Here is a 67,321-nt window from a genome sequence, read left to right on the forward strand (position 1 = left end):
ATTAATCAACACGAGTAATTGATTGAGGTGATTCTAGTAACTAGTTTCGGTCGACTAAGATATCATATCTAGTTTGAGCCACTTTTAATTCTTCAATAAGCGAAGTGCGTTCGGAGTGTACCAAGTGTATGTGAGGCCATTGCATCTCAACCTTTAGATCATCCTATGTGTGACCCACTGATATCAGTGGCTTGGATGCATTTAGCTCTTATGCACCTAAATCTTCTAACAATTTTTCTCTCGAAAGATCTCCCTCGTGGCCCATTCCATCTCTTCCTATACAGCTTTGGTCTGGAAGTAGACTTTTCCATTTCTCCTAAATTCTCTCCCAAGACCCTCTCCGACCATCCACTCGACAACATACACCGCCAACGTCGCCACTGGCGACAATCTCATCTACCATCTCTGCCATTAGCGTGGTGACTTCATCTAGTTCATGCTTGCATCATAGGACATGTTAGTCTCCAGCATGACGACTTCGTCGGATTCATGCTCGCTTCATACAGAGTTCCCGCCAGAAGTAGTTAAACCATTATGTGTTAATTTGTAGGCATTTTATAGTATGAATGATGATGCAATTACCATAATAAGGTTCATGACATGAAGGGTGATTGAATCCTTAAAAATAGGGAGGATGAATTTATTAACTTTTGTCCAACACGCATTGTATACTTGAATTCAGAATAAATACAATTAAAGCCTTTGAGTTATTGTACGAGTCGTCCCTAAACTTTTTATTGGCGTAACAAGGTCCATGACTTTTATCCAATGCTCAATGACATCCTTCCTTTAGTCAAGTGTATGGAAAATGGAACACGTGAATTTTGTAACCGATACGAGCAATTTTTTTAGGAAAATATTTTTTTTCGTGAACAATGAATTTTTTTTCATTCGTTCATATTTGTAAGCAATAACAAGTAATTCTTTATAAGAAATATACTTTCCAAATTATTCATTTTCTGCTAAATAAACGCCAATATGGTTTAGATGGAAAGAGCTCTCTATAAGGAAATTCAACAGATTCTTGACTATGAGGAAAAATTTTGGGCAATCTGGATAAGGGATGGAGAGAGAAACAAAATTTAACCAAACCACCACCATCGTCGGGAGGAAAGAGGAAGTTCTTGCTATAAAAATGAATGATGAAGTTTGGATTAATGAGGACATAGAAGTGGAGAATCATTTGTTTAAACAATTCGATAACCTTTTTACCACAGGGAAGGATCAAACTGAGCTCCTTGCGAGATTGGTCCTTTGTGTTAAGTGATGAAGCTGCAGCTAATCTCGAAGTACCATTCGTATTGATGAAATTAAGAATGCCCTTTGGAATTTTAAACCCTTCAAGTTGGGTGTGAGCTTATGAAGGTTTATGCAGCTTGAAGTAGGTTTTGAGTTCTCCTTCTGTTTCATTCAATAACCTCGAGATTTGTCTGCAAAGGAAACAGAGGACTTGAAAAGAAATTTAATTAAGCTTTAATTTTGACTTTGATTCCTAATGAACTGTAAAAGCTCAAGGGATTTTGCTTGTGAATTTTCCCTGTAAATTCAGTCATCTTGTTGTGCACATCTTTGTTTGCAGAGCTTGTTAATGGAGTGCAAGGATTTCTTGATTTATGGTGTGGTGCAGAAGGAAGAAGTTTGGAAAGGGAGAGAGGGGATAACGGAGCGGAGAGAGAAGTAACCGAGGGGCGAAAACAATCTGAAAAGTTGGCCCAATTTGGACATGTGACGATCATTAAATGGAGTGGTCTATGGCCTTTTTGTCATGTCAGGCCCATCCAATATTTTCTCAGACTTGGAAGTTGAGATGTGCACTCCCAAGAAAAAGTACCAATCAATTTTGTTTTTCTTGTTTAGATGCATATATGAGTTGTGGTAGAAAAATTTTACATAAGAAAATTGGTGAGGTATGGAGTAGTTTATATGAACACTAGAAGTGCCAAAAGTTGTGTACGGCGCTCACTTTAGTGCCAAAAGTTTTTTTCGGATCACTTAAATATTAATCGGAGAAAAAACGATCACTTAAGTGCCACTTCTAGCTAAATTGATTATGTGGCATTTAAAATTAAAATTATTAATATGACTTGGCATATTTTTTAAAAAATTTAATCCACGTGGACATCCAAAACGACATCGTACAATCCGACTATCACTGAAGTGATCATTTTTTAATAACAATTGACACTGAAGTGATCACTTTAAACAAAATTTGGCACTCAAACTATCACTATTTACAACTTTTAGATGACGTAGTTTAGAAATTATGTGCTGACTGGGCACGCCAGCGAGCCACGTAGGATTGAGATTTTAATAAAATATGGCAATGTCAGATTTCCAGTGACCCAGATCGGAGTTGGCACTTAAGTGATCTTTTTTTTAAAAAAAAAGTGGCACTTAAGTAATTCGAAATTTTTTTTTGCACTAAAGTGAGCGCCGTACACAACTTTTGGCACTTCTAGTGTCATTCTTCCTTTATATATCTAAGTTGGCTCATAACTCATTTATTTAAGCTTTTCAGTGAAAGTGGGTCCAATTAAATATGTTGATGGGCTCGGACTTGGGCTCTCTCTTAGTGATCTTCCGGAATGAAGGTATCGGACTTCTGCTGCATGCTCTCAACAACATTCAACATCCTTTGACTGGGAAGATGCGACCAATGCTCTAAGGAGGTAACATCTTTTCAAGAGATGATATCTTCTGAAATATGTTGACGGTGTGTATCCAGGGAATTTCTTGAGTATTTGGAGGTTGGTTTTTAGGGATTATGAGAAGAACGTGTCTAGGTTGAGCAAGAGATGGTACCAGTTTTTGCAAAATATGATTGAAGAACACAGAGGAAGTCCCAAAAATGGAGGTGATAGCAAGAGTAGGGACACTGTGCTGGATCATTTGCTTAGATTATCACTCCATAATCAACTCTTCCATTTTGACAATTTAATGATAATGCCTTTTTGTTCTATATGAGGGGGCTAGCAAGAATCACCTGGAGGGGGGGTGAATATGTGATTTTAAATAATTCTTGACCAATTTAAAGCAGAAGTAATTAAAAGATAAAAAATGAAGTCTGAACAACGTTCATATTTGAAACAGTCTTTGATAACAATTGTGCAAGTGTGCTATGTAACAAATAAAAGGGGCTTTAAGGGATGATAAAATCTGCACACAAGATGTATAGTGGTTCGGCTTAGATCAAACCTACATCTACTCTCCTACACTGACAGCCTACTGGCTGAATTTCACTAGATGATCAATTAAGCTATTATAACTGTGAGTGATAATTCTCAGTGTATGATAGGTCTCACTATCTCACTCAATCACTCTTTTTAGTCTTTCTCAAAGATTACACCTTAAAGCTCATGAAAGCAAAGTATATAGATTGAATATTGCTCAGACTTTGGAATTCTAGATTCCGGACCTTGTCTCTTACTTCTGCTTCTCGGCATGTTAGCCTCCTTTTATACTCCTCCACTTCCAATCTAACGATTAGACAGTCTCTAGAGGATCATCTTCCAATCTACCCGTTGGACAGAACTGTATCAAGAATATTGCATAGCTGTTGAGGGACAAAATCTCAATCTCTGCTGAATCCGGTCATCCATACAACCAAAGTCTTGGTTTCTATAAGTAGAGTTTCTCCGTTTAGAAAATAGTTTGTCTCGAGATTAATTGTCAATCAATCAAGATGTTTTGCATATTTAACTGTTGCAAAACAATCTTTAAGATTGAGTTAATCGAATCTTTTTATATGTGAAATCCAATCCAGATTACTAGTTGTTATGCACATTTTGAATACGTATCACGTTCTAAACTCTGTTACGTTATAGACTTACGTTTAGAACTTGTGTTGGAATGGGAATATACGAAGTTCTCTAAGTTTGAAGCTCTTCACTTGCAATATCAAGTCTGAACATCGTCATCTACAATATAAAGTCTAAACCTCTTCATCTAGAGTATAAAGTCTAAAACCTCTTGAAATAATTTCATAATCTGAACAAGATTGCCATATGCTTCTCTTCCAAGAATAACTTCCTGAATCAAAATACTAGATACACATGAATAGTTTTGTCAACTTCAAAATCTATTATGAGGTTTTCTCAACACTATATTCTTCTACTGGTCATGCTTATAGCAGGCGGCAACACTTCAACTAGAACCATGGAAAGGGCAAGGTCTCTTTACTCAAACATCCACATTCTTTAAAAAGAGCTAACGAGGAGTTGGATAGTGTAATCGGCCAAGAACGCTTGATAAATGAGATAAACATTGCAAAATTTCCTTATCTCCAAAATATTGAGATAAGTACAGCGCAAGTGCCATAACTTTTGTACGGATGACACTTAAGTGCCATAACTTTTTTTTGGCTCACTTGGGTGCCATAACTTTCAAAAAAATGATCACTCAAGTGCCACTTACGAGCTGATCGTGAGGGCCCGAAATCGCTGCTTTTCCGGTCGAACGGTGACCTTCCCGGCGAGGCGAGCACCACTAGCTTGAAGAGGGGGTGTCGGTGAATCATTCCATGGCCTCCGTTCGGCTCGAAATTTCCGTTTTAGCCTCCGTTGACGAAGGTAAAAATGCTTCGTAGTCGCACATTTATTGAGTCGATTTGTGTGACTACGAAGCATTTTTATCTTCGTCAACGGAGGCTAAAACGGAAATTTCGAGACGAACGGAGGCTATAGAATGATTCATCGACACCCCCTCTTCAATCTGGTGGTGCTTGCCTTGCCGGGAAGGTCACCGTTTGGCTGGAAAAGCCGCGGTTTCGGGCCCTCACAACCAACCCCTCTGACAAGTTGGTCGTTAGGGCCTGAAACCGCGGCTTTTCCTATCGAATGGTGACCTTCCCGGCAAGGCAAGTACCACCAGTTTGAAGAGGGGGTGTCAGTTAATCATTCCATGGCCTTCGTTAATCTCAAAATTTCCGTTTTAGCCTCCGTTAACGAAGGTAAAAATGCTTCGTAGTCACACAAATCGGCTCGATAAATTGTGTGACTACGAAGCATTTTTACCTTCGTCAACGGAGGCTAAAACGGAAATTTCGAGACGAACGGAGGCTATGGAATGATTCACCGACACCCCCTCTTCAAGCTGGTGGTGCTCGCCTCGCCGGGAAGGTCACCGTTCTACCGGAAAAGCCGCAGTTTCGGGCACTCATGATCAGCTCGTAAGTGGCACTTGAGTGATCATTTTTTTGAAAGTTATGGCACTCAAGTGAGCCAAAAAAAAGTTATGGCACTTAAGTGTCCTCCGTACAAAAGTTATGGCACTTGCGCTATACTTACCCCCAAAACATTATATCAGAAACTCTACGTTTACAATCACTAGCACCACTTTTGATTCCACACATGTCATCAAAGGATTGCACCATAGGCGGTTATAATGTACCTTGTCAGACCATAGTATTCATCAATGCATGGAGCATTCATAGGGACACGAAGTTGTGGGATGACCGAACAAGTTTTAAATCCAAAGGATTTGAAAATGTCGGTGATGGATGATGCAAGTTCTTGCCATTTGGAGTCGGGATGCGAGCCTGTCCCAGAGCAAACATGGCCCGACGAATGATCAATTCAGCTTTGGGATCGTTGATCCAGTGTTTTGAATGGAAAAAAAAACAAGTGAAGAAGGAATGAAAAATCCTAAGGTGGTGCCATTGGAAGCCATGTGCAAAGCCCGTGAAATCATGGCGAGGATTGCTGAGCATTGAGAGGGAGCCAAGTTATTGCTACTAGTCCTCGTATTGTGGCTGCAGAACATCGAGTTGCCTGAATCGTTCAGCAAAAAGAAATAATAAATTGTTACGAACTTCGAAAGTGCAGAACTTTCATTGTGGCTAACAGACTTGTTTGATGATCTACAAAGTCAAAGACAAGTTTCGACCTCTGCTGATCTAAATGATACCCTTTCTTTTTTGTTTCGTCTAGAATGTGATTGTTTACGGCTACAGAAATGTGAATCTAGCCACAACATAGCAAGTACTCTACATTTCGTCCTACCAAGTTATTATTCTTTCAATCGAAAAATCTGGGGAAACTTTTGACACTAAATTATGAAGTCTGTAAATTGACATCAACATGACTTGTGAAAATCATGAAAATATAGTTTGACCGCAGAAAAGGGATAAGAAATCGCAGTACCAAAAAGCGAGGCTTAAGACCCGCCCATGTCGTCAGCATTCAATCTTTGCCCATTATTGGCCATACCTAATGAACATGATATATGTAAACATCAGATTGGCACTAAACTCGATGATTGCTTCGATGGAAATGGCCCCAATGCGTGTGGGTATTTATGAACAAGAGTCAGTTGTTGACAGAAAGTTTCGTGCTTTCAACAAGCATGGATATCGACGAGGTGGAAATTAAGATTGAGATACGTTGATACGGATGAATACCTTGCTCTGGAGTAAGGCAGCATTGGTTCTAACTTAAAAGGCTTCATCTTAGGTCAATTCGAACCTCGGAATCCCCAAGGATGTAAAGCAATTAGATGATATTCCCTCCTCCTAGAGAAGATAAAGATATGGCGGGAATTAGGGGATACAAGGCGTGCGGGCATCGACGCGTTAAAATAAAGAACGCATCCGTGGAGCCCGCCCCGCAAGGGATAGGACAGTCTGCGAAGGTCCTCGTATGAACGAAAGCTCCCTTTCTTTGGTGAGGTAACCTCTTAACCGAACACCAAGAATCCAGTGGGGCTTGCTTTGGAGAAAGACTGGGTTGAGCTACCATGCAAAATTCACGCTCATAGGGTAGGCTTATTAGGGAAATTATAGCAAGTGCGTTGGTAAAATATATTTTCTGTGGATAATTTATGCGGTATGAAATAATTGATTTTTCTAATTGGGGCAGCTGGCTAATAACTGATTGATGACTAAACTTGTTTATGTGCCTGACATGCATATGTTTTCGCATCCTACGATTTGATCCATTGCTAAATTGCTAATAAGAGTATGTCAGATGGAACCATTAATCAACACAAGTAATTGAGTGAGGTGATTTTACTAATTAGTGGTAAAAGTGTCAAAAAAGTCATGAACTTATTGCATTTATGCCAAGTTAGTACTAAACCTTTTAATGGTGCAAATTTAATCCTAAAACTTTTGACCTAGAGCTAACTCAGTCTTTTCAGCTAATTGACCATATATTGTTGATGTGGACGCCAGCCAGCTCACGCTAGACCTAGTGAGGTCGTGCCTTGCCTAGCCGCTGGCAAGGCTCAGGCCCTCGCTAGAGGCTGCCGACCTCACCGAATTTGGCGACCGGTTGGAGGAAGAAGGAAGGGAAGGAAAAACAATAAAAAGAAAGAAAAGAAAAAAAAGTAAAAAAAATCGAAAAAATTTCTAAACATTATTAAAAGTTGTCCACGTTAGCGTCGACCGGCCTAAGTGGCACGGCCAGCATCCACGTCAGCAATATCTGGCCAAAATTAGTTGAGAGGACTGAATTGGCTCTAGGTCAAAAGGTTTAAGACTAAATCGGTACTATTAAAAGGTTAAGGATTTCGTCAAAAAAGAATTTGGACTAAATTAGTGCAAGTGCAATAAGTTTAAGACTTTTCTATACTTTTTCCACTAATTAGTAGGGTCGACCAAGAAATCACATCAATTTTGAACTAGTTTGATTCTTCAATAAACAAAAATTGGTTCTTGAAAGCCAACATTATTAGGTGTAGCAGGTGCATATGAGTCCAGTGCATCACAATTCTTAAATCATGTAAGTCGTACGAGGAACCCTCCAATTTTAAACTTTTAAGATAATTTTGACTCATATGTACCTGGACCTTCTAAAAATTATTCTCTCGAAAGAGTTACTTCAGCCACTCACGGCGTGAATGAAATCATTTCTCTTCCCCAGCCTTATTTTTGGCTGGAAATAGAAATATCTACTTCTCTTTTCCGAACGAGTTTTTGAGCAAAAAGTAGCGTTTGATAACGACATGAAATTTCTATTCCCGGAATAAAAATTCGTTTGATAACAACACAAAATTTTTGTTCCCGCCGGCCGGCGAGCAGCGGCGTCGGACGGACGACCGGCGAGCAGCGGTGGGGGGTGGACGACCGGCGAGAGAGCGGCGGCGGCGGGAGGCCAGCGGGCGGCAGCGGTAGAAAACGGGTGTCGGACGGTGATGGCGGGCGGCAGCTAGCAGCGAGTGGGCGGCGGTGGGCGGCAAGGGTGAGCAATAAAACATAATTGTTATTTTTGTTTCTGTTTCAAAAAAAAAGAAAAGTAAAATATTTTAAATTCTTAATTCTGTTTCAAATCTATTTTTGGACCAAAATTTTTCCTGGAAATAAAAAAATAAAATTATTTTACTAATTGGATTTCTGTTCCAAGTCTATTCCATAAAACAAAAAAAATAGAAAAACAGGAAAACATAATGGTTATCATTCGTGCTGTCAATTAGCAAGTTCTCGCTTTCTATCTTTTCATATACAACTTTGGTCGTGAAATAGACTTTTCAATTTTCTAGTTAATCCCCTCCCAAAAATCCTCAATTTCTAGTAAATTACCTCAGACCAATTAGTCCACGAAGCACACCACGAACGTCCCCCACAAGCGATAACTCTCGTCTACCATCTCTCCACCAGCGTGGCGACTTCGTCCAGCTCATGCTTGCTTCAGAGGGTATGTTACTCCCCGGCATGGTGACTTCCTCGGATTCATGCACCCTTCAAAGCGGGGAGAATTGTCCAAAAAGTCCTAAAACCAATAGTAAGACGGTTGATTAAGTTCTAAATTTTTCAATTGGACAATTTAGTCCTAATCATTTTGAGGATTTTTCAATGTAATCATTATGCCCAATTTTAGACAGAAATCGCTTATGTGGTATCCGGCCGTGGTATGCCCAACACTGACATAGATGACTTTTATAATTTTTCTTATTTGATTTTTTTCCTATTCTTTTCTTTCTTATCTTTTTTTTTTCCACTGTTTATTTTCTTGGAAGGGACAGTGGGGGTTGCTGGGGCCTAGACAACGGCCGGCAAGGGTTGCCGGCCATAGGAGAGGGCCACGAAGATCTTTCCTTTTCGTTATTTTCTTCTTTTTTTTCGTTGTTCATCTTCCCAAAAGGGGCAACGAGGTCACCAGGGTCTCGACGATGGCCGGAAAGATTTGATTGGAAATTGTCAAAAATGTTTAGGACTAAATTGGCCAAATTGAAAAGTTTAAGATTGAATTGTTCGCCGTACAATAGGTTTAGGACTTGTTGAACAATTATCCTTTAAAGAAAGTGACCTTAAGCTTGTTCTTTCAATAATCATATTCAATGAACAGGCCACATCATGTGTTCACCTATAGAAGGTTGTATGATAAGAATTAGATCTTAGTATGAGTGATGCTGCAATAACCATAATAAAGTTAATGACCTAGCGTGTGATTGAATCCTTAAAAATAGGGAGCATTGATCTCATTCGTAAAGTGAAATTGGTAACATTACAAAGTCCTTATTAACTTTTGTCCAATGTGCATTGTACACTTGCAACTCGAATTGATTCAATTAAAGTTAAGTATTTTTTTCACTATTCATCTCCCGGAAGGGCCTGTGGGGGTCGCCGGGGTCCTAGTGATGGCCAGAAGGACTACATTGGGAAATCGTTAAAATGTCTAAGACTAAATTAGCTAAACTAAAAAAGTAGGACTGAATTGGCCGCTGAATATTTATGACTTTTAGAAAATCATGCCTCATAAAAAGTGTTCGCCATAAGTAGTTAAACTTGATCTTTCAATAATTATATTTAATGAATAGGCCACATCATGTGTTCATCCATAGAAGGTTGTAAGACATTAATGAGATTATGGTATGAATGATGATGCAATTGCCATAATAAAGTTAATGATGTAACGTGTACTTAAATACTTAAAGATAAGGAGCATTGATATCATTCGTAGCAAGAATGAAAGTGAAATTGGTAACTCTATAAAGTCCTTATTAACTTTTGTCCAATACTCATTGTACACTTGTAATTTGAGTTGATTGAATTAAAGTGAACTTTCTGTATTTCTTTGCCACAGTTCATCTTCCCGAAAAGGCCCATGGAGGATGTCGGGGTTTCGGTAATGACCAAACAGACTACATTGGAAGATTGTCAAAAGGTTTAAGACTAAATTGGCCAAGTTGTAAAGTTTAAGATTGAATTGGCTTATGTACAATAGGTTTAGGACTTTTTCGATAATTATCCCCCAAAAAAAGTGTCCGCCAAAAGTAGTTAAACTTGTTTTTACAGTAATCATATTCGATGAATAGGCCACATCATCTGTTCATCTATTGAACGTTGTAAAACAAAAATGCAATTATAGTACGAATTATAATGCAATAGCCATAATAAAGTTAATGAAATAATGTGTGATTGAATCCTTAATGATAGGGAGCATTGATCTCATTTGTTAGCAAGACAAATGAAAGTGAAATCGGTAACATTAGAAAGTCCTTATTAACTTTTGTCCAATGTGTATTGGACACTTATAATCTGATTTGATTAGATTTAACTTTCTTCATTTTCTTTATCTTTTTCCGTTGTTCATCTTCCCGGAAGAGATGGTGCGGGTCGCCGAGGTCTTGGCGACGAACGGAAGGGCTACATAGGAAAATTGTGAAAAGATTTAGAACTGAATTGGCCAAATTAAAAAGTTGAAGACTGAATTGGACACCGTATAATAAGTTTTAGGATCTTTCAGACAATTATTCCTCGAAGGAAGTGTCCGCCGGAAGTAGTTAAACTTGCTCTTTCAATAATCATATTCAATGAAAAGGCCACACCATGTGTTCATCTAGAGAAGGTTGTAAGATTCCTCTTCACGATGATGAATGATGCTCATGACTTGGTTTGTCCTCTCACTAATCGCATTATTTATATCCACTAAACTATTGAAAGATATTCAAGTCAGGCGGTCGATTGGCATGAGTCTTTATTGATGAGGACTTTATCTAATTTCAACTGCGTGTCAATGAGGATGATTAGTGAGAAAGAATTGGCTTTTCTCTGGATAATTGCCTTAACTTTATTCGGCGACAAGCAGAACATAGTCATCACCAGTACTAAATTTTCTAAACCTGGAACATACTTTATAAATGTTAGTCACCATCATTGAACCTAGTCAGTCATGCTAATGTCGCAAGTTCCGTAAACTTAGGAGGTTCACCTGCACAAGCTTGGTATTTATACAGCCAGTTGATGGTGGTGAATAAGAGGTTGCAATTCGAACCAGCAAATACAAATAATATTCCTTGGCCCAAAAAAAAGTACGTATGGAAAGCAAATCCTATCCTTGCTTTCAACCTTAAATTATTTCCTAAAAATCTCGCCAAAGACCCAGAGGTATTGTACAAATTGCTATTGCATGTTGAAGTCAATGGGTAGAGATGTAAAATGTCAATATAATCTCAGCGAAACATCTCACATCTTCTAGAGGATGTTCTCTTACGTATTGTAGTCGAAATCCAAACCTTGTAATTATAATCCAAAGCTTTGTTTCTTCAAAGCTTAAATTAAAAATAATGTAAGTTACATGTACCTTAAAACTATTAAAGTCATTTAAGTGTTCACCTAACGAACTTTTTAGCTTGGTGATACAATACAGAAATATTTCATGCATACGCTACCCATAGGGAAATTCTAGATTTGTTAAGATTGATTTATAAAATTAATATGTAAAATGAAGTATCCGTATGTTATTGATTTGTAAATATGATCCACTTATTTAATGATCACTCACAATTTGGCACGTCATTTTATAAATTAATTTCGTGAATCCATTTTGGTTAGTCCAGCACTGCTCTAGCAATGTATATTATATACATAAATATGGAAAATGAGAACGTGACAGCACCGTTGCTCCTAGGAGAGGAACGGTGCTGCCTCTGCCGCATATTTTCTCAAGGAAACCAAACAAATGAGAAAATCGTCAATCCCACTTGATGGGATTGCGAGCCTACCAAGTGGGATTTTTTATATCAGAAAAAATAATGAATCAACCAAAAAAAATTTAATGAAATAGAAAAGACACTTATTAGAAACATCATCAAATAAAATATCTTTACATTCAATGTAAAAAGAACGGTTTAAACATCTCTATTGTAAGACAAAATAAATGTAGGATTTCTATTAGCAATATCACCAATGTATAACATTTTCCACACTTGCAGTCGTGAGAGAAAATATCCATCATTTAACAAAATGAACAACATTGTCAAAATTTAACTTGAAAGCTTAGAGGAAAAACAAAATGAACTAGCATTTGACCTGTTCAGTTGAATTTGCTTAGAGGCGAATTCCATCGAAATAGTTGTATGTTGATAATTATGATATATTTGATATTGAAGAAATAATGCAAAAGATCCCTTGAACTTTGATCTAATGTACAATGTCGTCCTTGGACTTATAATTTGTTCAATATAGTCCTTGAACTATTAGTAAATATTCAATTTAGTCACTAAACTATATAAAAATATCCAAAGATGTCCTTCAATTAATTCAAGTCAATAGAATATGCTAATGTGGCTTCCAATCCATTAAGTTTGAACATTAGACAACAACAAAAAAAGTTTTAGATTATCAAAGTAAGATATTCATCTCAAATGAGGATATAATAATCCACGTCCTCAATAATATGGGCATGTTAATGCCCTAATTATTTTTATATATTTCTAAAGTAGATGGATAAAAAGATGAGACATGTTGACTCATCTTTTTTAAAAATCCAACTCAACATATAATAATCTACGTCATCAAATAACGTCCGGCAATTCTCTCTCTGTCGAGAGCTCCTCTCTACCTCTTTTGGTAGTTTACCCCAAAAAACCCAAAACCCTAAGTCGCCGATCCTTTCTCCCATGCCCCGTCCCCTCAACCTTATCCTCTTCTCAATCTTCCATCCATAGTTCTCTTGTTTCACCTGGTGTTTTCCGAATCCTTTCTCTCCTTTACTCATCTACCCATGGTTTCCTCTGCACATTTGGGCTCCTCGTGAACCCCCTGATGTTTAGAGGTATTTCGCTACTCTCCTGGAACGATTGTTTATGACTATACCTCGAGATTCCGCCTCGTGAATTGTTGATTTCCTCGCCGAATGGGGGAAACAACATTTCGGATGGGCGTCTTGCCCTTTTATGTAGCAGATTGGGGGATCTTTGGTCGAAATTAAAGATTTCAATCGGGAAGGCTCCATTTATCTGAACATTATGAGGAAGGTCGCATTTCGCACTTGGAAAATCGGTTTCAAACCCTTCGTTAATATTCGTGCATTAATCAGCACTATGCAAAAAGCCTGGAGAGTCCAAAGATCTTGATGTCTCTCCTATTGGTCTTAACACGGTCTGTTTAGCCTTTACGTTCCATACCGAAGAAGAAAGAAACATGAATCATTCAGACCGGCCCCTGGTCTTTTTCCAGCAACCTTATAGTCCTTAAACCCTGGACCCCAAACACTCCCCCTCAATGCTATAAGTTTACTTCCCGTGCTTTCGGGTCCGGTTCATGGACTCCCTTATGAATGGTACTACGAGGAACTAGTTTCTCAGGTGTGGTTCAGCTTTATGGGGAAAGTTATAGAAGTTAAGGTGGAGAAGAAGGGCTTTGCTTCTCCTAAAATTGGTAAGGCTAAGGTAGAGCTGCATTTGAGTAGCCCTTTACGCCCTAGTACACTTACTAACCTGGGGGGGGCAAAAGATTTGGTTTGACTTTAAATATGAGAGGCTGCCTCACTTTTGTTATTCTTGTGGCAAAATTGGGCATTATGCTAAAAGCTGTACTGAGGTACCTTTTGGTGATGAAAAGTTTGAAGAAGGGGATTATAATCGTTTCGGGCATTGGCTTAAGGCAGAAGGATTTTTGAACATTCCCCTGCTGATAGAGAAGAAGTGATCCCAGAGACCCCGACCCAAAATACTAATTCCATGAATGTTGAAGAAGACAGACATCTACTTCTCCTTGGTTCAAATGCTGTAGTGGATCAAGGGGACTATGTTATCGGGAAGGAGCCGAGAAATCTCCGGTCTGATTGGAGATCGTATGGCTAAAGAAAAGGGTATTCGGTTTCTCCGGGTGTTTTTTGAGCTAGGGACTTGAATGTAGTGAAAAGTGTGGATATGAAGAAACAGACCAGGACCTCTAAGTCCCCTACTACAAAGAAACTCAAAAGGTTCAGCCCCAAGAATCCTCACATGAATGATATTATGTCGTATGACGAGTCTCTTTTACATGAAACTCCTATAAGGGCCGTGATGGTCAACGCAATTGCCAAAGGGCTTGGTGGCTAACCCTAATAAGCCCACCGGTTACAAATGAGAGTACTATGCAGCCGGAATCACATCAAGTGGCACTCCCTTTGACAGCACTTGATAAACCAGACCGAGGCAATTATTGCCCAAGATAGGCCCAACGTGGTATTTCTAATGGAGACAAAAAATCAAGAACCCGTTGTTCAACTTTTTGAAGAGGAGATTAAAATTCAATTCCTATTTTGTTGTGAACCCGATAGGGACTGCTGGGGGACTAGCTGTTTTGTGGAATGATGGCTCATGCATCAAAGGAGATGATTAACGTCCTACTTTCTGTTCCTAAAAATCAGATCCGAATGCGAATTTCCTTCGTACATGCGCTAAAGGATTTCAGAGGCAGACTACTTCTTTGGGATAGATTAAGGCATGTGAGCAGGATAGATAGCCTTCCGTGGGTCTATATGGGTGACTTCAATGAGGTCCTTTATCATTGGGAGAAAAAAGGAAGACGAATGGCGGAAAATTATCGTTTAGTTGCTTTCCAGGATTGTCTAAATGATTGCTCTCTGATGGAAGTAGATTGCAAAGGGTGTGCTTACACGTGGGCTAATAATAGGAAAGGGGCTGATTTTGTGAAGGAAAACTAGATCGTGTGGCTTGCAATTTAAAATGGCGTCTTACATTCCACGGAGTCAAGCTTTTGCTCTACCTGCAAGTGGGTTGAGACCATAGTCCTTTCTTGCTTTCTCTAGCGGATCAATCGGTTAAAAATGTAAGGAATTTAGGTTTGAAGCATTCTGGGTGGAGGATCCTGAATGTTTGGATGTTGTATCAAAAGCTTGGGATTCGGTTGCTAAAGGTGATGAGAAAATAGTGGTGAAATTGGGGAGGGTATCTAGAGACCTAATGACATGGAGCAAGCAGAAATTTCCCAACAACTATCGTAGGATAAGGGAGCTGAACCAGGAAATCCAATCCATTACGAATAGTTTGAAATCCTATTTTGATAAGAATAGAATGCAGAGCATTAAACGGGAATTGGAGGATATATGGAGGAGAGAAGACATGTATTGGGGGTTAAGGTCAAGAGTCAATTGGCTTAAATGGGGGACAAGAATACGAAGTATTTTCATGCAACTACAATTCAAATGACGTTCTAGAAACGAATAACCATGCTAAAGGGACTTGACGATGAGTGGATTAGGGACGAAAAGATTCGAAGTCGCGAACAGTTGATTATTTTCAAAGCTTGTTTTCCTCAGTTGGGCCAAGAAACTTTCGCCCGGTAATTGACCACTACCCATGTGTAGTCCAAGCCGAAGTTAATGGAGAACTCGCTCAAGTAACGATGGAGGAGGTTTGGAAGGCGGTTGTTCAGCTTGGAGCGGCTAAAGCACTGGTCCGGATGGGCTTAATCGTATTTTCTTTAAACACCATTGGGATATCATAAAATGGGATGTGTTTACCACTTGTCCAATCTTTCTTTTGACAGGTTTCTCGATCCTAAGCTAAATAGAACCCATATAACCCTTGTTCCTAAAACTCCTAACCCAGAAAAGCTTGAAGAATACCGTCCAATTAGTCTTTGCAACTTTGTTTATAAAATCATCTCAAAAATCTTGGCAAATAGGCTAAAGAGGTGGTCACTGATTTGATTCTTGAAGAACAAAGTGCTTTTGTTTGTGGCCAAGCAAATACAAGACAACATTTTGATTGTACAAGAGGTCTTGCACTAGTTGAGAACCAGGGATAGACTAAGGAAATTCCAAGCGGTTTTAAAATTAGATATGCAAAAGGCCTATGATCGAATAGAGCGGGACTTCCTGGAAGCTTGTATGATCAAAATGGGTTTCAATGATAAGTGGATCAGTTGGGTCATGCAGTGTGTGACAACAGTCTCTTTCAGCGTGAAGTTTAATGGAGAATCCCTCCCTTTCTTTAATCCATCAAGAGGTATTAGGCAGGGAGATGCTCTTTCCCCATACTTGTTTATTCTTGTGGCTAATTGTCTATCTTTCATGATAAATAAAGCAGTGTATAATGGAAGTATCAAGGGCATCAAACTGAACAGATTAAGTCCGACACTGTCACACCTCCTATTTGCTGACGACTCAGTCTTTTTCCTGGACGGAACTTTATTGGAATGCCAAAATTTCTCAGCGATACTCAATCAATACTGTTATGCATCAGGTCAAGCCATTAACTTAAACAAGTCAGGCATTTATTTCTGCAAGGGATGTCCTCATGTACTAAGAGAAAATATGGCGAAAGAGTTAAGGATACTTGAGATTGGCCACACTGGTAAATACTTAGGTATACCCTCGGACTGGGGCACATCAAAGAGGAATATGTTCGCCTGGATTCTTGGAAGAGTAAATGCTAAAATGGAAGGTTGGAAGGAACAATTATTTTCTAAAGATGGAAAGGAGATTCTTCTGAAAACAGTGGTACAAGCCCTTCCCAACTATGCTATGTCGATCTTCAAAATACCCATCTTTGTTTGTAAAGCTATTGAGAGAAAGATCGCAAACTTTTGGTGGAAATCTACTGCTTCCAAAACAGGACTTCATTGGAAAAAAATGGGACATCCTAAAGATGAGGAAAGACAAAGGAGGTATGGGGTTTAGAGATCTTATTTCAGTTAATAAGGCTATGCTCGGTAAACAAGCATGGCGACTTTCGCAGAATCCTGCATCCCTCTTGAGCAAGCTATTCAAAGGTGTTTACTTTCCTCGAGGAGATTATTGGCAAGTCAAACGAGGTTCCAGACCATCTTGGGGATGGCAGAGTTTGTTATTAGGGAGGGATTCTATTGCCAATTCTGTTATGTGGTCGATTGGGAACGGAAAATCAGTAAAAATCAAGGAGCAAAAATGGCTAAAACGAGGAGTAATTGGTGGACCAGCAAATAGAAATGACCCTATCATGGTGTCAGAATTGATCTTAGCTGAGGAAGGAAAGTGGAATACAAAAAAAATAGAGGAGCTCTTTGATGATCAGTTAGTGCAAGAGATTCAAACAATTCCAATTAGACCTTCCTACGCTCAGGATAAATTAGTGTGGATGGGTACCCAATCAGGCCACTATACTGTTAAAAATGGCTACAACATGATCAGAACAGAGATTGAACAGAAGCGCAACACTGAACAAACTTCCTCTTCATACCAAATTCCTAAAACACTTTGGAGAGCTATTTGGGATATGCAGATTTTCCATAAGGTAAAAGTCTTTATGTGGTCTCTTTGTACTAATGCAATCCCTTCAAAAGAGAATCTATGGAAGAGGAATATTATACCTGATCCGTTATGCCCGCTCTGTCGACGGAAAAGGAGACGATTGAGCACATCTTTCGCTTTGTCCTTGGACACAATATGCAGGATGACCTTCACATGAAGCTGCTAATCAACCACCAAGAGATCACAAGAATTGATGTATGGTTAATGCAATTTGCTGGAAAAAAGGCTGATTTACCTCCCTGTCTCTAGTGTCATCTTCTCTGTGGAATATCTGGAAATCTCGAAATAACTCGTTTTCGGGTATACATCCAAATGCCAAAGAAACAGAGAATCATCACTTTTCTTGCAAGAGAATTACGAAAATGGAACCCCACAAACCTGAAATGAGGACAAATCCTACTCTTACTGAGTCACGGACATGGATGCCGCGGAGAGAAAGTCCTAAAGTTTAATGTCGATGCCTCCTTAGTTGATGGATCTGCGGATGGCGTCATAGCTGGTATATGTCGAGATTACACTAGCACAATTGTCACAGCTTCGCAAAATCGGTGAAGGTCTCCTCTATCTCTCAAGCTGAAAGCCTAGCCGTCCTGGAAGCACTCCAAATTGTAGCGTCGATCGAAGACATAACTGATAACTTAATAGTGGAGTCCGACCGTGTGGATCTTGTTGAAGCGTTGAGAAGTGGGTCTGTAGATTTATACAACTGGGAAGAGCGACTCCTTATCATGGATTGTCTTCAACTCCTCAAAGCTCACCCCTCAATCCGCATAGACCATTGTCCGCGGGCTTTAAACGCAACTGCCGATTGGATCGCAAAGACCCAACATCTTGGCTCTCTTCCACAATATTGGCTCTCTGCTCCCCATGCAAGCCCTTTGGGCTCTCTTATGCTTAGATTCTCCTTGTTTTGGACTCTTCAGATCTCCTCCGTAAATGAATTTATTTGTTTCTTCGACCAAAAAAAAAAAAAAATAACGTCCGGCTTGTAGTTTGAGCGAATGGAAGGCCTACATTAAACGTTTACTAATAGTTCATGGACAACATTGACCAAATTAAAAATTCAGGAGCGACATTACACATTATTTTAATTTCCGCTAGATATTCATTTTCATGGTTTTTTGAACAATTATATGTTGTTATTAGTTGGTTTTTGAGTAATATCTACCGTTTACAAGCGGCAGTTCCATCTGTTATGGACTGAAGGATCTCATTGCCGGCTGCCCATCTCTTACAAACTCAAACATGCGGCCAACAAAGCTCCGTCAAAAATTAAGATAAGGGCATCGCTATCTGCTAGTCGGACCCTATAAATATCCACATTCACAGCAAGCTCCTGAGTCAACAAGACGACCCCTTTCATTGACCCCTTCATTAATACCCCCACCATCATCCCCAAAAATCAACTTCAATCGGGCGAAAACCAAACAAAAATGGAGAATCACAGCTTGCTATTCTTGTTCACAACCTCTCTAATAATCAACGCACTCAGTCACAAGCTCTTGCGCAGATTAATCAAAAGAACGCCCAAAAAGAACCACCCTCCAAGCCCACCTTCCCTCCCCATCATCGGCCACCTCCACCACCTCAAGCAGCCCATCCCCGAGACCCTCCTCGCCCTCTCCCGAGCCTACGGCCCCGTCCTCTCCCTCCGCTTCGGCGCCCGCCCTGTCGTCGTTGTCTCCTCTGCGTCCATTGCCGAGGAATTCTTCACCCAGAACGACATTGTCCTTGCGAACCGACCCCAGTCCATCGTGAATAAGCATATCGGGTACAACTACACCACCCTAATGACTGCCCCCTACAGCGATCACTGGCGCAACCTCCGCCGCATCTGCGCTGTCGAGATCTTCTCCTCGTGCTGCCTCAGTGTGTCGCTTGGCATTCGTAAGGATGAGGTCAAGCGCCTCCTGAGGAAGCTACTCTTGTGCCAAAGTGGCGGCGGCTTCGCGAGGGTGGAGCCGAGGGCGGCGCTGACGGAGCTGACGTTCAACGTGATCATGAGGATGTTGGCGGGGAAGAGGTACTGCGGGGAGGACTTGAGCGACGTGGAGGAGGTGGTGAAGTTCAGGGACATCATCCGGGAGCTCGTGAGGTTCTCGGGGATCTCATACGCGGGGGACTACCTGCCTCCACTGAGGTGGATCGACTACGATGGGTTCCTGAAGAGGATGTTCAAGATTGGGAAGAAGACGGATGGGTTCTTGCAGGGGCTGATCAACGAGCACCGGAAGAAGAAGGATGGGTTCTTGCAGGGGCTGATCAACGAGCACCGGAAGAAGAAGGAGAGTGAGGAGGAGAAGAAGAGCATGATCGATCACTTACTGGTGGAGCAGGCGTCGCACCCGGAGTATTACACGGACGAGATCATCAAGGGGTTCGTGCTGGTGAGTATTTCTTTTCATGTCTGGAGAGGTTTTTCGGTTGGTTTGGGTGGTTGCCTGTTTGATCTCTTTTGTTCTTTCTCGGGTTCTACTTGTTGATGAGCTGCGTGTGATTTGAGCGTGGTCCTCTAGATTGATAAAGTTGTGTTTTGAAACATGCTATTTTCCTATACATTCTGCATAATGTATCGGTATTCATGTCATGAAAAATTAAAAGTAGATAGTTCTCGAGTCTTGTGTGTCAATTCAGTTCAGAACTAAAGAATTTGTGTTTTGTAAGATAATACTAAACCATTCATATGTCGATTTGGCTATTCAATTCACAGTACGGTTTTCATAAATTGCTACGGGGTGGACCTACTTTTCGAATTTTCCTTACATAAATCAAATCTTCTTCCATTATTGTTGTAATCTCAAGTATTTTAAGCTGAACGATATAGGTCTAGGTAGAATCAATATTCTGAAATTTTCGATCTTGTATTTAATCTAGATCTGCAGCTTCTAGATTATTATGATCGGCCCTTTCTCAATTTTGTTTTAATTTCCATTTTAGCGATTCTCCTTGTAAGTTGGTAATTTTTTAATAATAGTATTTGAGCTGAATAACAGTTTTTGGGCCACTGTGAGAGTAACAGTATGTTGTGAGCAACAAATTTTTATATAAGTCGATCCCACAACAATTTATAATTATTTATTATTTATTTTTTTGTGGTCCATAACATGTTAATCTCAGAATGGATTAAGGACCGTCACTTAATCATTTCTCTTCAAGAATCAACCATTGCTTAAATGAAAACCTTACCAAAGTTATGATGAAAATTAGGATTTTTATATACTACACAACCTGTGGTACTTATTTGTTGCATAATCTATCTCCTTTATTGTTGATATGCATATTTAACTATTTGAAGAAGATATGGATAGTTGTAGTTTGAAAAATTAACTAATATCCAAATCACTGGCAATGGATGAAAATTGACTAAAATATGAGTTACACAATCCAAGAAGTCATGATATGGTGTATTTCGCTAGGTTTCTTTGTGAGCCTCAAAGAAGACTTGAATTTAATGTCACAATTTTAAATAAGCAGATACTACTAATTGCTGGAACTGATACACAATCTATCACAATTGAGTGGGCGCTCAACAATTTGCTCAACCATCCCAACATCTTAGAAAAGGCAAAAACAGAGATTGACACACACTGCCAAGATCGTTTGGTTGACGAATCGGATCTCTTGAAGCGACCTTCTATTAAAAACATTATCTCTGAGACGCTTTGCTTACACCCACCTGCGCCACTTCTGATACCTCACTACTCATCGGATGAGTGCATAGTAGGAGGTTACGACGTGCCCCATGGCACAATCGTGCTGATTAATGCTTGGGCCATTCACTGAGACCCCGAACAGTGGCCCGATCCAATGGCCTTCAAGCCGGAAAGGTTTGAAAGTGGTGATGGCCAAATGAATAGGTTGATGTTGCCTTTTGGGATGGGGAGGAGAGCATGCCCCGGTGCACCTTTGGCTCATAAAGTGGTGGGCTTGACTTTGGCTTCGCTCATTCAATGCTTTGAATGGAAGAGGATTGGTGAAGAGGAAGTTGACATGGGGAAGGCTGAAGGTCTAACAATGCCCAAAGAAAAGCCATTGGAAGCTTTATGCAAAGCCCGAGAAATGACGAATAGAGTTCTGTTTTAATCATCTAATGATATATGAGGGTGGCCCATTTACGTTGTAGTTTTCAATAACAAGGGTGGCCCATTTACGATGTAGTTTTTTCAATAACAGGTTGGTTTTGATGATGTAATCGTGTGCTAGCATTGAATGCTTTTGTTTCAGTTCATAAGCGCAGCTAAAGAAATATGCATATTTGGTGGACATTGCAGGCCCTTTTTTCAACGACTATGGAGAGAGGTAGTCTCTTTAACACGAAATTAGACATAGGTGAAATGTTCGCACTCCAATATTGGAGAAAAAAATCAATCGAGTCCCAAACCCCTCTTCTAAACCATGCAGTCAAAATCCTTCTTCTAGAGAATGCCAACGTGGCAGCAGAAAATTATATAAGTGGCAACCCTAAAGATGGTTACGATAGGAGACTGAGAAGCGATATTACATTTTTTAGGTCCAATCACATACATGGAGCTCGAAGATTATATGAATTGATGAACACATATTTGAGGTAAAAGATAAAAGTAATAGGCCGTTTGGTTATGTTTACTTTTTCTGTTCTTGAAAGTAAAATATTAGTTTTTCACGTGAAAACACCATTTGAATTGCTATAGACACAATCAATTATTTTAAAAACAAAAATCAACATGATCCATTATTTTGAAATAAATAAAGTGTTTTATTTTTCATAAGTTAAAACTTCTTCACAAAAACATGCATGAGAGATTTTACTGCCTTTGAATTTTTCTGTGAGTGATGAAATTACAAATTTAATAACAGTCGGATATCATTACCATTATATTAGATCTCTCTAATATAAAGTAATGAGAGCTATTGACATCTTTGAAATCAAGGTCGAATTTAAGCAAAATCAAGTTATCCAAGCTCTTAGATATACATGCTTATCAAGTCACTCTCATTGGTTGTTCAAAGCACCACGTAATTCCACTAAAGCAAGAGAAGGGGTGAATATGAAGCCACGACTCCTTCATCAAATCAGCTTCTTACATTATTCTAAAGAAGTCACCCATCAGCCCATTATAATAATAATAATAATATATCAACCAAAAATTAGTAATGACTTGTGTTGGTTTTCCTCATCTAGGGGACATCACTTAACATCTGATTAATTTAACAAGATTCTAATCACAAGAAAATACGTGTATTCTGTTCCTTTCATTGTTTGATTGATTGCTTTGCGAAATATCTTTTTTCCGTTTGGATACGTTTCCAACCGCTAAATTGCAATGATCTTTAACTGCAATTGTTGTTATCAATTCATCTAGTTATCTAGAAGAATTAATTCCGATTGGATCTCCACAGCTGACATAACTTCATGACTCGGACAATGAGACCACGCCAGATATAACTCGTGGGGACAATGATATCTTATTCTACGAGCAAACTTTTCTGTGACCTGCTCCTAAAAGCACTACTTCCCAATTTTGCTATATATGTTGTACATCAACCATTTTCTTTCCCTCAGTTGGTGGCTGGGAGAAACATAGCAGACCAATCTTGCTCATCCTGTCCAAACTCATCCTAAATTTAAACCTGAGGATGGAACTTTCTCCATCCTCCACCTTCTTTCCTCTGGCTCTCCTCCTCCTCATCACTCTTAAACTCTTGTCGCAATGGCTAAACCGACCCAAGAACCTCCCACCAAGTCCACCTACCATCCCCATAATCGGCCACCTCCACCTCCTGAAATTCCCCCTACACCACACCCTCCACGCCCTCTCCCAAATTTACGGCCCCATCCTCTCCCTCCGCTTTGGCTCCCGTCGGGTGGTCATCATCTCGTCAGCGGCAGCCGCTGAGGAGTGCTTCACTGCGAACGACAAAGTCCTCGCCAACCGCCCCGACCTTCTTATGAACAAGCACCTAGCCTACAACTCCACCACCGTCCTCGCGTCCCCTTATGGCAACCACTGGCGCAACCTCCACCGCATCTGCACCCTTGAGATCTTCTCCCCCACCCGCCTCAACAGCTTCTTGCCCATCCGGAGGGACGAAATCAAGCGGCTTCTCCTAAAACTCCACAAGACCTCATCCAGCGATCAAGCGCCTGATGAGGGTTTCACAAAGGTCGAGCTGAAATCAATGATCTCAGAGCTGACGTTCAACATCATATTGCAGATGGTCGCTGGGAAGAGATACTACGGCGACGACGTGAGCAACATCAAGGAGGCAGCGTCCTTCCAGGAAATACTGAAAGAGATCTTGAGGTACAGCGGGGCTTCAAATCCGGGGGACTTCTTGGGGGTTTTGAGTTGGGTCTATAGGGGTTTCGAGAAGAGAGTGTTGAGGCTGAGCAAGAGAACGGACGAGTTCTTGCAAAATTTGATTGAAGAACACCGAGAAAGTTATAAAAATGGTGTTTGTGGTGGTTCAGAGAGCAAGAACACTATAGTGGATCATTTGCTGTCGTTGCAAGAGTCACAACCGGAGGATTACACTGACCAGATTATTAAAGGGCTTATTCTGGTACGGCTTGTAGCTTTCAATACAAAAATCTATTTGAAAGGGAAAGAGAACGAAGTATATCTCCATTACAATTTGTCCGTTAATTTGGATTTGTCACTTCTAATAATAGTTTTCTAAAATAAGTCAAAATAAAATACCAAATAGAAGGGCGGTTTGCCAACATTCAAATGCACTACAATCAACATTAAAATGCACATCGAGTCCCAAGTCTTTTCCTTTTATAAGAGTATAAGTCAAAATTTGAAGGCCACAGCTACAATAGATTCATATCAATAATTTATCTCTTACTTTCTTTTTCTCTGCTATACATAGGTTATGATTTTAGCCGGTACCGACACTTCAGCCGTGACACTTGAATGGGCAATGTCGGAGTTACTCAATTATCCTTATGCTTTGAATAAAGTTGCGCGGGAGTTGGATAATGTAATTGGCGAGCAACAATTGATAGACGAAGCCGACACATCGAAGCTTCCCTATCTCCACAGCATTATATCCGAAACACTGCGATTACATCCATCAGCTCCACTTCTTGTACCACACATGTCCTCCGAGGATTGCTCAATAGGTGGATACGATGTTCCTCATCTCACCATTGTACTAGTCAATGCATGGGCCATCCACAGGGACCCGAAATTGTGGGATGACCCGACTAGTTTTAAGCCAGAGAGGTTTGAAAATGGTGAAGTTGGTCCGTACAAGTTCTTGCCGTTCGGGTGCGGAAGGTGGGCATGTCCCGGAGCGGGCTTAGCTCAACGGATCGTGAGCTTAGCTTTAGGCTCTTTGGTTCAGTGTTTTGAATGGAAGAGAGTCAGCCAGGAATTAGTGGACATGACTGAAGGAAGAGGCGCAACTATGCCTAAGGTGGTGCCCTTGGAGGCAATGTGCAAACCTCGTATGATCATGGCCAAGATTATCGATCAGTGAGTAACGATGGACACGTTGCTTTTCCTACTGTTTATATTTTTACCAATCCTGAAATGTAACGAAACTTGATAGATGTAAACTTTAATCAAATAATGTTGTGTTGTGAGAATTGTGTATAAAATTAATGTATGGAGTGACGTGGCAAGCTGTTATTAATTATTTAACTAAGTTCATTTGTTCATATGATCGCTTACGATTTGTTACACCGCTTAGTATACCACTTCAATTATGTAGCATTACTCATAAAAGATACATATCCTGCAAAATGTCAAGGTTAATTACTCTACACTTTGTCACCAATCAAGTTGCTGATTGGATTGAAGAGGGCGACGAAGCTTTAGGACTTGTTCTCAGAACATTGCTGCTGGCCAGAACTTTCTCTTTTTCCTCTCTCTCTCTCTTTTTCCCTGCTAAAAAGGAACATCAAGGAACTCTCCAACAACTTTTGTCACTGGAGATTGTTCAATTATGTGGCAGTCTTTGTGCTTACAATAAGACAACTTCAGCGCAGACATGAGACGAGAAAGGAATAATAGCTTGGCCTCTGCATTATACAACAGCTAAGCTCGACGGCACATGGTTGTTCGGGCACATATACATCATTCTAGAATTGGTCCTCTGCACCAGCATCATTAGCATTAAGGCTCCGTTTGAAAATTATGACTTTTTTGAAAAACATTTTTTTAGGAAAATGACAATATTTTTCAATATTTGGCTGAAACCTGAAAATGAACTGAAAAATATTTGTCATCATTGAATAAGAAAAATCTGATTTGATTTTTCTAAATAAACATCGATTATTTGGGCGCTAGTGACTTGCACATATAGCAGTCGAGAAATCAGATATAGGCACTAGGGTCCTAGGTCCGGCCGCGATGGACCCCGACCCTGGCACCAGGGACCAAGGCACAGACTTCGGAGTCTCAATCCCGACCTCAATGGACTCGGGCATGGGTAATGGGGGCTCGGGTTCAGGCATTGAGGTCTCGGGCCCGAACTTAATGGACACGAGTCGGGCCTCGATGGACCTAGACGTAGGCACGTGGGTCTCAAGCCTAGCCTTGATTGATCGGGGTGGGCACTAGCGTCACGGACCCATCGTAAATGGACCCAATGGGCCTAGGCGTCGGGGACTCGAGCATGGGCACTGGGGTCTGGGCTAGGCAAGGACACCAAGGTGCCGGGTCCAGCCTTGATGGACACGGGCATGGGTGCCGAGGACATGGGCCCGGCCTCGATAGACCCAAGCTCGGGCCCCAAGGTCCCGAGCCTGACCTCAATGGACACAGGCGCGGCCTCAAAGGACATGGGCCCAAGCGCCAAGGACCTAGGCACTATCACTAGGGTCACGGGTCCTAGGTCGGCCACGGGCATTGGTGTCCCGAGCTCAACCTCTATGGACCTGGGCTTGAGCACTGGGGTTCCGGACCCGGCCTTTTTGGACTTGGGCTTGGCCTCGATGGACCCTGACCGGACCCGGCCCCAACCTGGGGATGATGCTAGGAGCACAGGAGCAAGCATTGGGATTCCTGTGCCCAAATGTAGAGTTTCTAGTCCAAGTGCCGATATCTAATCATATTTTAAAAATTGATTTTCGATTTTTTAAAAAGAAAATTATTTTTCTAAATTTAAGTATAAATTTTCCATTAACATATTTTCATAAGTGATCCAAACGCCAGAAAATAAGGAAAATATTTTCCATGAAACAAATGGAGACAATGATGTTTTACATTCTGGAGTAATGTTCCTCGTTCTCAAGCTTAATGCTGTACTCCATTAGAGTATCAATAAGCCTCGTGCATTAAGAGAGGTTGACTCCTGAGAGTTTTCCGAATGGAGGTTTTCACATTACTCCACTCCATGGAAACGGCTCAAAGTAGCATCTTCTGTGTTTGTGTAGGTCTACCCTTGGCTAGCGAGACCATTGAGGATGTCTGTGTGGTGCGTATACATCTTAATGATGTTTTCATGCGGCTTCATCTTGAGCATTTCATTGTTGTCTGGTAGAATTCATCTCTGACTCTGTGACTTCGTAAGTTCGCTTGTCTGTTTTTCTCGGGATATGATTGCAGGAGCCTGGATGTGGAATGGCCATTGTTTTTGCGCCACTAGTTGGAGCTACTGGGGGCACCGGATTTAATTTCTTGTCTAGGTATAATTAAGATGGATACTTCTTAGATATCTACGCCTATCCAGTCACTTTCATTGATTGTTTAAAGCACCGCGTAATTCCACTAAACCAAGAGAAAGCTGGATCCGCGTCCATGCATGCGATTTCCAAGCAAAACTTTGGGTGGCGGAATATGAAGCCACGCCTTTCTCAAAAATCAGATTAGATTATTCTACATAAGTTGTTGGCCGCGAAAACGGTACCCAAGATCTCCATAACTAGAATCTAGAATATAGTAATCGAGTAAAAGAGATATCCAAGATCTCTATAACTAGAATCTAGAATATAGTAATCGAGTAAAAGAGATTTGCGCACATGATTTGAAATCTATCGTTCTTGATACGGAATAACGACGATATTACTAGCTCAATAAGATTGTCCCTTGCAACAGCGAATGCTCCTTATGTGAGATAATTTGTACATCAGGGTTAGAGGAGAGATTTGAACACTATTTATAGAATTTTAAGTCGGGTCGTCTCATCATGGGTCAAGCCTTACTCGGCTCACACTAGCCAGTCCCATATGAGACTAATTAATAATTTTTAAATCTTATATTATAAAACCAATTCCGTAAAATAGTAAATTACAATATCAATTAATTTAGTCCACATCAGAATAACTCTTACCAAAGTCACCCATCAAACCATAATTATAATACAAAAACCAATGATTGGCCATGACTAGTGTTGAGAAATTTTGATACGTTTCAAATTAATGAATTGCAATGATCGTCAACTGCAATAGTCGTTGTCACTTCATTTAGTAAATACTTTCAATTTGCCTCGTCGCATCAACTTGCTTAATACTATAGTTGACTATTGTACCAGCTAACGGTAACATTTACAAGCACAGTTACGGTGATCATTGACAACGATGAATCCTTTGAATTTTATATGAACTTCATAATCTCTAAAAAGTTGATATAATAAAAACTCATTTTGTAATTATACTTTTCTGTGACCCACTCGTAAAAGCATTGCTTCCCAATGTCCTAAGTATAGTACATCAATCATTTTTGTGTACATCAATTAGTGGCTGGCAAAAGAACATAGTACATCCATCTTGCTTATCCTGTCCAAACTCTTCCAAAATTCAAATCAGACATGGAACTTTCTCCATCCTCACCTTCTTTGCTCTAGCTCTCTTCCTCCTCATCGCTCTCAAACTCTTATCGCGATGGCTGAACCAACCCAAAAACCTCCCACCAAGTCCACCTACCATCCCCATCATCGGCCACCTCCACCTCTTGAAATTCCCCCTCCACCACACCCTCCATGCACTCTCCCAAACCTACGGCCCCATCTTCTCTCTCCACTTCGGCTCCCGCCGGATGGTCATCGTCTCGTCAGCAGAAGCTGCCAAAGAGTGCTTCACCATTAACGACATTGTGCTCGCCAGCCGCCCAGCTCTTCTCATCAACAAGCACCTCGGCTACAACAACACAATCGTCATCTCCTCCCCTTACGGCAACCACTGGCGCAACCTACGCCGCATCTGTGCCCTTGAGATCTTCTCCTCCACCCGCCTCAATGGCTTGTTGTCCATCCGGAGGGACGAAATCAAGCGGCTCCTCCTAAAACTCCACAAGATATCATCCTGCGATCAAGCGTCTGCTGAGTTCTTCGCAAAGGTGGAGCTGAAATCGATGTTCTCCGAATTGACATTCAACATCATAGTGCGGATGGTGGCCGGGAAAAGATACTACGGCTAGGACGTGAGCGACATCGAGGAGGCGGCGTCATTCCGGGAGATGGTGAAGGAGATCATGAGCTATGGCGGGGCTTCGAATCCAGGGGACTACTTGGGGATTTTGAGGTGGGTCTTCAGGGGATTCGAGAGGAGACTGTTGAGGCTGAGCAAGAGAATGGACGAGTTCTTGCAAAAGTTGATTGAAGAACACAGAGAAAATGATAGAAATGGTGGTTGTGGTGGTTTAGAGAGCAAGAACACTATGGTGGATCACTTGCTGTCGTTGCAGGAGTCACAACCGGAGTATTACACTGACCAGATTATTAAAGGGCTTATGCTGGTACGTAGATAACCAAAATTCTTTCTATATGATCCTTATCATGTGCTAATATATCCATGCTTAGATCATCCACCCGAATTCATAACTAGCTACCCGATTTATGAAGTTAGCATTGTAATTTCTTGGACGTATCAAGTAGGCTTTTTCCCTATGAACAAAGAGACTGGTAATTGTTTATCTTACATGCTTGATGCTTGATGTCTAGCGGATTTTAGTAATTAATTTGGAAGGTAAATTAAATGGTGGGTCGACGGCCTATAAACGAAAATTGCTCGGGATATCTCTTAGATATAGATACAAGAATAATCAGGGATAATTATCCAAAAAGTCATAAATCTATTATACTACGACTAATTCAATCATAAACTTCGTAAAATTTGTCAATGATCCTAAATTGAATAGAGCAACGAAAATTGTACCACACTAAATCCAATAATTGACGTTACTGAGTCCATTATTTGAGGTTGTATCAGGAATAGGACTCTCACGTGGAGGAAAGTTCATTGGAGATAATAGAAAAGATGATCTTGGCCATTCCACACATTTAATATTCTGTGACCTGGGCTCCATTTCCCAGTTAGGTCAGAATAATCAGAGGCTGGAGCATTTTCGTTCAAAGGAAATTTTTTAATTTATTTTTTAATTTTTAATTTTTCTCTATTCTTTTTTTTCTCTTTCCAGTAAGGGCTTACAAACTCTCGCCGGCCACCTTGCCCAAATCTGGCAAGAACCAACCTTGCCTGTGGCCGGCGAGGGTGACCCTCGCCCAAATTTGGTGAGGGCCAACCTCGCCTATGGTGGACAAGGGATGCCTTGCCTAGGCGAGGTCGTCCCTCGCCCACCTGTCTCTGAGCATCACTAGTGAAGAAAGAAAAAAAGGAAAAAAAAAAAAGGGAACAATTCAGAAAAAAGTAAATGATGAAAATGCTTTTAGAAAGTCAGGCTCTTATTAAACAAATCCATTTCAGACTTTTATTTATGAAAATGATGGTATTTCATGCTTTCTTTAAAACTTTCATCTGAAAAGATGATGTAGGCCATTTCACACATTTAATATTCTGTGACCTGGGCTCCATTTCCTGTCCTCTGACAAGATGATATAGGCCATTTCCCACATTTAATATTCTGTGACCTGGGTTCCATTTCCCTGTTGGTTAGGTCAGAATAATGAGAAACTTAGGTAGCGTATGGTAATCATTCTGGTTCTGTCCAAAACTAGTTTTCTGTTCCCAGAAATAGTTTTGGACCAGAAACCCGTTTGGTAACGCAATTTCATTTTTCTATTTCTGGAACAATTTTTTGTTCCAGAACCGATTCTAGACCAAAAATCAGAACAAAAAAAAAGTAGGTTTTCTATTTCTTGAACAAAAATCAGAATCATTTCTGAGAGAACTCTTTCTCTTCAAAAAACACAAAAAAAATTAGAAATCCGAAAAATTCCTAAAAATCTCAAAAAAATTTCAGAAAATCCAAAAAAATTGAAAAATTCCAGAAAATTTCATTAAAATGTCGAGAAAATAAAAAAAAATTCAGATTTCGGGAAAATAGGAAATTTGTTGAATTTTTTCAAAAAAAAATCAAGAAATCAAAAATTTCAAAACTTCACAGAATTGCTTAGAATACATGTGGCCACCCACTTTTTGAGTAAATTTTAAATTTTTTGAGATGCCAAAAAAAAATTATAAATAATAAAAAATTTCAAAACTTCACAGAATAGCTTAGAATACACGTGGTTAACCATTTCGAGTGAAATTTAATTTTTTTGAGATTCCCAAAAAAAATAAAAAAATCAGAAATTTCAAAACTTCACATAATGGCTTAGAATACTTGTGGCAACCCACTTTGAGCGAAATTTAAATTTTTTTAGTTGCCGAAAAAAAATAAAAAAATAAAAAACTTCAAAACTTCACAGAATGGTTTAGAATACCTGTGGCCACCCACTTTGAGCGAAATTTAAATTTTTTTAGGTGCCGAAAAAAAATAAAAATAGTAAAAAAATTCAAAACTTCACAAAATGGCTTAAAATACCTGTGACCACCCACTTTGAGTGAAATTTAATTTTTTTTAGGTGACGAAATAAAAATTAAAAAAGCAAATAATCAAAAATACCATTTGGGCACCTCAAAAAATTTAAATTTTACTCAAAGTGAGTGGCCAGAAGTATTCTAAGTCATTATGTGAAGTTTTGAATTTTTTTTTTTGCATCTAAAAAAATTTAAATTTCACTCAAAGTGGGTGGCCACAGGTATTCTAAACCATTCTGTGAAGTTTTGAAATTTTTTTTTCGGCACCTAAAAAAATTAAAATTTCACTCAAAATGGGTGGCCACAGGTATTCTAAGCCATTATGTGAAGTTTTGAAATTTTTTATTTTTTGATTTTTTTTGGGAATCTCAAAAAAATTAAATTTCACTCGAAATGGTTGGCCACGGGTATTCTAAGCTATCCTGTGAAGTTTTGAAGTTTTTTATTTTTTTTATTTTTTTGGGCATCTCAAAAAAATTAAAATTTACTCAAAAAATGGGTGGCAACAGGTATTCTAAGCAATTATGTGAAGTTTTGAAAATTTTGATTTCTTGATTTTTTTTAAAAAAAATTCAATAAATTTCCTATTTTCCCGAAATCTGAATTTTTTTTTTATTTTCTCGACATTTTGATGAATTTTTCTAGAATTTTTCAATTTTTTTGGATTTTCTGAATTTTTTTTTAGATTTTTATGAATTTTTCAGATTTTCTAATTATTTTTATTCCATTTCTAAAAAAATGATTTATGTTCCTAGAAATAGAATTTTGTGTTGTTTATCAAACGGGTTTTTGTTTCAGGAAATAGAAATTTTGTGTTGTTATCAAACGGGTTTCTGTTCCAGAAATAGAAATTTTTTGTCGTTATCAAACGGGTTTCTTTTCTCAGAAACTCATCCTTGCCAGAAATAGAAAAATCTATTTCTGTTTCAGGAACTCATTCTGGAACAGAATGGTTATCATGCGCACCCTTACTTGTCCGACTTCTGAGGGCAACTTTTGCTCGATGACTAGATAAGGATATACGTGGCTCCATGCATGACGTTCAATTGCATTCATTTACTGTGCGGTAGGCAAGAGGAAAAGTTCTTTTATAAGATGAAATCTTTTATTCATATGAAAGTGTAATTTATAAAAAAAATTCATCATTAGAAGTCAATTATCAAATAGATCTCTTTTTTTGGGAAACAAATTATTGAGATAATTAAATCCTGGACTTATATAAAACTTTATCATGAATCGGGTTAGATGCAAATCAAAATTTTTGAATGGGGGCTCTAATTAATATAGGATTGCTTGATGCCATATCTACATCTCTTATTTTATTTTTTTTATACAATACATAGGTTATGATTTTAGCCGGCACCGACACCACAGCTGTGACGCTTGAATGGGCGATGTCGGAGTTACTAAATCATCCTCACACTCTGAAGAAGCTGCCGAGGAGTTCGATAATGCAATTGGTGAGCAACAATTGATAGATGAACCAAACACTTCCAAGCTTCCCTATCTACAAAACATCATATCCGAAACTTTGCGATTACATCCGGCGGTTCCACTTTTAGTCCCTCACATGTCCTCCGAGGATTGCTCCATAGGTGGATACAATGTCCCTCGTGACACCACGGTACTGGTCAACGCATGGGCCATTCATAGGGACCCGAAACTGTGGGATGACCCGAAGGGTTTTAGGCCAGAGAGGTTTGAAAATGGTGAAGTTGAGCCTTACAAGCTGTTGCCCTTTGGGGTTGGAAGGCGGGCATGTCCTGGATAGGGCTTAGCTCACCGGGTAGTGAGCTTAACTTTAGGGTCGTTGGTTCAGTGTTTTGAATGGAAGAGGGTGAGCGAGGAATTGGTGGACATGACTGAAGGAAGAGGCGTGACTATGCCTAGGGTGGTGCCCTTGGAGGCCATGTGCAGACCACGTACCATCACGGCCAAGATAATCGTTCATTAAGTTACGGTGGATGCATTGCTTGTACAACTGTTTTTATGTCTTTATCAATCGTGAGATATGATGAAACTTGCTAGATGTAAAATCTTAATTAAAAATGAGTGTGTGTTGAGACTTATTAGTCAATTAAATCATGTGACAAACTGTTATTAATTATCGAATAGTGTTTATTTGTTCAAATGTTCGCTTTCGATTTGTCGCATCGTGTAGTACGTTGCTTATATTCATTTACTCAGTGGATAACTCTGTGGATATAAGTACCACCAATGCGATAAATCACTCTTTTTTTCTATGGACGTCGTGAAAAGCTCATTCTATGGATGCTTGCGTTGTCTTCTTCAATTTTCAAACGTCCTTTCACACGGAAGGTTTAGGATCCATTTGTGGACGCCCTATTTCCCAGGACAGACTGTTTTTTCTTCTGATATTGGGCTTTCCTCATCGGCAACACTTGCTGTTCGAGGTATCCGACTATTCTTGCTTCAGTAACCAGCCATTCAAAAAGTGCCTATGCTAGCTTTTAGCTTCAGAACCACCTAGCATCAACATGATTGGGTGGCTTGGATCAACTAAGCTCATTTGCATCCGGAGCAACTAATATTTTGAGGCCAACACCCTATGCCAGTTTGGGGAAGTTATTAACTATACCCGGTATAGGAGGCACAGTACATGATTCGTTGAATCTTGTGAGTCCCACACGTAAATTTCACCTAATAAGGCAAATCTGATGGATTGGATTTATATATCCACGAGGCAAAGCTAATAATTTTCTTTCAATGTGGCTAATGTTCATCTGGCTCATTTTTTGTGCCACCTGGATGCCACCTGGACTCTGACATACTTAATCGGGAATCGAAGCTCGTAAATTTGATTTAATTGTCAAAAATCACGAAGATAAGTTCACATGTAGCGATGGGAGAGGAACCAAGGTGAGCAGGTCTTGTTTGCATACGCTATCATTATCTATTATCAACGTTCAACGCACGGTTGAATATGTGCCATGTGTAAGATTGCCATTACAATTCCAATTGCTCACCACCCCCTCTCCCTTCGATTAGTTGCTGTAACGTCCTGAATTCGACTGACTTTCGAGATTATGATATGGATATTTATTTCTCATTTCATTTTAGTAAATCTCGCCCGGAACTGATCATTCTCGGGACACTGACCAATAGGGAATGGCTAACTAGGAAAACGGTACGTGGACCCAAGAACTCGACCGTGAATTGAGTCCGATTCCGAGAAACGACGCGGAAATATTTTGTGCCAATGTGGGCCGATCCAAGGAGAGTGACGGATTTGATTTGGCCAACGACGTACGATCGGATCGCGGGTGATTCCGCACGACCGAGAGTGCGCGTGGCGAACAATCCCGAACTTATTCCGAACGATCGCGACCCCCGGAACTAGCGATAAATCCTCGTGCTCTCTTGGGAATCGAGATCATCACGACTCGAGTAACCCTAGGTCGATACGAGTAACCCCTAAACAGCCGCCCGTCAGTGAGAGACGCTAAAATCGCATTTGAGCAAAATCGATCGTGAAATCGAGTCCGGACTTCGGTGTCGAATTTCATGGACGTAAGCGACTATTTTTGCAAGGACGACGTCGTATTAGTGTGGCCAATTATATTTGGGATCGGTAGGGTCAAAAATTGGAAATTTGGCCCGGGACCGGAAAATTACCGTTTTGTCCCTAAACCCATGCATGGGTTCCGAAATTTTTGGGGTTTAATTTAGCCTAATCAGCCCTATTATTGCTAAAATTAGTAGACCAATCTACCCCTGGATAGTTTAGCAAGATTTGATCCTAGCGCTTGGATTGAGGACAAGATGGTCATTTTGGGAGAAGTAGTTTACCAACCCCACTAAGACCAATAATGCATAAACTCTCACTCTCTCTCTCTCTCCCCTCATTTTTCTCACCATCACCTCCGGCCACTCCTTCCCCTCCCTCACGCCAACTCCCTCTCTCCCATCCTCCTTCCCCTTGGCCGTGAGAGCCACGCCGGAGCGCCGCCGCCGCCGCTCGCCGGAAACCGTTCGCCAAGGCCGCGCCGCCCTCACCTTGTTCTCTCCTTCTCACCCTCTCATTTTCGCCCCACCACCATCACCATCAGCCCTTCCTCGCCGTTTGGGACCAACCGCCGCCCCCCGTCGCCGCCACCGACCACCGCCGTGGAAGCCGCCGTCGCCGCCGTCGGCCCGGCTTGAACGCCGCCGTCCAGCCCATTTTTCCTACCGGTTCAACCCACTAGTTGGAGCTTAGGAGTGGGTGAGTATTAACCCTAAACCCTAATTAGGCTGATTTGCATTTTTAGATAGGTTTAGGTTAATTTAGGGGTTAATTAGGGTAAATTTAGGGGTAATTAGTGGCTGGTTGTTGTGGCTGATGTTGTGGTGATTTGGTTGACCCAATGGGATGATTTGGAGGCGGATTAGTGCCCTAGAGTGGGCTGTGTTGTGACCGGCAAACGTGGATTCAATTGGACAAGATTTGGCTAAGTTGTGGGATTAATCGTGAAATTGCTGTTCGGGTCTTGAGTGTCCTTGTATTGGCTGAATTGTGATTGGTCCTTTTGAATGTTGTGATGCCATATGGTGTGTCCCTAGAGTGGCCGAGAATGGAGTAGCATGGCGGGCCTCGAGTGTGCATAATTATATTGTCCTAGTCGCGTGAATTATGTGTCGTGCTTGAATTGGATTGAATCGATTAATTGAGCATGTTAAATTGTGGCTTTGGACATGTTGTGATTAAGTGAGCATGCTAAGGCACAAATTGAGTATGTTGTAGCTTCACTTGATTATGCGATTATGCTTGGAAATTGGATGCTCATTGTGGATCATATGGTTGCCCGAGTGCCGGAATTTCATGGACATGCATTTCGTATGCTGAGCATTGGCATGGTACGAGAATTGTGCGAGTATGCGTGCCTGACATGAGCATGTGATCACCTAATCGCCCTGATGCGTTTTACGCGGGGTTCAGATAAAATCGGGTGTGTGTATACGTGTGATCACTATAAGCCCTTATGCGTTTTACGCGGGGTATTGAACCCGTCCTGATGCGTTTTACGCGGGACGATGCCCGGACTACCGGAAGATGGCAAACCTGATGCGTTTAACGCGGGTTGTGTCATGAGCCTGATGCGTTTTACGCGGGCCGGAGATCGATTTCAAAGTGATAGACCTGATGCGTTTTACGCGGGTCGGACCTGATGCATTTTACGAGGGTCGGTGAATTTGGTAAATTGCAAGTATGCAAGAGTGCAAGTGTGCGAAAGTGCATCGATGAGACATGAGCATGAGTATGAGTATGAGCATGTGCATGACATACGTCGTGGCTATGTGATATGTGTGTAAGTGTCGTGGTTGTGTTCTGTGCCATTATTGCGATTATTATGTGCCTAACCTGCAGAGTCAGTAATATGTTGGATTTGGACCGAGGGCCTAAGTCATGTGATTGCTTGGCTGTTTGTTTAGTTAATGCTTGTCCGGGAGGTGCATGTTAGCCTAGTTTAGGTTTAGAGGGCTTACTTGCTGAGATTTATTCTCACGGTTGTTTAAAACCCACATTTTCAGACCCCCGGCCTTGAGGATGTCAGATGTGCCTATCCGTTTTGGGATCCCGTCCCGGATAGACCGGGAGGTGATCGAGTACCCCGTAGGGAACGGGGATACGTATATTAGACATTTTACTACCGTATGGGTTGACGTGGGCGAGCAGCACTTTCAGGCCCACGAGTATATAGGTTGGTGCTTTAGGGACTACTTCGGGACTTTCGGACCTCTTAGGACCTTTGATGTCCCGTTCAACGGGCTAGGTGATATAGATCCCCAGTGTGCCGATGGAGATCTGGCGAACCCCGAGGCCTCATTCGGAGAGGATTCTGACGATGGACATGGACCCGTCATCTGGGAGGCCGACGAGTCAGACCCGATGGATGAGGAGCCGGTGGATTGGGATTCTGACCCGGAGCCTATGGATTCGGATGGTGAGCCGGAGCCGATGGAGCAAGACCCTGAGCCGGAGGGCGAGCCAGAGGAGGGCGATTCTGAGGACGAGTCTGCAGAGGCCGAGTCCGAGTTGGATTCCATAGACTCCGAGGCCAAGTTGTCTGACAGTTCTTCCGAGTCCTCGGGATCTGACCCGGACTGGGTACCTTAGGGTTTAGCCGTAACCCTAGTTAGGTTGGGCCGATACCTTTTTGACCGGAGCCCTTCCTTAGGTTAGTGTTTAGACTGACCGCCCGGGCCACCTACCCCTTTTTGTCAGTAGTGGTCGTTGACCCGCTTTTGGTTTATTATGTATTTTGCGTAATGGATATTGTATATGTTTCCCTGATGTTAATGCAAGTGTATATTTATAATGTTGTTTGTTATTTGTGCTACCCTTGGTCATGGTGTTTTATTTGTACGGGTGTATTGTTGCTTCCGCGTGTGCCTTGTTCTCTGTTTTGGGTTCTGGGTCGACGACGCGTCCTGGGACGTCGCAATAAATCGACCGCGGTAGGGTTGTCGCGTACCGTAGAGTTCGGGGCGTGACAGTTGCCAACTATTGAAAAAAGTTATTTTGTGTCATTTATCTTGCAAGGTGCCCTTGAAGAACTCACCTTAGTTATCCGAGAAATACCTAGAACTCACCTTAGGTAAATTGAAGGGATTCCTGGAACTCACCTCAGGTAGTTTGGAGATAAAAATGTTTGAACGAATCATGAGACTTCATAGAGCAACTCGAACGTCGGAACTCTTTGTTCTTCGAGGAAACATTGCTTGTCATACATGTTTAGAGCAGATATGTTGTTGACACCTTAATCTTGGCCAATCATTTAGAACTAGTTGCATAGAAAATTAGGGATTAATCTTTAACCCCTAAACAAAAATATTAAAATTAAATTGCGTAGCATATAGTTTTTAGGAGCATTTTGCATCATTAAATAAATCCATAAAAATTGCATTGGATCGGCGGTGGATGGACTCAAGTAAAGGTGATTTGTCTTAATTAATAAGCTGGACTGAGCCCATAAGAACATGGAATTCTGGCCAAGCCCATTGAACAAATATAAGGCCAAAAAGTTAATTAAAATTGCCAAATTAAAATCAACATCATAGTGTGGATGGTGGCTTGGAAGAGATACTACGGTGACGACATGAGCAATGTCAAGGAGGCAGCGTCGTTTCGGGACATAGTGAAGGAGATCGTGAGATACGGCAGGTATTCGAATCTAGGGGACTTCTTGGGGGTTTTGAGTTAGGTCTACAGGGGTTTCGAGAAGAGTATGTTGAGGCTGAACAAGAGAACGGACGAGTTCTTGCAAAATTTGATTGAAGAACACCGATAAAGGTATAAAAATGGTGGTTCAGAGAGCAAGAACACTATGGTGGATCATTTGCTGGCGTTGTAGTAGTCACAATCGGAGGATTACACTGACCAGATTATTAAATGGCTTATTCTGATACGGCTTGCGGCTTTCAATACAAAAATCTATTTGAAAGGGAAAAAGAAGGGAAAATTTCAAATCAGTATCTAAAGTGGAGTCATTTTCTCAAAAAGGGGTCCAAAGTGGATATAGTGCCAAATAAGGGCTTGAAGTGCCCAATCAATCTCAAATAGGGGCTTGAAGTGGCTAATTAATCTCAAGTAAGAGCCTGGGTTCACCGGCGTCTGGCGAGGGCCGCCCTCGCTTGGACTGGGTGGGTGAGGGCAACCCTCACTAGATCCGGAGAGAGTAAGGGTTGCTCTCGCCGGATCTAGCGAGGGTCGCCCTCGCCTAACGTCGGCGAGGGCAATCTCCGCCGGCCCCGGCTATGGCCGGCAGGGGGAAAAAAGGAAAAAGAAAAGAAGAAAAGGAAAAGGAAAAGAAAAAAACAGAAAAAAGAAAAAAGAAACAAAAAAATTTGAAAAGTAAAAGACGAAATTGCCCTTATTTAAGTCGCCGGAACTGTGACGTGCTTGCCGGCCGGTGAGCATTTGACCGGCCGGCGAACCCAGGTCCTTACTTGAGATTAATTGGGCACTTCATGCCCCTATTTGAGACTGATTTACCACTTTAAGCCCTTATTTGGCACTATGTTCACTTTGGACCTTTTTTTGAGAAAATGACCCCACTTTGGGTATTGATTTGAAATTTTCCCGAAAGAGAACGAAGTACATCTCCATTATAATTTGTCCGTTAATTTAGATTTGTCACTTCTAATAATAGTTTTCTAAGATAAGTCAAAATAAAATACCAAACAGAAGGGCGGTTTGCCAACATTCAAATGCACGACGGTCAATGTTAAAATGCACATCGAGTCCCAAGTCTTTTCCTTTTATAAGAGTCTAAGTCAAAATTTGAAGGCCACAGCTACGACAGATTCATATCAATAATTTATCTCTTACTTTCATTTTTTCTGCGATACACAGTGATGGGTTTAGTGAATTAATGGGCCACCTATGATGGGCTAACCCAGCCCATTAACCTTGAAAGAGCCCATGAAAGAAAATAACCGCAAATGGCAATTATTTTGGGGGAACAAAAGTGAGAAGAAGAAAAACACTGACGTGTGTTCTGCAAGTGGATTTGGTTCACCATCAGAAACTTTTACTTACTTGAAACCAAAAAGCGAATTTACTCGACAATCGAAGGATCGCTCTATCTCTCGAAGCTGCAATAGGTGCATTTAATCTATGGCAAAGAGGTATGTTCGTTTACATAATATGCTTCGTTCGATTGGTGATTCAAGTATAGAATGGGCACGTTTTCTGCGTTTTGCAATGTGTTTCCCGTTTTTTCGCAATTTCTGGGAATCCGTTTCCTTCATTGGTATTAGAGCATGTGTTCTTCTTTCCTGATCGTTTAACATGTTTATAAAACGGATTGTTGGCCGAAATTCGTGAAACGACGCCAACGAACGCTCGGGTACGAAAACCTAACATTCGACCGTACTGTTCGGGATCGTTTCTCGAAATTTCGTGCGATAAATTTTATTTTTGAAAGCATAGGGTCGTAGTGCTCGTTGAGACGAGCAAAACGGCGGGTGGCAAGCCGCCGAGAGAGGCCGAATACGCCGCCGCAAGCGGCGACTTTGCCGGCACGTGCGTCGCACGTACACAGCGGTTGCCGCGCACACATGCGACGCACGCGCCATGCGTGCGTGTGTGGGCGTGGTTGACATCACGGTGACGTCAACCATGCCGGTTATTTTTCTTCTAGGCCGAAAGGCCTGGCCCGGCAGGCCTGACCCGATCCAACCCGATTTCTAACCTGTGACCCGACCCTGCTGACTCGTTGACCTGACTCGGTCATCCGTTGACCGTTGACCGGCATTGACCATCGTTGACCTGCGTTGACCCCAAAAAAAAAAGGGTTCTATTCGCGTGATTAGTTGCGTGGAAGCTCCAATTGGAGCGTTTTCGGCAGCGATATGTCCATATTGGAATGTCTATTGTGATGTTCAATGGATTATGTGTTAATCCTTTATTGTTCTGCATTTGCTACAGGAACAAAGGCGCGCCATTGACAAACACCGATAGTCATGAGGATGGATGAACAAAAGAATACTCTCGCGAAGTTGAAAGCTGATTTAGCTGCTTATCGGTGGGATGGATGTCACATGGAAATGCATATCATGAAGGTTAACAAGATGATACGGGATATCATCTCGAATGGATACCATATGTTGGATTCAGAAAAGATTGATGCCCTAAGAACCACTCTTCCATATGAATGGAAAATGCTGATTGATGATTTGTGGAAGGGTCCGGAGATAATATTTTATGAGGATGGTGGATGGGATGACGGGGGTGATCCATGGATTCCAGAATACAAAAAGTTTGCTATGGATTTTCTTAAGGAATTCATGAGGATTGAGGCGAAAAAGACGTCAACCCTTGGGATGAACTCATCCTGGCGTAGAATGAACGCGCCATGGGGAAAACCCAAGGGATTTTCGACGGTCTTTTCATGGCTGCCCGATATGACCATCGATATTTCAAAGGGTTTTGACAATGAGGAATTTCTTAAGTCTTTTCCCAGTTGTTAGGAAAGTTAGGAATCGTTGACTTTATTTTATTTTAGTTTGGTTTTAGATATCCTAGGTGGATATTACTATTCATGTTGATATTCATGTTTCTTTCCTATGATGGATTCGTTCCTCATGTAAATATTTTTTTTTTATGAATAGATGTTGATGGATATTTTCTGTTATGAATAGTTTATGATACTATTATATTATAATATCTGTCTTATTAATATCATGTGGTTGAGTGGGAGTTCTAAAAGTTTTAGTAACTTTAAAGAACGTAATTTTACCTTAATGATTATATTAACGATAATTTCACATTAGGATTTTAGATGATGATTGGGAACATAGTGAACTTTCGAATCTAAAACCTATGTGAAATTACTCATTAATATAATTAGTTTGTGTAAAACTGATGCATAAATGAGTGGCATTAATAATTCGTGCTATATATTTGAAATGTTCAGATACCATGGCTTCAGCAACTAAGAACATAGTGGCTGAATTGAACAAAGGAGAGAAATTGAACGGCGAAAATTATGAAATATGGAACATGAAAATCCAATATGTGCTAGAAGAACAATAAGCACTAGAAGCTCTTAACCAACTTATGAAAGAACCTGAGGATTGGAACAATGCGCAGCATAAGAGAGATAGAGATGCATTTGCTGCATGGAAGAAGAAGAACTCGATAGCTCGCATCACGTTGCTGAGTAGCATGGAGAATGATATCATGCGAGAGTTCAGGCGTTTTGAGAATGTCAAGGAAATGTGGGAAGCATTAGCAGCAAGATTTGGTCATACGTCGGTGATCAAGCTGAGACAGCTCACTATAAGATTTGACTCGTATAAGAAGTCTCATGGTTAGTCCATGAAACAACACCTGAGAAAGATGTCGAACATGATCATTGAGCTGAAGGATGCTGGACACATTCTGACTGATGAACAGCAAGTGCAAGCAGTGATCCGTTCCTTGCCTTATAGCTGGGAGCACATGAAGGTGCACCTGACCCATAATGAGAACATCAAGACCTTTGAAGATTCCATGTGCCATCTTCAGTTAGAAGACGATCGCCTCATGGCGGCGAAACCAGAAACCGACATCTGTTATGCTGGTTCTAGCTCACATGGGGCTTCGGGCTCCAAGCGCAAGCACGTCGAAAGGTTTATGAAGTGGAAAGGCAAGGGAGCAAGTTCTTCGAGTAAGAAACCAAAATTTAATCAACATGACAAAGGAAAGCATTCTTTTGTTAAGAAGATGTCGAGGGTGAAATGCTACAACTGTAGCAAGAAAGGCCACTTCGCTTGCGATTGTGGCGAGCCAAAGAAGGTAAACTCCCCTTGCATTTTTTAGAACTTTGCCTATGTGTCAAGTTCTGTATTTTTAACTGAGTCTAATCCTTTGTGGACTGTAGATTCGAGAGCAACAGACCATGTAGCGAAGGACAGAGATGCCTTCGTGGAGTTTCGACGGGTTTTGACCGGAACAAAATGGATCTATGTAGGGAACAACTCCAAAGCTGAAGTTAAAGGGATTGGCACTTGCCAGTTGATGATGCGTGGTGGACACACATTGTTCCTACATGACGTATTATATGCTCCGGAGATTCGTCGAAATTTAGTGTCTGTATTAGTGTTGGTTAAACTTGGTTTTAATTTAAACTTCCATAATATTGGTGTTGATTTGTATTTGAATACGAATTACTATGGTTGTGGATACTTTCTGGATGGTTTTATTGTATTAAATGTTAATTGTGGTGATGTTAACGTTTGTTATTTCCTATTTGCATCTTCCAATTCTTATGAAAATGATGTGAATGTGTGGCATGCTAGACTTGGTCATATTGGCCAACAACGAATGCAAAGATTAGCCAAAGAGGGCTTATTAGGCAATATTGAAAAAGTTGATTTGCCTATTTGCGAGCATTACCTGGCGGGAAAAACAACAAAGAAACCATTCGAAAAAGACACAAGAGCTGAGTTTCCTTTGCAACTAATCTATTCTGACATCTGTGGTCCAATTAATATAAAAGCAAGATATGGGGCTATGTATTTCATCACATTCATAGATGATTAGACTCGATTTGGATATGTCTATTTGATTTCTCATAAATCTAAGGAATTAAGTTGCTTCAAGAAATTTATGAACTTGGTAGAAAATCAATTAGATAAGAAAATAAAAACGTTTAGATCCGATTAAGGTCGAGAATATTTATCTGAAGAGTTCAGAAATTTATATGATGAAAAAGGAATAGAAAGACAGTTGTCTATTCCATATACTCCTCAACAAAATGGTGTTGTCGAGAGGAGAAACAGAACCCTATTGGAAATGGCTAGGTCCATGATGGAACAAGCTAACTTACCAATCACCTTTTGGGGTGATGCTTTGTTAACTGCTGCATATGTACTTAACCGTGTGCCTTCTAAATCAGTTACTTCCACTCCGTATGAGTTATGGACAGGTAGAAAATCCGATTTAAGTTTTCTTAAACCTTGGGTTGTGCTGCTTATACTCACGAGCCCTCTCACAAGTATGGGAAACTGGGTCCTAGAGGCAAGAAGAGTATTTTTATAAGATACTCAAAGCACTCGAAAGGGTATGTGTTTATAGGTGAGCAAGAAAGTTGAAGTATAACTGAATTTGAATCACGAGATGTCACATTCTTAGAGAATGAGTTTCCTAAGAAGGGCGAAATAGGTTAGGATTATTCACTATTTGAAACCTTGGATCATGATAATGAAATTGATGAAGTTCGTCCAAGTGCGAGCAATGTGAGAAGTGAGGAATTAAATTCGACTCAATCTCAATTGCAACCGTTTGATAAGACGATATCATCATTATCTAATCCAAGTGGGAGCGTAATGAAGAATGATGTACCACGTGTACAATCTCCCGTACGGCGAACAAGTCGCAAAAGAGTTCCCCGACGACGTTTTGACATTGAAGGGGAAACTTTTATGGTCGCTCCACAAGATGAAGATGAGCCAAGGAATATAAATGAGGCTCTAAGTTGCCATAATAAGGAAAAATGGATAGATGCAATGGAAGAAGAAATGGAGTCAATGAAGTCAAATCATGTTTGGGAACTGGTTGATCTTCCAAAAGGACGCAAAACTATTGGGAACAAATGGGTTCTCAAAATAAAGCAAAAAAACTGATGGCTCAATAGAAAGATATATGGGTCGCCTCGTGGCAAAATGGTATAATCAACAGGAACGAATTGATTATGAGGAAACTTTTTCTCCTATAGTGAGATTTACCTCAATTCGCCTTATTCTGGCAATAGTGACAGGTATGGATCTTGAATTACATCAAATGGATGTAAAGACTGCTTTTCTAAATGGAGAATTAGAAGAAAAAATTTACATGGAGCAACCCGTTGGCTTCATTATGAAAGGCCAACAACAAAAGGTATGTCGACTTCTAAGATTGATATATGGCCTTAAGTAGTCTTCGAGACAATGGTATATACGTTTTCATAATGCCATAGTGGCATATGATTTTACAATGATTGATGAAGATCATTGCGTATATATCAAAAGATCCAAAGACCAATTTGTGATCTTATCATTATATGTAGATGACATACTGATTGCCGGAAGCAATAAGGAGTTAGTTAATACTGTAAAGAGTTGGTTATCGTCAAATTTTGAGATGAAAGATATGTGTGAAGCTGCATATATTCTTGGAGTTAAGATTTCAAGAGATCGTTCCAAGAGATTATTGTCTCTTTCGCAAGAGACTTATATCAACAAAGTTCTTGAACAATTTTGTATGCATGACTGTAAACCCATGGATACTCCTATTGCAAAAGGTGAAGGATTGAGCCGTAGATTGTGTCCTAAGACTCCACAAGAGAAGGAACAAACGAAACGTGTTCCTTATGCTAGTGCTGTTGGAAGTTTGATGTACGCGATGATGTGTACAAGACCTAACATATGTTTTGCAGTTGGAATGGTAAGTAGATACCAATCCAATCCAGGTCAAGCACATTAAAAAGCCATCAAAAGAATCATGAGGTATCTAAAGGGTACTGCTGATTATTCTCTGAGTTATCAAGGAAAGGATCTGCGACTTGAAGGCTACTCAGATGCTGACTGGGGAAGAGATTTAGATGAAAGGAAATCTACCTCTGGATTTGCATTCTTACTGAATAATGGCGTCATATTTTGGAGCAGTAAGAAACAAACATGTATAGCATTATCCACTATGGAAGCCGAGTTCGTGGCATTGTCAGTAGCAGTACAAGAGGGAGTTTGGCTTAAGAGATTTTTGAATCATTTAGGTGTTGTTGAGCATGCTGTAACCTCATTGTTAGTCAATTGTAATAGCCAAGCAGCGATAGCATACACCAAGGATCTGAAATATCATGGCAAGACCAAACATATAGATACAAAGTACAATTTTGTTAAAGATATGGTAGCACAAAAGGATGTGAACTTGCAGTACATATCTACGCATAGAATGATAGCAGATCCTATGATGAAGCCAATTCCTAGAAATGGGCAAAAGGATACTATAAGTGCCATAACTTGTGTACGGCGCTCACTTTGGTGCTATAACTTTTTCGGATCACTTTGGTGCCAAGTCGGAAGAAAACGATCACTTAAGTGTCATAACTTTTTTGGATCACTTCAGTGCTAAAATTTTTAAAAACGATCACTTAAGTGCTAAAATTTTGAAAAACGATCATTTAAGTGCTAAAATTTTTGAAAACGATCACTTAAGTGCCAATCTCCGGCAAGACTCCGGCGAGCCACGTCGCCTTTAGAAATTAATAAAAAAATGTCACGTCAGATTTCCGGCGAAAAATTGTGTACGGCACCGGAGTTGGCACTTAAGTGATCATTTTTCAAAATTTTAGCACTTAAGTGATCGTTTTCAAAAATTTTAGCACTAAAGTGATCAAAAAAGTTATGGCACTAAAGTGAGCGCCGTACACAAGTTATGGCACTTGTAGTGTTCTTTTGCCCCTAGAAATGTTTTCAATGGTCATGTAAAATCACTAAGACTGCGTAGATGCTGATATACTGAATATTGTAATTTCCATGAATGTTCACATTTAAATGAAATTGTTATATCATTGTTAATGCCTATGAGTTTTTTTTTATATTTATGCATCTTAATACTTAGTGTATTATGTCAAGAAAGTATGTCGGACATATAAGATTAACTCACTCACACGAGTAATCGCCTCTATTTACTGTGTGATAAATAGAGATGAGACAATTTTAAGCTTATCTTCTAGGTGATAATTGTTGACACCTAAATTTCGATTGACCATTTAATGATAATTTGTATAGAAAATTAGGGATTAAATTTTAACCCCTAAAAAAAAAAATTAAAATTGCATAGCATATAGTTTAAGTTCATATAGGTTAGTTGCATTCCGTATCGGATCGGCGGTGGCGAATAAGCTGAAAATTCATCGCGTAAACTCAGCTCAAGCACTGGGCTCACTCAAGGGATTGGGGGCCAAAATTCACAAGTCTAAAAGGCCTTGGTTGTCTTAATTTGAGCTTAAATCAGCCCATCAAGCTTAATTAGAGAAAAACCCAAATTAATTCGGCCCATTTGGAATTGAATAAAAATTAAAGGATAAAAGCCTAAGCCCTCTTAATCAACACGGTGTGCTTCCGTAGCCCGGAGTCTCTCTTAATCGACCTAGCGTGCTCTCATAGCCTGGAGTCCCATTGACACGGCATGCTTTCGTAGCCCGGAGTCCCTTCATCAACCTGGTGTGCTTCTGTAGCCCGGAGTCTCTTTACATTGACACGAAGTGCTTCCATAGCCCGGATTCCTTCCTACTTTCAAACAACAACATGAGACGTATCCTCATGAGTCAGAGATATTATCAGTTGTGTTGCAGTCGCTTGGCGTCTTTGACAACGTCCAGGCACCTATCGATCCAGCCTTCCCAAATATCTCATCCGAGTGCCTAAGGAGAAATCCAAATATATCATCCAAGTATCCGAGGAGAAATCCGGATATCTCACCATATTTCTCAATTGAGTGCCTGAGGAGAAATCCAGGCATCTCATCCGAGTATCCGAGGAGAAATCCGGATATCTCATCATATATCTCATCCGAGTGCCTGAGGAGAAATCCAGGTATCTCATCCGAGTATCCAAAGAGAAATCCGGATATCTCACCATATTTCTCAACCGAGTGCCTGAGGAGAAATCCAGGTGTCTCATCCGAGTATCCGAGGCGAAATCTGGGTATCTCACAATGTCCCTTTTCAGAACTCAGGAGGCGATATCCAGGTAATTGAAGTCCTATCGGAAGTCTTTGATCCTGTTAAGTATGTGATTGTCCTGTACCTCGCGTTAACTCTACCACTCCACAGGTAAGTAGCTCAAGGTATGTTTCTCATTTTTGCCAGCATGCATCACATTCATTGCATTAGCACGGTCAAAATTTAGGTATCATTTAGTCTTTGAATGCAACCTCGGCGAGCTCACCTTCAAAGAGGGGCAGCTGTTGACACCTAAATTTCGATCGACCATTTAATGATAATTTGCATAGAAAATTAGGGATTAAATTTTAACCCCTAAACAAAAATATTAAAATTGCATAGCATATAGTTTAAGTTCATATAGGTTAGTTGCATTCCGTATCGGATCGGCGGTGGCGAGTAAGCTGAAAATTCATCGCGTAAACCCAGCTCGAGCACTCGGCTCACTCAAGGGATTGGGGGCCAAAATTCACAAGTCTAAAAGCCTTGGTTGTCTTAATTTGAGCTTAAATCAACTCATCAAGCTTAATTAGAGAAAAACCCAAATTAATTCGGCCCATTTGGAATTAAATAAAAATTAGAGGATAAAAGCCTAAGCCTAAGCCCATTAGGACTAGGAAACCCGGCCAATTAACTTAGGGTTGCGATATAAATATGTGATTATACCCCTCTAATTTTCGGAGGCCACACAATTGACATTCACGGCCACAATTGAAGAGAAAGGGAGAGAGTGTGTTCAGAGAAGAGAAAACTGCACAGGCGGTACTCTCCCTTAGGTGTTCTCACGGCGGCCCTTGGCATCCATCCGGCATCTACCTCCTTTATCCCTGGCCGTCAAGCTCTCTCTATGGAGCATTGCAATCGTTCATCCACACGCACGGCTGCATGTCCTGGGGCTTCCAGCCTCTGTTTTGCTCTCTGCATCGAGCGCCTTCACGTCCACAGGACAACATCAGCAAACTCTCTTCGTAGCTCCATCATCCCGCAATATTCACTCCCCGATCCAGGTTTGGGTGAGAGTTCTGATAAAGTTCCATTCTTTTTCATTAAATTGCTAAGTGGAGTGTAGGGCCGGAGACAACACCACCAAAGGAAAAGTCAAGAGAGGGAGCCAAGTGGTGGAAGTTGGGTGAAGGACTTGAACCCCCGTTGCCATAATTCCGAATCATCGAAGACTCCTGCGAGTTCCATCTAGTTTGACGGTTTCACCAAGGTCGAGCAAGGCCAATATCTCCCGACCAATGTCGATATCACGTCACGTTTTTTTTGTGGCGACCGCTTGCAATCCTGAAGTCCGCGGTCAAAAAGAGTTGCCAGAATCTCGGTTAAATAATTTTAAGTGGTGGATTTGTCCTCTTTTGAGTGTTGTCCAGATTTGATAATAACATCATAGGCTTTGTGATATTATTTCATGCAAGCATAAGAACAGCTAGCAAGGAGATCGTGAAGAGTTTGGACATGTGGCAACTACAGACATTGGGGAGAAGAATAGACAATACGGTATTGCACTACCGTTCGTAAACCATCACACCCCCGTCAGCCGTAAGTCATCTACCGGGAGCATCCTTAGCCGTGACGTCGACAAGCTGCTTGTGATCCACAGTTGAGCACCCCACACAGTGAGTAGCCCCGTCGTCGAGCACTGACGAGCACCATACACCGCCGGTCATCCTCCGAACCTCGTCCCGATCCGCGAGTCCAATCCCGAGACGACTCAAACTTGAAAATTATCCGCGAAATTAGGTAAGATTCTCATCCAATATTCTTAGAATATTTGATTTCCTAATCTTTCGGGTGTTTGAATATTTTGTGGATATTTTTGGTGGATCGTTAGATATCTGAGGATAATGAATGTGATATCCGCAATATTCTAAAACACTCAAAGTTAAGAATTATTTCTAATTTGACAACGTATCTGGACGACTATCCCGACCTTATCCCTAAGGTACGATACGCGGCGATGCGGAAAATCGTTATCTTATCCATAATCACTTGGATACGATAATAGATTTTATTCGCTTTCTAAACTCGAACAATCAGCTTTCCGTCGATATCTATAACCCTATAGATATGACCGTTAGTTTGATTTCTTTTCCTAATTCAAATTTTCATAAGAAGAATCTTGCGGATTGCGTGGATTGTTTGAATGCGGTTGTTATCTTTGTTTGATTTTTTTTTAAATAAAGAAAATCCAAAAATATGTTAGTTAGGATTTAAATTAGAAGTTTTGCATGTGTAGGGAACCCTAAATGTATCTAGAAGATAGGATAATTATTTAATTTAAATTAGGACTTGAGATAATTTATTTCCTAGTTTAAATTAGGTGTTATTCTAATCCTAATAGATTATTTAGGTTATTTTAAGATTCCGAATTTCCATGAAAATCCCAAAAAGAATGAGTTACTTTAGGATAGATTAGGATAGATTGCATTCTTAACTTGAGTAACTTTAATTTCGAATTTTAATAAAAAAAAATCAAAAAAAGAAGTTGTTAGATTGCGTGTTATTTTAGACATTTTTTTAATTTTGAATTTCATTGGAAAAATACCTAAAATAAATCATTTGTCCGTTATTAGAATTAGGTCACGTCGTCGCATGACATATAGTTCGCATGCTAGGTTGCATGAATCGCATGTCATTTTTTGCACGTCATTGCATATAGGTTAGTTTGCATTTTAATAAAGCGCAAACCCTAAGAACATCTTGAGTGCCTTGCTTTGTTAATTAGAAATCATATTAGGATTGTCCGTGTGATTTTCTACTAACAATGCAGATGCTTGTGTTGCTCTAAGGTACGTCATTTTCCTAATCTTGCAATTTTTTTATTGCTTTCTTGGGTGTTAAATTGGTGGTTTGCACACCTGCATAAACACCTCAAATGTTAGTGATTAGGTAATAAAATGGATTCAGACTGCCTGCATAAACATTTTTTGAAAAGAAAAGGTACCGAAAGGGCGTTAGACTAGATCTAACGTAACCAAGTCCCCGAGCTTAGAATATCTGGTTCGTAGGAATAAAACATATCTCCTTATGTTTTATTTAGGTTTCTAATCGACTTACCACAAATAAATTAGTGGCGACTCCAAGCATGAAAACTTTTGCATGTTAAAAACTATTAGTGGCGACTCTAAGTTACGAATTGGTAGGGCTTGGGAGGGCTCGAGTTAGGCTTAGTCCTAATAATCCATTAGCCTGATAAATTTAGGTCACGATAATAATCGAGAGCTCAAGCTTAAAATATAAATGTCGCCTTAGCTAAGTGCTAAGATGAGGACATAACATTTACTATGTCTGAAAGTAAAATAGTCCACATATTTTTCTTTATCTGTCTTTGATGCCAGATGTGAGTTTTGATGGATTCTTTAGAAGAGTAGATACGTGAACTCAAGTTTAGACATTGAGTATGTCTGAACTATCATCTGTACGGTATTGAATGTAAAGATATACGCTCCACAGGAAAGGAGTTAATACCGTAATACGTATTTCATATTACGCATGCATGAGACGACCAATAAGAGTGGCAAAAGTTTCGATCTCAACTTTATGCCGTGTGAGACTCTTGAGGATATGAGTTCCTCATTTAGTGCCCTCACGACTCTGACTTATTTTCAAAGTTTCTATTCAGTGTTCGCTATCTTAGGGTGTTGCCAATGGCCATGAATGATTCGATCTAATGGGGCATTTCTAGAAAAGCGAGCTGGACTGAAATAGAGAGGTTTAAGGAAAGAGGAAGATCAATTTATTTATAATGTCACATCCTATTTTTTGTATTCACAGGTCGACCAATTATGATTTTGAGTAAATCATAGTTGTGAATACAATATATGAGATACTAAAAGAGATCAAAAGAGATATAAATGTGACTGATTGATGTAGGGTACTGCATACTATATCTACTCGAAAACGTTATGCCCAATTTGAGCTGCTATGTATTCCTAACAGATGCATGGCAACGAGCTCTCGAAGTATACCGGTCGCACGAATTATTTGCTAGTATGAACATTGCAAAGAAGAGAGAGTTATGCATAGCCCACCATGTGTGAGTGGGGGATGATAGGTTTTGTGAATAAATGGGCCGCCCATGATGGGTTAACCTAGCCCATTAACCTTGAAAGAGCCCATGAAAGAAAATAACTACAAATGGCAGTTATTTTGGGGGAACAAAAGTGTGAAGAAGAAAAACACTGACGTGTATGCTGCAAGTAGATTTGGTTCACTATCAGAAACTCTCACTCACTTGAAACCAAAAAGCGACTTTACTCGACAATCGAATGATCGCTCTATCTCTCGAAGCTGCAATAGGTGCATTTAATCTGTGGCAAAGAGGTATGTTCGTTTACGTAATATGCTTCGTTCGATCGGTGATTCAAGTATAGAATGGGCACGTTTTCCGCGTTTTGCAATGTCACGCCCCGTACTCTACCGGAACGCAACATCCCATCGACGGTCGATTATGGTGCAACGCTCCCAGGAAGCATTGCCGACCCAACACCCAATCAGAGATCAAACACATACGGAAGCAACGTATATAAATAAATATATACACCCATACAATAAATCGCATGAGACTAAGGATAGCCAAGCAATAAACAACGATCAACGCAGAAAATATGTACATACTTATATCACTATTTTAAAACTCTTTTACAGTGCTCCCAACAACTCAAATAAAACACCAACTCCTAGGAATAACCAAACAGCCACTTCTCCGATCTGCTCCGTCTCCACAGGGGTGCACGCTCAACGACCGCTGGACGAAATGCAGCATCCCAAAAAGTGGTGGTGTCCTCGGCATCCTACGGCTGGGAGTCTGAAAATGTTTCGGTTTACACAACCGTGAGACGAATCTCAGCGAGTATGACTCCCTAAACCTAGGCTAGGCTAACATGCAATCTCCTGACCGACAGCACAAAACAACATAACTAACCAATTTATAAATAAACTCCGACCTAGGCCCTCTGACCCAGATCTCTTACCTGGCTGACCCTGCAGGTTATTAACAATCATGATTTAAATCAAGTCACATACGCGAGCACTCGGTTCATGCATACGTCAAACGTATGCTCATACTTAATAATGGTAATAACGCGTGTCAATTACCGAGTCCCGCACACCCGCAAACCGGCCCATGCATTCTTATGTATGCAATGCTATCGTCACACCATACTCATGCCTCGGCTCACTAGCCCACACCGGCACCTTGGCACTTGCTCAATTTATCATTTATTACGACCCGCGTAAAACGCATCAGTCTCTTCATTTAATCACAACACTTCGTGGCCGCGTTAAAATGCATCAACTCGGCCCAAGGTCTCTCAGCCGCGTCAAAACGCATCGGGCGCAACACCGATCTCCTCACGAACCGAGCCCGCGTAAAACGCATCGGGTTGGTCGTCTTCCGGACGTCGGGCATCGTCCGCGTAAAACGCATAGGACGGCACACCCCGCGTAACACGCATCGGGCGAAATTGTGATCACACATACACACAATCAATTATTATCGCACCCCGCGTATCACGCATCGGCATTTAGGTGATCACATGCTCATGGCAGTACGCATTCTCGCACAATTCATCACACACCTCGTTTCCGGCATTCACTATGCGTGCCATGAAATGCAAAACAATGCAACATGAGCATCAAGCACAATTCAAGCATTCAGATTAATTTCATGCCGCAACAATCGTTCACCGGCCAATTAATACCATGCGGCTCAATTCCACAATGTGCAATTCAATAATCCAATCAAGCCATCATATGGCCAATCACACTACGCACAAGTCGGCCACGCTATCACGCGACATGGCATTACTCAATTTCCCAACAATTGGGTGCAGTAAATCAACCGATCAATCAACCCGGGTATACCCAAAGCGTCCAATCACATAATCCCCGATTAAACTGTGCTAGTCCAATAATTATTTCTAATAATCCCACTAAATTCCTTAGACTTAATTTCCAACGATCGATCCTCAATCCAGTTCGAATTACACACCGGTACTACCTAATCCAAATCCAGACTACACCGATAATACCTAAGCCAACATGCCGAACACAATCATTCACCAAATCAACGAATCCAACGCATCCTTGGCACATTCAATATATTTCCACTTTGGTTCAACGAATCCCACATTCATTCGCACGTTCATTCCAAGGTAGTTCAATGCGTTAAAGGCCCGCCCTGGGCAAATCCATCTCAATAGTTGTTCTCACCACTTCGGGGTCATTCAATATGATTTATACACGTCCTAATCATCCCCTAAAAATGCCTAAATTCTTGTCATTAGTCCATTATTCTTAGAATATTCAACTTGGGCACAAATTAGGCATTTTCGGTACTGAATGAACAGTACCAGGAAAATTAACATTTAGGCACTAAACCACCTTTAAACCATCTCATTAAGGCCTAATCACCTACCCCAAACATCCAACCACCAAATACATATAATTAAGCCTCAAATGAGCTTAATTAACACTTGAATTGTCTAATTTCAAGCCTTGAATCATTGAATTCAATTAGTGCAAAACTTAGACAAATATGCACAATTTCGGTACTTTGTGAACAGTACCAGAACAGGGGCTGTTTTGAACACTAATCCACACTTAAATAACCTCATTAAGCCCTAATGACCTATCATAATCATCCTACACCCAAATAAACATCATTAGGTCCTAAATGAGCTTAATTAACCCCTAATTACCCCCTAAGGACACAATTAGACTAATTAAGGGTTTGGGGTTTATACTCGCCTATTAACGACTCGGGACGAAGGGAACGGGCGGTCGATCACCGACGAACGGTAAGGATCGACGGCGGCGTTCCGATGCAAGCCGGCGGTCCGCGCGGCAGACGACTAAACGGCGATTTGCTTGCGTTTGCTTCGTCAGGCCGGAAATGGGCCGAGGTGGTCATTCTTGGGCGGAAAGGGCCGGTGGTGCGGCTCGCGGGAACAGCCGGTGTCTTGTTCCAGCGTGAATGATTTAGTTTGAGCGTAACGTGAACTCGCACGGAAAATGGGAAAGAAGAAGGAAATTCTCGGGGGATTTGGCCGATGGTCTGTGCTTGGAGAGAGAGTGATCGGTCAAATAAGGGTCAACAATTGATTTAGTGGGTTCCAAGTGTCATTATCTTAGGCTATTGGACAATTTTGCCCTTGATCCAAGGGCTATCCTTCCTTCTCATCCAATAATTTAGGGGTAAAATGGTCATTGATCCTTAACCCAAGCTGACCAGACCTGGTTTAGCCCTAACTCACCTTGGTTAGTCCCCTAATTAAATCCAAAATTCGGAATTACCAAAAATGGGTCCAAGGGCATTTTGGTAATTTTTCGGTCCCGGTCAAAATTCCAATTTTCGCACACACGTGTTCCATATGTGCGTGGCCAACATAATATGGCGTCGAATCGCGAAATTCACTTTTTAAGTCCTCGAAAACTCGATCGCAAAGTTTCGGGAATAAAATAATATTATTTTTTCAATTTTTGTCGATATTCCACTTTTGGCCAAAACCACTCTAAATGTGCGTGGCCACCCCAAAATGACATTGGCCGCGAAAATAACCTCAAACGGCCTCCGAATCCGGCCTCGGTGCCCGGGGACAAAACCGTGATTTCCACCCCGGACCGAAATTCCAATTTTCACTCGTACTAACCCCAAACGTGTGTGGCCAGCGTAATATGACGTCGATTCCAAAAATAGTCTCTTAAGCCTTTGAAAATCGACCTCGAAATCCGGGCTCAATTCGTGAACAAAACTCGCTAAACTTTTAATTTCGTGGTCTCTCACTAACAGGTTGTTTAGGAGTTACGCGTATCGACCTAGGGTTATCCATATCGTAATGGTCTCGATCATTGAGAAAATGAGAAATTATCATTAGTTCCGAGGTCACGATCGCTCGGTTCAAGTTCAAGACGGTTGGCCACGTGTACTTTCGGTCTTGCGGAATCACACGCGATCCGATGGTACATCTTTGGCCTTGGCCAAACCAGATCCGTTACCTTTCCTAAGATCGGTCCATACCGGTTCATAATATTCTCTCGTCATTTCTTGAGATCGGTGCCCAATTCACGATCGGGTCCCCTGGTCCACGTACCATTTTCCTAGTTAGCCATACCCCATTGGTTAGTATCCCGAGAGTGATCGCTCTGGGCGAGACTTACTAAAATGAAATGCGAAATATGGTCAATTTATTGATCCCGGAATTACATCGAAATTCAGGCTGTTACATGCAATGTGTTTTAGAGAATGTGTTTCCCGTTTTTCCGCAATTTCTGGGAATCCGTTTCCTTCACACATGTTATGATTTTAGCCGGTACCGACACTTCAGCCGTGCCGCTTGAATGGGCAATGTCGGAGTTACTCAATCATCCTTCTGCTCTGAAGAAGAAAGTTACGCAGGAGTTGGATAATGTAATTGGCGAGCAACAATTGATAGACGAAACCGAGACATCGAAACTTCCCTTTCTCCAAAGCATTATATCTGAAACACTACGATTACATCCGGTAGCTCCACTTCTTGCACCACACATGTCCTCCGAGGATTGCTTAATAGGTGGACACAATGTTCCTCGTCTCACCATTGTACTAGTCAATGCATGGGCCATCCACAGGGACCCGAAATTGTGGGATGACCCGACTAGTTTTAAGCCAGAGAGGTTTGAAATGGTGAAGTTGGACCCGAAATGGTGAAGTTGGTCCCAAGAAGTTCTTGCCGTTCGGGCGCAGAAGGGGGGCATGTCCCGGATCGGGCTTAGCTTAATGGATCATGAGCTTAGCTTTAGGCTCTTTGGTTCAGTATTTCGAATGGAAGAGAATCAGCCAGGAATTAGTGAACATGAATGAAGGAAGAGGTGCAACTATACCTAAGGCAGTGCCCTTGGAGGCAACGTGCAAACCTCGTACGATCATGGCCAAGATTATCGATCAGTGAGTAATGATGGACATGTTGCTTTTCCTACTGTTTATGTTTTTACCAATCCTGACATGTAACGAAACTTGATAGATGTAAACTTTAATCAAATAATGTTGTGTTGTGAGAATTATGTATAAAATTAATGTGTGGAGTGGCATGGCAAGTTGTTGTTAAATATTTAGCAAAGTTCATTTATTCATATGCTCGCTTACGATTTGTTACACCGCTTAGTATACCGATTATTGGGATGAACTTCAATATTTTTCAGTATTTGGCTAAAACTTGAAAAATGAATTGGAAAATATTTTCCGTCGTTTGGTAAAGAAAATCCGATTTGATTTTTCTAAATAGACATACATTATTTAGGAACTAGGGACTTGCATGTAGACGGTCGGGCAATCAGGTACAAGCACTAGGGTCCTAGGTTTGGCCTCGATAGACCCCGACCTAGGTGCCGGGGACCGGGGCATAGACTTTGGAGTCTCGATCCTGACCTCAATGGACTCAGGCATGAGTGTCGGGGACTTAGGCTCAGGCATTGAGGTCTCGGGCCCAACCTCAATGGACACGAGACAGGCCTCAATGGACCTGGACGCGGGCATGGGGTCTTGAGCCTGGCCTTGATTGATTGAGGTGGGTTCCAGCATCACGGACCCATCCTCGATGGACCCAATACATAAGCTTAGGTCCCTAGCACGGGCACTGTTGTCCTGGGCCTGAGCAGGGGCAGCAATGTGCCGAGCCTGGCCTCGATGGACATGGGCATGTGTGACATTCCGAATTTCGGAGCATTTTTTGGATTTATAAAACGTGTAATTCGTCAGTGTGCTTATAGTAAAATCTCGCCTGGGAACTAATCACTCTCGGTTATTATTTTTAAATTAGAGATTTCGCTAGAATCGCACTCGATCGAATTTGGCCATTATTTAGAGCCCAAACTTTGATGTCGAATTTCTCGGAGTTTCGGGACGAATTTAATTGGACGGTGTCGATATTATTGTGGCCAGCGTCGCTATTGCCAGGAATATGTGAAAAGTGGATTTTTGATCGGGTGCAGATTTGGACTAGTAGACCTCCCTCGTAGTGTGTTTTGAGTTATTTTCTTTTGGCCCTTTTTCCTATATTTTAATTAGGATTTTTCGGGAACCGTTAGATCGTTTTTGGATTCGAATCGTGGCCGTTGGATCGCGATTATTGCGATTTGACTTTTCCTCTCTCTTCTCTCTCCTCCCCTCTTTTCCGCCGGTTCCCCCATGCGCTTGACACCCCCATTCCCAGCCGACCAACCCCTGCCAACTCTTCTCTCTCTCTTTTCTTTTATTTTCCTTTTTCTTCCCTTTTCTTTCTTCCTTCTCCCTCCTTCTCCTCCCCCGACGCCATAGCTTCTGGTTTCTACTTCTCCCTCTGCCCGACCGTTGCCGAAGCTCGCTATCCGCCTTACACCACCGCGAGCCCCGCCGTCGCCGTCGTTGTCGCCGCCCAACAGCAGCTCGCCGCCGTGAGCCTTGCCCGGCCGCTCGTCGCCGCAAGCTCAACTCGCTGCTGCCAGTAGCTCGCCGAACCGAGCTCGTCCGTCCGCGCCGCTGCGCCGGCCCGACCCTCGCGGGTCGCCCCAGTGTCGCCGCCCGGCCGGCCACCCCCTCTCAACCCGCAACTTCTCTCCTTCCTCTCTCTCGTCATCACCACCCCCGGTGACTTCCTCCCCCTCCACGCCGTCGCAGCCAGGGTCATCGTCACCCTCGCCGCTTGCTCGCCCGCCGACCAGCCCGGCCAACAATGAGCCCAAGTTAGCGGCAGAGCCGTGCCAGGCTCAAAGCCGCTTGCCAGCCCGTGCCCGGCTTACCCAAGCCATGGCCGACCCGTTGCCACGCATCCCGGCCCGCACGCCCGCTCGCCCGGCCGTAGCCCGTCGCCAAGGCACGTCGCCCATCCGGCCGGCCCATCGCCGAGGCACGTCGCCCGTCTAGCCGCCCGTGCGTCCTCGGGCACGTCGTTCGGCCACCGCGCCCGCTCGTCAGGCACGCCGATCGGCCACCGTGCCCGTGTTGGCCGGCCAGCGCGCCCGTTGGCCCGCGCCCGCGCCTAGTTCGGCACTGTTCACCTGGGCCATTTTAGGCCCGAGCCGATTTTCTCCGGGCCAAAACCAAGTAAGTGACTTTCTAAACCCTATTTAGTACTTTGGGTATTTTATAGACTTGTATCGGGTTTAGAACGGCTAGGGCGTGTTTTAATTTAATTATATTATGATATAATTGTGCTAATTGGATTGGATATAATAATATGCATGATTTGGTTGATCGTACGTGGCCGACTTGAATGTCGGGTTTGTGAATTGAGGTAGCGAATTGTGAATTGGATTGAGTTGTGAATATGGATTGCTTGGTGGAATTGGCGTGAAAATTGATTGAATTGAATGGCGTGTGTATGCTTGTCGGTTACAAGCCCGGATTGATCGGAGGGCTACGGACTTGGGACGTGTTGACGGCGGTCCGTGTGAAGGCATGAATGGCCGGTGTGCCAAATGGATGCGGGCTTGAGACGTGCTGACGGTGGCCCGTTAAAGGTGTGTTGGACCGGGATGTGTTTACATCGGTCATTAGAATTGAGCCCGGATTGATCGGAGGGCTATGGACTTGGGACGTGTTGACGGCGGTCCGTGTGAAAGCATGAATGGCCGGTGTGCCAAGTGGGCCTGAGGCGCAGTGGCGCGGGCAGTCAGAATGGACCTGAGGCGCAGTGGCGCGGGTCGTGAGAAAGATGTTCGGCCACGCATGCGAATTGAGTGTGATTGAATTGGCTGGTTGAATTAGTTGGATTGATTGAGTGCAAGTATGGTTGGTGTTTGAGCGATTGTGATGTGTTATTTAATTACTATTATTGTATTATCACGTTGTGACTAACGTGTAGAGTTGGCATGAGCTTGATGATGAGGTAAGTACAATGATGCGAATTTTATATGTTATGGGGTAAATTGCATGTACGACTTGTCTGGGTACGCATTGGATTACGTGGGGTATAGGGGGTTGCTTATTGAGACTCGTTCTCACGGTTATTATATAACCATTTCAGATTCGCGACCATGAGTGATTGGAGACGCTGCAAGGGTATCTCGGAAATCGAGGACGGGTCAAGTACCCGGTATTTTGAGTTCCCTTTTTGTAGAGGAGATAAGCTTGTCAACCACCGCCCCCTTTTGAAAATTGTGGTTTTAAATTGGTAGCCTGGGATATCGTTTTGTAATAGTGACTGCTTTATGATGTTATGCAATTATTGTTTCGTGCTATCCTTTTGTCATCATGTTAGTTGTCTGGGTTGTTTTATTTCGCTTTCGCTTGCGTAGTTCGTTTGGGTCGGCGACGCGTCCTGGGACGTCGCGTTAAATACGACTGTTGAAGGGGTATCGCGAGCCCGTTGGGGTTCTGGGCGTGACAGCATGGGTGCCGGGGACATAGGCCCGGCCTCGATAGACCCAAGCTTGGGCCCGAAGGTCCCGAGCCCAACCTCAATGGACACAAGCGCGGCCTTGAATGACACAGGCCCAAGCGTTGAGGACCCGAGCACTGGCACTACGGTCATGTTCCCTAGGTGTTGCGACCCAACCTCGGGATGCACCACCTAGGGGTTTGGCAAATTGATTATTAAGTCTAGGCCTAACTCGGGCTCTCCCAAGCCCATACTAATTCGTGATTTATGGTTCAAGTTCTTAACATGTAAATGATTTTCAATTAGGAGTCTCTACTAATATATTTTTGGTGAGTTGATTAGAAACCCAAGTAAAATATTGTAAGAATTACTTTACTCCTACGGATCAGAGATTATGTGTACGGGGACTTGATTACGCTAGATTACTCTAACGCCCTTTCGATACCTTTTCTTTCCATGAAAATGTTTGAGCGGGTAGTCTGGATTGATTTTATTTCTTCCTAACATATGATATGTTCATGCGGGTGCACAAACCACCAAATTAACACCCAATAATCAAAGCATTAAATAAATTGTAAGATAGGGAGAATTACTTACCTCAAAGCAACGTAAGCATCTGCATTGTTAGCTAGAAAATCACATCAACAATTTTAATATGATTTCTAATTAACAAGTAATTCATTCAATATTTTTTAGGGTTTTCACTTATTTAAATTAAAGCTAACCTGTATGCAATGCATGTAATGCGATTACTCTAAATGCAATGACGTACAAAATATGTTTATTCTAACATGACACGTAACTTTTAATTAATTAAACCTAACATGACATGCAATTTATGAATCTAATTCTATATGAAATGGACATGATATATATTTTTTATTTTTTTATTAAAATTCGTAATTGAAACTACCATTATTTAAACATGCAATTTAGACTAAGGAAAAAAACCTAATCTATTCAAAGACAATGTTTTTGGTATTTTTTATTAAATTCGGAATTGAAAATTACCCTAAATAAACTATCAAGATTAGAATATTATCTAACTTAGACTAGGAAGTAACCTACATTAAATCCTATTTTAAACTATAATATAATTCTAATCTTATAGAATCAATTTAAATGAGACTCCTATCAAAACTATCCTAATCTATTTGAGTAAAGCAAATAAAATTTACTCTAAACATGCAAAGTTATCTATGAAAAATCTATTCTAAACATGCAAACATTATCTTCTAAGAAAACAATTCAAACTTTAACTAATCTTTTTGGATTTTCTTTTAAAGGAAATAAAATCAAACAAAGGATAACCGCCGCTATCGAATCAATCCACGCAATCCGCAAGATTTGTTCTATCATATTTGAATTAGGAAAACAATATAAACAAGTGATCATACACATGTAGCTGTAGATATTGATGAAAGGTTCTTCGCTTAAATTTGGAAACGATATAAAATCAATCATCGTATCCAAATAGTTATGGATAGAATGAAAGATTCTCCATGCCGCCGAGTATCGTATCTCATAGTTAGAGATCGGATCGTCGTCCAAGCACGTTGTTAAGTCAGGAAAATTTCCTAACTTGGGGTGATTTTTAAATCTTGGGAATGTGCATGCATGCACTCAAATATATCTAAAACTCTACAAAAGACAGCATATCCTCCACACTAGGCATTTAAATATTTAAAATGAGATATTCTTACCTAATTTGCGGATAATTTCCAAGTTCGAACTTGACACCAGATCGGGATTGCAGATTACAGGACTCAACTGATGGTTGCTCGTGGTGGATCACAGGCTTTGGAATTCTCAGTACTGCTCATGGTACGGAGGTGCTTGTTGGACTCACGGCGATGGACCACGGTATGGATGAAAACACCAGAACAGAATCGGTCGCGGTGGAACCTGCAAGAAAGGAATTAAACACGGTGAAGCTTTGCGGGGGCAGTTGGACTGAATCGCGGCAGCAAGCAGGCTGGCATTGTTTGAGTCCGCGCAGGAGGTTGCTGCGTTTGTGATCGAAGCTTGCTGGTCGCAGCAAGAACACTCCGAGAAACTTGTTAATCGTGGACTAGAATGCTGGTTGCTCGTAGTGCAAGGGCTGGACGCGACGTCAGAAAGTGTGTATCCGATTGGGATATGTTTATCTCACTCGGGGGGCAAACCGTGGTTGTTTCAAGGTAGTCCCTGGGCAAGACCGACTGAAAACCTTCAACCAAAGAGAAACGTGAAGTTCACTGGTTCTAGAGTCAATAAAACATAACAGCAATAAGAATTCAGTGGGATCAAAGAGATTGTGAGATAAAAAAAAACCTCCTTTTCCTCTCTGAGTATTGAGTGACCCAAATTATAAATCCTCAGGCGTATGTCGGTGAGCGTCTCTCACTTGTAAGATCAGCACTTGGACTTCGTGGCGACCGAAAACCCACGAGGACTTCACGTCAAAGCTGCTTGATTCGATGAGTGAGGCACCGCTGTCAAACGCCAGGGAATAAACATGGAAGGGAGGCCGAGAGCTTCCCTGTTTCTCTCCAGTTCAACCTTCTCGTTCTCCTCTCTATTTTCTGTCTCACTTTCTTGTGTGGCCGTGTATTCTCAATTGTGTGATCTCCCCCTCAATTGTGAACCCTAACATATCTATTTATAAAAGTTAGCCAGGGTTATCTTGCAAGAGCCAAGATATATTATTTCCTAATTCTTGTACTCAACTTAGGCAATTTTTTGATTATTTTCTGTAGCTGAATATTCATAGAATAATATGAATTATCTTCCAAGTATATTATTTAATAACTCGACAATTCAATTATTCCAACTTGTTTTATAATGCAAATTTCGGCCATATATGTATTCAATGGGCTCGGACAAACATTTAATCTTTTGGGCTGAGTCCATTTAATTCAATTAATTTCAAAACCATTTACTTAAATCCATCTGCCACCGGTGCAATGAATATGCAATTACTGTAATTAAACTATATGATAAATGCTCCTAAAAATCTATATGCAATTTAGGTGATATTTTTGTTTAGGGGTCGGAATCGATCCCTAATTTTTCTATGCAATAAATACCTAAATGGGTTGCCAAAATTTAGGTGTCAACACTAGGCCCGGCCACAGGCATTGGTGTCCCGAGCCCAACCTCTATGGACCTAGGCTTGAGTACTGTGGTTTGGACCTGGCTTCTTTGGACCCAGGCTTGGTCTCGATGGACCCCAACCGAACCCGGCCCCAACTTGGGCCTACTGCTAAGAGCCCTGGAGCAAGTGTTGGGATTCCTGGCCCAAATATAGAGTTTCTGGTCCAAGTGCCGATATTTAGTCATATTTTAAAATATGATTTTCAATTTTTTAAGGGATAAGTGCACTACAAGTCCTAAAACTTGTCACAAAAGTGCGTTTGAGTCCTAAAACTTGCCAAAATGGTTCATTTGAGTCCTAAAGTTAACACCGTTAGATTTACTAACAGAAAATGCTGACGTGGCGCTGACGTGTCATTTTTAATTATTTTTCTTGAGACATGTGGCGCCACGTCAGCAAAAATAAAAATAAAAATAGAAAAAGCTGAAAAAAAACAAAAAAAAACCAAAAAAAGGAAAAAAAAAAAAAAAAAAGAACCGGCGGTGGCCAAGCCCGGCGGCCAACGGCGACCCTCGCCGGCCCCGAGTGAGTCCCCGGCGAGGGCCGGTGACCCTCGATATGGGGGAGGGCGCGACCCTCGCCCCAGATCTGAGCGAGGGTCGCCGACCTCGCCCAGGGCCGGCGGAGGTCGCCGGGCTTCGAGAAGGCCTAGGCGACCCTCGCCGGCCCCGGGCAAGTCCCCGGCGAGGGCCGGCGACCCTCGGATCTGGGGGAGGGCGCGACCCTTGCCCCAGATCTGAGCGAGGGTCGCCGGCCCTCGCCGGGGACTCGCCTGGGGCCGGCGACGGTCGCCGGGCTTCGGGAAGGCCCAGGCGACCTCCGCCGGTCCTTCCCGGTGGCTGTGGCGGTGGCCGCCGGGCTTGGCCACCGCCGATTCTAATTTTTTTTTTTTGTTTTTTTTTTCCTTTTTTTGGTTTTTTTTTTGTTTTTTTCAGCTTTTTCTATTTTTATTTTTATTTTTGCTGACGTGGCGCCACGTGTCTCAAGAAAAATAATTTAAAATGACACGTCAGCATTTTCCGTTAGTAAATCTAACGGTTTTAACTTTAGGACTCAAATGAACCATTTTGACAAGGTTTAGGACTCAAATGAACTTTTTGCAAGTTTTAGGACTCAAACGCACTTTTGTGACAAGTTTTAGAACTTGTAGTGCACTTATCCCATTTTTTAAAAAGGAAATTATTTTCCTGAATTGAAGTATAGATTTTCCGTTAACTCATTTTCTTAAGCGATTCAATACCGGAAAATGAAAAAGAAATATTTTTCGCAAAACAAATGGAGCCAATGACTTTTTGCCTTCTGGAGTTATGTTTTTTGCTCTCAAGCTCAATGCCGTACTCCATTAAAGTATCAATAATCCTCGTCCACTAAGAGAGGTTGAATCCTGAGAGTTTTCCGAGTGGGGGTTTTCACATGACTCCACTCCATGGAAAGGGATCAAAGTAGCATCTTCTGTGTTTGTGTAGGTCTACCCTTGGCTAGCAAGACCGTTCAGGATGTCTGTGAAGTACGTATTCATCTTAAAGATGTTTTCATGGGGCTTCATCTCAAGCATTTCCAGTAGAAAGTTCATTTTCATCTCTCTGACTGTGTCTGTGCCTTCGTAAGTCGGCTTGTCTGTTCTTCTGCTAGGGATATGATTGCAGGGGGGCCTGGAGGTGGAATGGCCGTTGTTCCTGCGCCACTAGTTGGTGCTGCAGGGGGCACCGTAATCCTTTGCGTTGGCACGCATGGCCTTGTCTCTGTCTCTCTCTCTAGATCATGGTTTCTTTATTTGATTTTTTTCGAGGTATAATTAAGATTGATGCTTCCTAGATATATACACGCCTATCTAGTCATTTTCATTGGTTGTTTAAAGCACCATGTAATTCCACTAAAGCAAGAGAAGGCTGGATCAGGCGTTCATGCATGCGACTTTCAAACAAAATTTTGGGTGGGAGAATAGGGAAAATTACCAAAACAGTCTTAAATTTATTGCAATTGTGTCAATTCAATTTTAAACATTCTTTTATACCGATTCAGTTCTAAACCTTTTGCATTTGTGCCAATTCAGTCCATCTGGCTAATTTTAGCCGGCCGGTACTGACGTGGACGCCGGCCAGCGCTCGGCCGTCCGGTCAACGCTGATGTGGCAAAAACTTCATTTTTTTTCAAATTTTTTTTTATTATTATTTTCTCCTTCATCTTCTTCAACCTCAATTCGATCGCCAGACTGGCGACCGGCCAGAGGCTAGGGCCGACAAGGTCTTGTCCTTGCCGTCGTTGGCCAGGTCAGGCAAGGTTGTCCTCGCCATCGCTGGCAAAGGCTCGTCTTCGCGGGCAACTGGCGAGATCGGCCTCGCTCGAAGCGACCGGCGAGGACAAGCCTCACTAGATTTGGCGAGGTCTTATCCTCGCCAGTCGCTTCGAGTGAGGACAAGCCGGCCTCTGGCAAGGTTGGCCTCTCCCAGCTACGACGTCCTCGCCCAGCAATGTCGCTAGCGAGGGCTCGTCCTCACCGACAACTGGCGAGGTCAGCCTCGCTCGACCTCGCCGTTGCTGGGCGAGGTCGGCCTCTCTCGAAGCGACCGGCAAGGACAAGACCTCGCCAGATCTGGCAACGCTCGTCCTCGCTGGCCCCAGCCTCTGGCCGGTCGCCGAATCTGCGATCGGCTAGAGGTTGAAGAAGATGAAGGGAGAAAAATATAAATAAATAAATAATTTCGAATTTTTTTTGCCACATTAGCGTTAGCCGGACAGCCGACGCCAGCCGGCGTCCACGTTAGCATTGGCCGGCCAAAATTGATCGGATGGACAGAATTGGTACAAATGTAAAAGGTTTAGGACTAAATTGGCCAAAAAAAAAGATTTAAGACTGAATTGGCATAATTGCAATAAGTTTATAATTGTTTTGGTAATTTTCGCGGGGGAATATGAAGCCACGCCTCTTTCATTAAATCAGCATCTTAGATTGATCTACAAAAGTCACCCATCGGCCCATAATAATAATACATAAACCATTGATTGTTCGTGACTTGTGTTGTGAAAATTTTGATACGTTTCTAATCAATGAATTGCAATGATCGCCAACCGCAATAATCGTTCTCACTTCATCTAGTAAGTACTCTCAATTCACATTAATCTCCTGTAATGAATGGCTTGCTTTATCACGTCAATATGACTCCAAACGCAAGTTCTTTTTTTGTCATATTGGACTCAAAACTTCCTTAAAAAATTTGGCTCAAGATGATGCAAGTCAATGGCATGAATTGTTTATTGATCTGACCTCTTTGAATTAAAGTTGGCATTCTAATGATGCCGACACTTTCCTTCTACCTTTCATTTCTTTTCCTATTAGAATGCCGACACTTTCCTTCTATCTTTCATTTCTTTTCCTTGATTAACCACTTTCCATGTATCATTCACTTCCTTTCCTTGATTAACACCTCCCCTAAACCAAGCGATACTTCTAGCCAATCTCTTCGAACTCAGCCGCCTCCTCGGGACTAACTAAACCATACAAAAGGTCTCTCTTTACCTCATCGCATCAACTTGATTGATACTAAACTAAACCATCGTACCAGCTGACGGTAACATGAACTAGAACTGACCGCTTTGCAAATACTTCTGTTGGCACCGCGATTACTAAGAAAATTGAGAATTACTGTGATCATTGACAACGATAAATCCTTTGAATTTTATATGAGTCCCATCATATCTAAAAAGTCGAGATAATGAAAACTCATTTTGCAGTTATACTTTTCTGTGACCCACTCGCAAAAGCACTGCTTCCCAATGTCCTAAGGATTGTACATCAATCATTTTTGGGATGAATTCCAAAAAAAAAAAAAACCACAGCTTTAAGTCAAATCCCAAATTTACCCTGAATTTTTTTTTTATCTCAGAAAACATCCCAAACTTTAGGTCCAGTCTCAAATATACCCAACACTTCTTTTTGTCTCAGAAAAAACCCAAAACTTTAACTTGAGTCCCAATCTGCCCCAAATTTTGTTTTGTGTAAAAAAATCAGCAAATTTTATTTATTTTCTAAAATACACGCCCGTTATCCAGTCCCAACTTCACGTGGCACTTCAATGTCGATAACAAATTCACATCAGCAAAATAATTGGGCGATGGGTACAGGCCGACGTCGCATTTTCACTTCAATAACAAATCCAACCCAATAAAAATTGTTGACCAATCTATGATATGAAAGTTAGGAACGATAATAAATCCACCCCAAAAAACTTTTTTTAATATAAAAAAAACCCAATTTTTAGGTTGAGTCCAAATTTGCCGAACTTTTCTTTGTCTAAAAAAAAGCCGCATTACTTTATTAATGTGAATTTGTTATCGATGTAGAAGTGTCACGTCAAGTTGAAACTGGATCACGAGATATATTTTTGAAAATAAATTGAATTTTGATGATTTTTTTTACACAAAACAAAATTTTGGGCAGATTTGAGACTGAACTTAAAGTTTGGGATTTTTTCTGAGACAAATGAAAGTTTGGGCATATTTGGGAC

General features: G+C 41.4%; 2 protein-coding genes, 1 long non-coding RNA gene and 3 pseudogenes across 3 annotated transcripts; 5 read left to right on the forward strand and 1 right to left on the reverse strand.

Annotated features, from left to right (window-relative positions):
* Positions 1-18,821: 18,821 nt before the first annotated feature.
* LOC130137466 (cytochrome P450 81E8-like) lies at positions 18,822-21,542 on the forward strand (annotated as a pseudogene).
* Positions 21,543-23,012: 1,470 nt separating this feature from the next.
* Positions 23,013-25,057, forward strand: LOC115664628 (cytochrome P450 81Q32-like). Its single transcript, XM_030586533.2, has 2 exons — positions 23,013-24,002; positions 24,315-25,057. The coding sequence occupies exons 1-2, from the start codon at positions 23,076-23,078 to the stop codon at positions 24,924-24,926; spliced, it is 1,539 nt and encodes a 512-aa protein (XP_030442393.2). The 5' UTR covers positions 23,013-23,075; the 3' UTR covers positions 24,927-25,057.
* Positions 25,058-26,133: 1,076 nt separating this feature from the next.
* LOC115664627 (cytochrome P450 81E8-like) lies at positions 26,134-33,255 on the forward strand (annotated as a pseudogene).
* Positions 30,088-30,304, reverse strand: LOC130137703 (uncharacterized). The gene is made up of 2 exons (XR_008816088.1): positions 30,258-30,304; positions 30,088-30,190 (listed from the first exon to the last, which is right to left on the reverse strand). It is a non-coding gene; the product is annotated as an uncharacterized LOC130137703 (long non-coding RNA).
* A 757-nt stretch (positions 33,256-34,012) lies between the features above and the next one.
* LOC130137467 (uncharacterized) lies at positions 34,013-37,267 on the forward strand. Its single transcript, XM_056308824.1, has 2 exons — positions 34,013-34,029; positions 36,895-37,267. Exons 1-2 carry the CDS (start codon positions 34,013-34,015, stop codon positions 37,265-37,267), a joined length of 390 nt encoding a protein of 129 aa, XP_056164799.1.
* A 949-nt stretch (positions 37,268-38,216) lies between these two features.
* LOC130137468 ((+)-piperitol/(+)-sesamin synthase CYP81Q1-like) lies at positions 38,217-56,388 on the forward strand (annotated as a pseudogene).
* Positions 56,389-67,321: the final 10,933 nt, after the last annotated feature.

Source organism: Syzygium oleosum, unplaced genomic scaffold, assembly GCF_021117445.2.
Source record: "Syzygium oleosum isolate NSW1041296 unplaced genomic scaffold, Sole_v2.1 Sole_v2.01, whole genome shotgun sequence".
Classification (NCBI taxonomy): Eukaryota; Viridiplantae; Streptophyta; class Magnoliopsida; order Myrtales; family Myrtaceae; genus Syzygium; species Syzygium oleosum.

Coding starts and splice junctions, on each gene's coding strand:
- LOC115664628 (XM_030586533.2), top strand. CDS start 23,076: ATGGAACTTTCTCCATCCTCCACCTTCTTTCCTCTGGCTCTCCTCCTC. Junction 24,003..24,314: donor TTATTAAAGGGCTTATTCTG/GTACGGCTTGTA, acceptor TGCTATACATAG/GTTATGATTTTAGCCGGTAC.